Source organism: Coenobita brevimanus, chromosome 53, assembly GCF_032717465.1.
Source record: "Coenobita brevimanus isolate Jiangsu-jjx chromosome 53, ASM3271746v2, whole genome shotgun sequence".
Taxonomy (NCBI): Eukaryota; Metazoa; Arthropoda; class Malacostraca; order Decapoda; family Coenobitidae; genus Coenobita; species Coenobita brevimanus.
The window spans coordinates 42,776,276-42,848,364 of NC_137006.1; the positions used below are offsets into that span (position 1 = coordinate 42,776,276).

The 72,089-nt window shown below is 41.0% G+C and overlaps 2 protein-coding genes across 2 annotated transcripts in view; both read left to right on the forward strand.

The window, feature by feature from the left end:
• Window positions 1-14,335: 14,335 nt before the first annotated feature.
• On the forward strand, window positions 14,336-33,733 carry LOC145400815 (putative sodium-dependent multivitamin transporter). The gene is made up of 12 exons (XM_080273251.1): window positions 14,336-14,354; window positions 20,817-20,923; window positions 24,043-24,264; window positions 25,414-25,537; window positions 25,963-26,176; window positions 26,706-26,825; window positions 27,946-28,096; window positions 28,938-29,084; window positions 29,794-30,015; window positions 31,820-32,139; window positions 32,593-32,782; window positions 33,656-33,733. Exons 1-12 carry the CDS (start codon window positions 14,336-14,338, stop codon window positions 33,731-33,733), a joined length of 1,914 nt encoding a protein of 637 aa, XP_080129377.1.
• A 31,182-nt stretch (window positions 33,734-64,915) lies between these two features.
• LOC145400816 (uncharacterized) overlaps window positions 64,916-72,089 on the forward strand; it is an 8,781-nt gene continuing 1,607 nt past the window's right edge. The window contains exons 1-7 of the mRNA XM_080273252.1: window positions 64,916-65,026; window positions 65,900-66,138; window positions 67,256-67,336; window positions 68,556-68,729; window positions 69,852-70,011; window positions 70,885-71,150; window positions 71,998-72,089. The exon at window positions 71,998-72,089 is cut by the window's right edge and continues 67 nt beyond it. Coding sequence (XP_080129378.1) covers window positions 64,916-65,026; window positions 65,900-66,138; window positions 67,256-67,336; window positions 68,556-68,729; window positions 69,852-70,011; window positions 70,885-71,150; window positions 71,998-72,089 — 1,123 coding nt within the window. The remainder of the gene's footprint in view (window positions 65,027-65,899; window positions 66,139-67,255; window positions 67,337-68,555; window positions 68,730-69,851; window positions 70,012-70,884; window positions 71,151-71,997) is intronic.

Consider the following 72,089-nt stretch of genomic DNA (forward strand, 5'->3'; position numbering starts at 1 on the left):
AACTGATGATGATGATGATGATAATGCTGGTCTTAAAGAAGGTAAAGAGTACTCTTGTGATAAATGTTACCAACCTTTCCGTAATGTCAGGTGTTGGAAGGTGTTACATGAAAAATGTTTATGTGATAACAGTATGAAGCACACAACAATAGAGCATGAGAAGGAAGGATACTTTCTGGTGTTGAGGGAAGAAAGAGAAATATGGAAAGCAGGACACAATAGTGATAAGAGATTTTTGGTGAATGTTGGCTTGTGATAGTACTTGAGAAAGGAAGGCTTGGAGTGGAGGAGGGGTTGATGGAGAGACTTTGAGAAGGTTTTGTCGTGACATACTTAGATTGTCTCAGGAATCAGGTATCAAGCAGTGGAGCAATAGATATGGAGTCTCCAATTCAACTGTATTATAGTTATCTGATTTTTCAGGTGTTGTACTTACATAGTGCTGCTTTTAGCGGAGCAGAGTGGAACAATTTGTAAGTGAGAGAGAAAGTAGAAGAAAACAAATTATTGAGAGAGTGCGAGAAGTATTTAAGGACAGAGTAACCTGGGAATGGTTGTTTTGTGGTCATCCCTGGTCAAAGGATTCTCAGTAGAGAGCAGAGTTTCAGATGTTGAAAATAGTATGCCCCCATTGATTCTTCTCTTTTGGGTCTGGTATAGCAAAAAGATCATAAAACTGTGAAAGTAATGAAACCATGTTATATTCTAGGGTATTGTCCCTGTCATCTTGCTCTCCATACCTATTTAAGGCTCACTATAATGTATATAGATGCTTTCAAAAACCACTGTCACATGAGCTGAACTCATTTGTACAGATGCTTCATCCCCTACATTCTAAACGCCAAGCATGGATAAGGGTGGGTAGCTATGAGTGATTGAAAATGGCATCTGCTCCATCTATATTGATTAGTGATCTGTCTGTTACTTTTAAAGATGAACATGTATGATGCAGTGACTGCTCTTCAAAGAGATGTTTGTTACACAGACAGAACTGTATTCCTATTTGCAGCCCTTTATTACACCAACATACTGTTGTCATTTTATATGTAGATTAATAACATCATATAAGATTAAGATTCTGAGGTTAGGATAAGGAAAGGCTGGAAAACTGTATTGGGAGATGGAGTGAAGATTGTTTACTGTGTAATCAAACAAGCTGCTGTATGTTAAAAATTAGTTTTGATGTGTACTTAGAATTTGCACCGTGTGATAAGTGCTTTCTGTATACTGGATCAAAGAAGAAGGATGCACATGCTTTCTGCTCTGGTATATAGGTCTTACAGAAGTACTGTACTTGTACAGTATTTGTAGATATTCTGGTGCCACTGTGGTTATGTGATTGATTCACAACAGCTGTCAGTGTCAGTTGTGATAGATTCAATTGTAGTTAGTACACAGCTTTACATGTTTGGGCTTCTAAAGCTTTGTCATGAGATATTTTATTGATTACATTAACAGACTCTCATAAAGTTTTGGGTCTGTTTTGAAGCTTTTGACTCCATTTGTACTGTCATGATTGGTAATCCATTTTCATATTCTTATCAAGATATTCCAATCTCGTTGATCAGAATTGAAGAGCAGTATCAATACATTGTGATAGTTTTGAGATGATCTAAAGAAACAGTTGCTCCTGACTGCACTGCACAGTATATGTAGTTTGTGGCATTTATAGCGGTGTTGTAAACACTGATGGAAGACAGTCAGAAGAATGGTCACCTCATAGTTTCATATTAACAAGTTTTTAGAGACAGGAAAAACTCTTTCTGTGTACCTTAGTGTCATTAATGTAACTGATGCCAGCATTCAGCTTCAAGTAAGCATGTACTGTATATTTTTATTACAGCAAGCATTTATGCATTATATTTTTTACTTGTATATGATTGGGTGAACATGGATCAAGTGTATGTATGAAGGGAGGAAAAAAAAAATGTTTTCATTAACACAGTACAGTACTAGGATGCAGATTGCCTACCACACTTAAGAAAGACCTCATTTTATGTTACCTTTTTGGGTGTTCGTATTTGCTGTAAAGTTCACAGTAACTTACAGAAAAGTTTCCAATTAAAGTTCCATTGCTACTGGTAAACCTGATCTGTCAATTTCATCCATTATACAGTACCAGTTGCTTGTAAATTCTGTGATAATTTGTAACACATTGTGAACATATAATGAAGACTTACAATACTAAATTTGAAGATCAGGGAAATTAAAAGCTCTTTAACCTACAGGACAATCAGAGCTCAAACGTGTGAAATTCATGGGACCAAACAGTGTTTTTTATATATTTAAATCAAGTTTTAGATTATTGAATGGATGTATAGGAGTGTATGACAAGGGTTTGGCATCCCCCTTTTAACTTCATTGTCATCAGATTAACTGTCAGATAGGTAATATGAGACAGCATGTGGACAGGTGTGCCTGTCAGGTGGAGCCAGGATTCTGGGAGCTTGACTGGTGAATAAATGGGTATGCTGTCTAGTTCTCTCACTATTGTATTCTTTCCTTTCTGATTTTCTCTACCTCACCCCACCTGCAAGTGGGAAAAAGAGGCAGGATGGTGATGATGATGATGATGAGTAGATAGCTGCATGGAGAGAGGTAATGTCTGTTTGTTGAATATCCCTTCAGACTGAGGATATCTTCATTTGTTCTAACTCATCAGGCTGTGTTATCAGTTCATCTTAGGAGACACCATTCTCATAGTGAAGGAGTAATGATGGCAACAACTAACATCTAAATTTTGACAAGTCTTTTCTGATATGAATAAAATAATTCAGTGGTAGCTAGAACAATATGGTAAAGATGTACTCTGACTGAAGAGGTAAAATGCTTAGCCCCTTTATCCAATTTTTTTTCTCATTCTTATTACTTCCATATGATTCTGTATTGTTCATGGGAGACTTTCTTTAGTGTAGGGGGTAATGAAGGATATCTCTCACCCCTCCAATAAGGAAAGTTCCTCTTAAGCTGAATAAAGTTTGGAATCAGCAAGAATAAGATAGAAAATATATCTCCTGCCTGAAGGGATAAAGGTGTGTAAACATTGCCAGCTGTCCCATGTAGGTGTTACCCAAAGATACTGCTACTGCTCGTTATACTGTATATCACCCCCTTTTTATGTATTTTTATTATTTATTGTACTTTAATTTATTTGTTTATTCTTTTTATCTATTTTTTTGCTAGTAAATCTTCTTCTCTGCTTACTTTCACTGGACTTTAAATTGCCATCTCTTCATCTTGAATGCTGAGGTGAAGCAAATGAGTAAACCTGGAATATGGTGCTGCTCACACATAGGTGCCATGGAAAGACTGCAGAACTGTAGTACTGTCATATTCTAACACTGAAGCACGGAAGATAAGCAGCCAAATGATTAAAATCTCCACACAGTTAAAATGAATAGCACTAGTTATTTACAGAAAAGTTACCAGTTAAAATACCATTGCTACCTGCACAATGAATTTGTAGGTTCCACAGAATTTACGGTACGAGTCGTGTGAAAAAATTTGTGATATTTCATTGCACTTTCACTTTGACTTGACCCATATTTTTGTGCTATTATAGTTTATTTCATATAGCTCAGTGGCAGAAAAAGACAGGACTGTGGCTCTACATCCTTTCCATTGCACTTCTTCCTGACTACCATCATATTTTAGAGTTAATCTACTGTTACATCTCAGTATTCAAAATGGAGATAATGCAATTTTAGCCCAAGTTAGTGTAAAAAGAGCATAGAACACATCTTTGCTTTATGAGGAGAACTGCCTGTATAGTCTCCATCCCATGCCAAGTAGCTATTCAGCTGATAATGCATCGGGAATTCATTCCTCATGCTTCGTTTTTGCATCACATCACTCATATCACTGCAGTTCTAAGAATGTAAAATCATGTGGATTTCTTAGGATTTCTGATGTTTATGTAATGAATTTTTGAGCTCTCCACTGCTACCAGTCCACTTGCAGCTTCCCGATACAATATACTGTGCTGTATAGTAACCCCTCTCTCTGTGCTTTATTGGGCTGTAAGTATATTAAAGTTGTCAGTGTCATAAGTAACCATCAGTTTTCCATAGATTTTGGGTTTGGCCTCATTTATCAGTGTTTTCCCATCTGCAGTGTAATGACAAACATAATTAAGGATGCAAAAAAGTTTTAATAGATTTTAAATAAATCTACACACGTGGAAGTATTTAAATTCACACTAAACCCAGCACATAGATCCTGTAGCCATGCCTAGATTGATAATTAACACTTGTAGAGAATTTTGACTTCTAATGATATACGACTGAAAAAGTAGTATCATGACCTTAGCTTCTGGTGATCTTTATCAGGAGAATATAACATTAATACCCTACAGGTGCAGTTTTTAATGCAAAAATAAGCAAAGACAGAAAGCCCGCAGAAAGTTGTCCTTCCAGTGATCACTAAATACAAGAGAGCCAGAATGATACTTCGTTCATTTAAGATACTATGGCACATTATGTTTCAGGGGCTGAAAGTCAGGGGAAAGAGAAATTGAGGAAGACTGTTCTAGATTTGATGAGTTGTGTCCATGTACAACTGAGAACACCAGTTAACTTATGTACTAGGGAGTTTAACAGAAAAAGGGTGAGAGTTAGTGGCTTGATAGGTGCAGTAGAAGCAAGAAATGGAATAGCACGTCCTTTTAGTTCCCTTTTAAACCCAGTGGCCACCAGAATTTCCTTTTTATTGATCATGTATGAACAGTGATATCAACATTCCCTGTATAGCATTTAAAAAAAAAAAAAAAAAAAAAAAAGGATCTTTTGGAAGACTGAATTTTTAAAACTGAGTCTTTACTGTAATATGTCATTATATAGAAGGGATTCATAATAATAATAAAAAAAAAGGATTCTGATACTTTATTTTACAGGTGTATGTGATTTGGTCATACTCTTGTTGGTTTAGGGAGGTTGCTAACACCAGTTCCTTACCACATTATTTCTATGAGTCATTAATATTCTCTTGTATGCTATTAATCAGTCTGTGTCAGTATGAGGAGAGATAAATTGCTTAGAAGGGATTACCAAGGTGTAGCATTCAAGGTTAATCAGTGAGAAAAAGGTTCTACAAAAATATGGCCCGTTATTACAGTGTGTTTGTGTGGAAATGAATCAGTGTAAATATGGTAGTTTTAGAACTCTGAATTACAGGGTATATGTGTAGTGTTGTGCTCATGGGTTATTTTGAGGTACTGTACAGTACTCCTAGTGGAAATTGATTTATCCATGCACTGCGATAACTTTTTTCTTGTTTTATTTTTATCTCCAGGTTATTTTATTTAACTTGTGGGTTTCTCTCACAGTGAATGGGTTAGAAACACCCTCCATTAAACTACTCCACTATGAAGGATGTCCCAGAAGCTAAGTAGAATTGTCAGATGGTAGCGAGAATAGAAAAATAATACATAATCAAACTGAAGGAATTATACTGTACTGTATGTGCCATAACGGATGTCATCATATGTCATTTTATTCCCTGTGATGCCTGTATTATTTCATTTTTTCTGTCTTCAAATAATTACCGTTATATGCAGCATAGGAGAGACATTTTGATCTGGAGGGGTTAGATATGGTCTTTGTATGCCTAAAGTACAGAAGATCATTTCTTGGTTGAAGCCCTGTAGTACTGAGTGGGATGTTGAAAGTTACAGCTAACCACTCCAGAAAGTCTCTTCTAAGATGAATAAAATTTTCTGGTGATAGCAAGAATGAGCTAAGAAAAAAAAAAAGGACAAAAAAAAAGAAAAAGGATTAGAAAGGTTAACACCTCAACTTGATTAGCTTAATTACTGATGTAAAAAATATAACCAAACAAAATTGATCCATGGTAACTTTTAACTATTTTGGAAGACTTGTCTGTCATAGGAATTGGTGAAGCTACTTAATCTGGCATCATGTGTTAGTAAATTCTTCTCTGCTACCTCCAGATAATTTTAGCTGAGCCTAGGAAGGGTATGTAATTGTGAATATCTGACTTCTACAGCCCAAAAAGTCTCTCCTAATTTGGATAAAACCACTTGGAGTAACAACAGTAAGCCAGAAAAAAAAAGAATAATAATAATAATAATAAAACAAATAAATAAGGCACCATCATTGGAGTAAAGAAGTTTAGCTCCATTATAAATACTTTCTCTGACCAACAGCTGCTTGTAGTGCAGTAGTGTCAATGGGTACATCATGTTGCCACCGAGAGCATGCTATTGGTGTAAGGGAATAGCTTTTAGGTACATATTTGAAGTGGCTTGGGGAGATTTCATACCACCTCTTCCTTAGCAATATATTCAGCATATTACACCTCAGCAATACCTCTTCCTTAGTGATTTATATTGCATGTTATACCTTGTTCACTTGTATTTTATTAATGCAGACTGTTTTGTTTATCATCATCATCATCATCATCATCATCCGGACCTCCTTTCCCACCCTAGGGTAGGGTGAGGAGTGGCAAGGTCCAGACAGCCCAGATTTGCCCAATCCAATGGGCCACACTTCCATTCACTCACCATTCAAGCCCCTGGAATCCTGGCTCTAGCTGATATTGGTGTATCAGATAATTTTGTTTATATTATTTACAAAGGCTCTGACATGCCTGTGTGCATCGGCCTTGGTTACCTAATGGCAATGTTCCATGCTGCTCAGTCTCTAGCAGCTTCTATTCAGTCCCTTTGGTGTGTTGATATTAAAATGATATAAGCAGTACACAAGACAGTGTTAAAGTGTACTATGCTTAATAAATCACTGAGGAAGAGGTGATATGAAGCCTTCTATGCCACTTACAGTACAGACCTGGGTACGGTATAGTAAGCCTGTTTAAGTCATACTCAAAATCTTCAATGTTGTACTGTACTAAATATTGTAAACTTGTTGAAATTTTTGAAACTCTTGGTCTGTGGACCATTCATACTCCTCTCATTCCAGTTAGGTATTTTTATTAAAATATTGTTGCTACTTGTAGACAATTTTTATTCACCTTTGGTGAGATCTTTTTCAGGAAAGAGCCAAATAAAGGCTGTATTGGATCTCTGTATATTTAAAAGTCTCTGCAAAGCTGAATAAAATTGTTTGATGATACAAAGAACAATATAAAAATGTCTTGGTATTGAAGGATTTAACTTTTAGCACCAACCAGTTGCCCATCCTATTCAATACACGTCAGTCTTTTTGACCATTTATCTGTAGTGAGTTTCTGTGAGCTGAATGAAATTGTATATTGTAAGGTGGAAAAATGCAAAGTTTTCTGTTCTCCCCCAAGATATTAACTGTGATAGTGTATTATATTTTTTCATGTCCTGGATTTCTTGGAGCATACTAAAATCCTGTATTAATAGAGAAAGTAATATGAAGTAGAGTTCTGTAGTGGAAAAGTTAAGGCTTTGATCAGTGAGTGCAAGGGTACAGCTGTGATAGAAATATTTTTGTGTATCTGATACGTCATGCTGTTGGAGTTGGCAAGCTAATTTTTATAGAAAGTATGAATGATACCGTTTGTACCGTATTAGTATGCTGTAACTCCTCCTTATAAGTTGTCCTTTTGATATTCTTTTTTGCTAGTAAAATGTTAGTGGATTAAAGAAGAATTACCTGTTAACATTTCTGTGTTACCTGTGAACCTGAATTGACCATTTCTCCCAGTTTAAGCATTATTTATTTGTAAAGTTTGTTATACTGTATTTTATAATAACGTTCTTTACCTAATCAGATTGCCTGTATTTCATTAGGTTTTAAATATGGAGCTGAATATGCATAATAGACTGTATGTAAGCAGTCACGTAAAATTATTACTATTCGAGATTTAGGTTGTGCTATTATGAAAGAGATATACTCTTACAGAACCACCTTTTTCATAATGTACTTAGCATAAATTCATACGGTACATTGTAAGAGGCAGTGTTCGATGTTTGCTTGAGGCAGCCTTGGTCACCTGTTGGTCATTCTTTAGAGTGGGCTATATTCTAAATGACTGGAGTTTTTATAGCACCTCTTCTTTGGCAGAGTTGTATTCTGCACACATCATAGTAACCTCTTGCATGTTGCCAGGTGGTCTAGTGGTAGAGCTCTTGGGTCAGAAATGGATTTGGTTTTGGCATTGTGATTCAAATCCTAGAAGTGGCCAGAAGTTTTTCTTTCGTGTAAAACTGTACCAGGGATATTGGTGGGTCTCCTGCCCTTTTAAGTGTTCTGGACCACCATATCATCGTCTTGGGCCCCACTGCTCCAGAAGAAGCAATAGAGGACAGACTGTTTCTCTGTAGGTTATTGTTTCAAACTGTGTTAGTATCAGAACAATATAAAAAAATATATATAGGAAATGTTAAGCAGTAATGTGCAAAATAAATAGCCAAGGAAGAGCTGCTTGAACTCCCATATGCTAGTGACAGTATGGCCCAAAGTCTGATCTTGTCAAGTTGTCTAACCCTTTCAAATATGCTACTGAACCACAATACATTATCATTAAAATACATTAACTGACAAGAACCAGTCACTCCTATATTTTTTTCAAATTCGAGTTGAAAATTAGGTTAGGTTTAAATAAGTACAGTATGGCTTATCTGAAATAGTTTACTGGTGGAGAGAGAGAGTGAGAGACAGAGAGAGAGAGTTTAGGCAGAGTATATAAGCAAAGTACTGTAAATGGGAAAAGACAGTTTAATAGCATGGGCAAATATTTGATGCTAGTGTTAATTACATAGCTCTAAATGTAACATACAGTAATTGAATAAAGGCCAGTTAAACAGACCAATTTTATTTTTTTAGCCTCGTAAAAGATAATTATAAGAAAGGGTATGAAAATGACAGATTACCCTCTTCCATGTGGTGGCTTTTTAAAAATTTGTTCTTGCTACTTCTGGGCAGTTTATTCATTTTAAGATTTTTTTCATGAAGTTAATGAAGGCTGTATCAATCTCCTTCAGTTTTATTCTCTCCAAAGCTGGGTAACTAAGTCTGGAGATAACAAAAATAATGTGCACTGGGAGGTGTTATAGTGTGGTGTGGAGTGGAAGGTGGTGGTGTATGGTGTGGAGTGGGAGGTAGTATGGAGTGGTAGGTGGTATGGTGTGGAGTGGGAGATGGTATGGTGTGGTGTGCAGTGGGAGGTAGTGTGGTGTGGAGTGGAAGATGGTGTGGTGTCATGTGGTGTAGCATGGAGGTGGAGTGGGAAGTAGTATGGTGTGGTGTAGAGCGGGAGATAGTGTATACTCAGTTTTTTTTTCTTTTTATCGAGGCGAAGATGCACCACAGATTGGAGGGGACTGGCTGATTGCAACATTACATCACAATCTCTTTACTCGTTAGCATTATTGATTGACATAATAGATATCTGAGTGAGAAATTTGGGTTACTAAGTTATTCAGACATGTGCATTCAGCCTAATACCACCAGCCTGTTAAGTGCATCTTCGCCTCAATAAAAAAATAAAAAAAAGACTAGTGTGGAGAGGGAGGTGGTGTGGTGTTGTGTGGTGTGGCATGGAGGTGGAGTAATAGGTGGTACAGTGTGGTGTGGAGTGGTAGGTGGTACGGTGTGGTGTGGAGTAGTAGGTGGTATGGTGTGGTGTTGAGTGGAGTGGGAGGTGATGTGGTGTGGAGTGGAGTGGGAGGTTGTGTGGTGTAGTGTGGAGTGAGAGGTGGTGTGGAGTGGGAGGAGGTGTGGAGTGGGAGGTGGTGTGGTGTTGAGTGGAGTGGGAGGTTGTGTGGTGTAGTGTGGAGAGGGAGGTGGTGTGGTGTAGTGTGGAGTGAGAGGTGGTGTGGTGTGGGGTGGAAGGTGGTATGGTGTGGAGTGGAAGGTGGTGTGGTGTGGAGTGGAGTGGTAAATGGTGTGTGGTGTGGAGTGGGAGGTGGTATGGTGTGGTGTGGAGCAGGAGGTGGTATGGTGTGGTGTGAGGTTGTGTTATGTAGTGTGGAGTGGCAAGTGATGTGGTGTGGAGTAGATGGTATGGTGTGGTGTGGTGTGGAGTAGGAGGTGGTATGGTGTGGTGTGGAGTGGGAGGTGGGGTGGGAAGTAGTGGAATGTGGTTTAGTGTGAAGTTGGAGGCTAACCAGTACTATTTGCAAGTGTTCATGTCCAATTTTTTACAACCAATGTTCTCAGTTTTATCGTCGTTCATATTTATCTGCCCCAGGGAGTCTTGACCTTTTGCTCATGGACTACTAGACTCCTTTTTACTCTAACTTGGCCCAAAATTACCATCTCTCCATCTAATTATGCCGAGTTATACAGATAACACTAAAACATGGTGCTAGTCTTGAGGTGGTGCTATATAATTATGTAGAGCCATTGTAGTGTCTTTTTCCTTCACTGTCCTACGTGAAATAAACAATGGGATGAAAATCTGGGCCAAGTCAAAGAAGCATCTATAATGGTCCAAGATTTGTTTCTCAGTGGGTCACAGAATGATGGAAAGTGGTAATCTGTTAAAGAATTGTTGTTCATTTTCTTGCAAAAGTGGGCTGTCTTACGCTAACTCTCATACAATTTTCTTCAACATACCTCTGTAAGTCTGAGTTGTCTAACTGTTTGGTAATAAAAACATAACAACGATCTATTGTGGATGCTGACCTACACATTCGACGTGCCCTCTTTACCATTCGGCGAAATTGACAAACTCTGGTGACAAAGAAATAGTATCATGATTCTCATTAACCCTATTCATTGTTCACCCTTGCTTCCCCTTTCCTCCAAGTTTCTTTCTTTCACCCCTTTTTTCTTTGCCTCACCTTCCTTCCCTCTCCCTTATCCTCCTCCCTTCTGTTCTCAATTCCCTTTACGCTTTTCTCGCTTTCCTCCCCTCTCCCATGAAAAACAAATTTTCTCTTCCTATCCCTTCTCTCTTAGAGTTCATACTTCTTTCATCTCCTTGCCATGACCTGTTTTCTTCTTGCGATCCTTTCCCTTTTACGAAAAGATGAAAATGGTTACTTATGGAAATAATTGTTGTCCTACCTCAGTTTTCCTGTATTAGGAATGAAGTAACTGAAGAAGACGTATCCTTATTTATACTGTTTACTACTGTCTTTCGCTAGTAAGGATTTCTGTTCATTGTTTGTTCTTGAATGTGATGAACCTGTAAAATAATGACTTACAATACAGTGGGTTACGGATACAGCTCGCTTCTTTAAAGTGGTCCACCTGCAGGTCGAGAATCTCTGCTGTATATTATTTCCACAGCACGTCTTCGTGACTAGCAATATATTCTAGTGTTATCGTATCCGTACAACTCAGTATACGAAATGGAGAGAGGGCAATTTTAGGCCAAGATAGAGTAAAATGGGTGTATTGTAGTTTCTCTCTCTCTCTCTCTCTCTCTCTCTCTCTCTCTCTCTCTCTCTCTCTCTCTCAGCTTGTATCTCACTCCATCTATCTATATCAATTTCTCTCTCTCTCTCTCTCTCTCTCTCTCTCTCTCTCTCTCTCTCTCTCTCTCTCTCTCAAAATGTCTTCAAAACTGGTTTCAGGGGGGCAACCTGTCTCCTCTGCCTCTCCACAAGATACGCCACTGAATAAGCACGTATATGTGTTAGAAGTAAACTAACAAAAGGACTTCATTTATGTCAGCGGTTGAGAATTGAGAGCAGCGTAATTAGGCCTAGAAAATGGGGGCCAAAGGGACCAAGCCTTATACTGGGAAGGGGAAGGGGGGAGAGGAGTGCTTCACATATGGTACACGCATTAAATAATTCGAAAATTCAAATGGCAAGACAAGTGAGGGAGGGAGGGACCTCCGTGGGGCCTGCAGCTTCCCCATTTGGAATTTCGGCTTTCATGATGCACGCACAATATGCAGCACTGATCCAACCCCCCACCCCAATATATAGGGTCTAACTATTGGGGTCCGGATCCCCCCTAAGCCCCTTCATAGCTACGGCACGCTGGCTGGGTCACTGAACGACTTCTATTTTTAGGGTACGTGACTAATGACAGTAAATGGTTATCAGTGGCATGTTTTATGAGACAGCCACGAACTGGAGGCCAGGCTGAATAGGCGTAACAAGATGATTGTGTGTGTGTGTGTGTGTGTGTGTGTGTGTGTGTAATTCACCGGGTCGGTCAGGATCACGTGATGGTTGTGATCATCAGCATTTTACCCTCCCGGAAGAGAACTGAGATCTTATATAGTATGATCTAAGGGCAAAGCCTTGACCTTCACGCACGTACACATCCATCCCCTTGCTCAAGGGGGACAGTACCCACCCTCTTCGTCAGTGAAACTTTTCGCATCCCGAACAAGGCGTGAACCCCCGTCTTAATTAGCAGATGCTAGGCACGAGAGTTACCACAGAGCCGGCGAGCCAATGTGTGTGTGTGTGTGTGTGTGTGTGTGTGTGTGTGTAAATAGTTCACGCAGGTTTCTATCTAGGAGTCCAGGGTTCGATGCCTGACTAAAGCGTTGAAAACTTTCCACATACGTGTACAGTACGCACGTGTGATATATACAGAATAAATACAGGAAAAGAAGACGGACCATATATAATATCTAACTATCTGTATATTTTCAAAGATGTCACCCTATGATTCATGGACGAATTTTCATATCTGGGGCTGTCATAAAATCAGTATCAACGTTGGCCATATGCTCAGTGAACGGGTTAATAGGTCATCATTATGTGCAATACTCAGCAATTAATGAGCATTACCCGTTTCATTTATTCGTCTGACGTGATTGGTTGCTCCACATGCCTCGTTATGGGAATGTAAATCGCAGACGACAAACGTAAAGAAATCCTGCCCGTCGTGAATGAAATCGTCTGGGAGTATCGAGAGCAGTACAAGATGTCGGAGTTTCACGGCCCTAGGGTATGTTCTTCGGCTAAATAATCTTCGGTGTGTTGTGGTTTCGTTAGTCGCTGAAGTACAAAGGTTTCCGAAAATCGTTAGTGAGCCAAAAGGACAGGGCCGCTCCTTGAGATGCTCCCTCATCCAAAACTGTCCTCGGACTGAAAGTTTTTGTTTCTATTAAGTGTGTTCTCTATTTGCCTTGGTATTAAATGGTTTTGGCATCAACAACAACAATAATGATAACAATAATAATAATAATCATCATCATCATCATGTGGATGTGATAGGAAGCGTTATGAGGAACACACTGAGGTGGTTTGGCCATGTGGAGAGGATGGAGGGTGAAAGACTGACGAAGAGAGTGTATGTGAGCGAGGTGGAGGGGGGAAGAGGGAGGGGGAGGCCGAGGATGAGATGGAGGGATGGGGTGGAGAGGTATATGAGAGAGGGGGGTGTGAGTTGGGAGCGGGGCAGTGAAATGGCGGGGGACAGGGCGACTTGGAGGCGATTTGTTTGTGGCCACCCCAAACGGGATTGAGGCGTCTGGCAATAGATAGATAGATAGATCATCATCATCTATCTATCTATCTATTGTCAGACGCCTTAATCCCGTAAGGGGTGACCACAAACAAATTGCCTCCATGTCACCCTGTCCCCCGCCATTTCACTGCCTTGTTCTCAGCTCACATCCCCCTCTCTCATATACCTCTCCACTCCATCCCTCCAGATCATCCTTGGCCTCCCCCTCCCTCCACTTCACTGACATACACTCTTCTCATCAGTCTCTCACTCTCCATCTTCTCCACATGGCCAAACCACCTCAGCGTGTTTCTCCTACTTCCTGTCACATCCACATCCACACCACAGCGCTCTTTCACTTCCTCATTTGTCAGTCTCTCCATGTGACTCCACATGCTCCTCTCAAATAACTCATTTCCACTGCTCTCACTCTTGACTTCTGTCCCGCCAACAAGGTCCAAGCTTCACTTCCATACGTTAGAGTTGGTATCACAATCATCATCATCATCATCATAATAATACCAGTACATAGTAGCAATTTATGCCGTTGGGAACAAGATGAAGGGAGAAAGCGGAAGAATAGCGCCTATAAGGGTCGTCAGGCTAGAAAGTTGACAGTGGCGTGGATCAATATAGTATCGAAACTGAACAGGTACAGCCCCATGAATAATGTATCCCGTGTCAGAAGAATAATTTGTTACCCAGTGGCATAGGTGCGAGGGCCCCACTCCCCACCCCCCGTCAGATCTGTGGGCCCCCACTTGAAATTTTGCATATGCACAGTGGCCTCTCCATAATACAGTTTGACCCTATAGCTTACCTCCCTCCCTCCATTTGTGGACACGCCACTGTTGCTTAATTTTCATTTATCGAACTTACCGTATTCTTTCGGCGGAGATTTACGCTGGCTAGACTTATAGGTATATGAGACAAGTGTGTTTCAGGCCTTCTAAAGTATTCGCTACAAACATACTAATTTTGTAGTACTTAAAAAAGGTAGAACACATAAATTCTCTTAACATATGAGACAGAACCTAGAAAGTGTTGACCTGTGTTCATTATACCTCATAGATTCCCGTTGCAAGTCGAACTGAAGGAGAGTGATGTGTCTTGGCAGTCTGAGATGAGCAGGTGTCTGGTAATATTTATAGTCTACAAAGACCTTTAAGAAAAAAAAAAAAGCGCGAATCTAAAACAGTATCCACAAATATACTGTATCTAAGTGTGAGTGTGTGTGGTTAAATGCGCTCGCGTGCATGTGTGTGTGCGTGGCGTCCCCAGCTCTCGGCCTTACGCCTCAGAGACCTTCATGGCTTCATTAGCTGCAGCAACACCACCACGAGTGCTGAGGTTAGTCGTCTGCATAGTTGTTGTTTTTCGTGCCACTTCTCTGCCTAAAGATAATACCTAATTCAAAAGTCGATACATATATGCCTTTTTTCATGTAACAGTGACTGGAAGTTGTGCTAGGAGAAAAATATCATTGATTGTATTGGATTAGAATGAACTCTAGGTGCCCGCTGTGTGTCATCTAACGCGCCTGGTGGCGGGAATTTCAAAACTTTATTTCTTGCTGTTATCATTTGTGAGTAGTATTATCATTCATATTGAAAGCCTTGTTGACTTCTTCGACTTGGTTACACATTCCATTAACCTGTACTGGTATTTTATTTCTCTTTCTAATCTACAGTAATTATCTTCCGCAATTTAGTATAAAGGCATTTATGTATAGTGTTGCCACACTTTTTTTAAACCACTGGGTTTTCACACACACACACACACACACACACACACACACACACATACATAGATAGATAGATAGATAAACCATCGAGGACCAACTCATTAATCTTTGGCAACAAAATTAACCCCAATCAACTAAATGCTGCACTAAAATAATACTCATATGCTTTAAAACAGAACATTGGAAGTGTTTATTATCGTGTGAATAGTCTGACGTTATTCGAATCTGAAAATTATAATAAAACAAGCCGAGGGAGCTCAGGGATTATTTCCAAGGGCACAATGGTGTTGCGTCATAGTCGGTTTTCTGGTTACGTAAGATAGAAATGCCAAGGAATGCTGACAATTTTAACACTAATTCTACATAGTGACCGCCACCATTTACCTTCCAATTGCTGCCGTAACTCAAAAATTACCTCAAGTCTCCCTCCACTCTGCTTATATGCCTCTTGTCATTCCATTTCCCCAGCATCTTTCATTTTTTCTTTCCTAACTTTAGGTCCACTCGCCATGATTCATTACACCTTAGTGTCCCCTCGTAAATTATGTTACTGATGCAAACTGTATGGGATATTTATCTGGTATAAATAACGTACAAAAAAAAAAAAGACACTGTGTTCCTTTTACAACAATAAGTATTTCAATTCAATTAAATAAGTAAAATAAATCGCTTACGGAACTTCGTACGCCTTAACACGAGGTTGTGCTACAGTGGTTTGTTTACGTCAATCAGCTGGTGGTGATGCAATGGAGCTCTGGCGCCCGGCGTGTTGACTCTGTTGCAAAATCTGGTTGTTTCAGCAGATAATACCCTGAGGAGGCAGCACACGGAGTTGGCTGGGTGTGTTTTCCTGAATGATTGTTCTAATTGGGAGTATTCATTCTGTTGATTATGTGTTTTTGGCTTGAACTAGCCAGACGGTAATTCCAACCCTTCCAGGAGTAATTAGCCCTCGGCGGACAATGATTGATATATTTAACTGACATCACTAATCTGAATGATGCACCGCAGTGAAGTAATCATAAACTTATATGAAAATTTTACAGTCAGACACTCAAGGTCATTCTAACTTAATGGTGTTTTCTAACTAACCAAGTATAACTAACCAAACCTAACCACTTGCTTAAGCAAATGCAGGTAATCTGACCTAATTAAAGCAACTAAACTAACCTACATAGCCTAAACAAGTAGCATGGCTGTCAGAAACTGCAGAAATGTCATTTATATCAACTTTGTTTTAGAGAATGGGGTTGAAATAATGTAGTAAGGTATTTTATAGGAAGAATGGTACCTGTGTTATGATATTAATTAATTCCCAGTGATGGCCAAAGTCATGATAATCATTAAGTAATATGGGTAGATTTTATTATCTATAAGTAACAAGGGTAGGTTTATTGCATTTTGAATGTTCAGTTGATTAATCTGTGTAGCATAAGTGCTGAGTACTGTTTGTGCAACAAATAAATTCTTTAACTGTTAGAAAGATTTTTGAAGGTGTGAATATTTTTAACCATGTGAATGTGATGACATTATTATTAGTAGTATTACCACTCAGGTTATGTTATCCAGGTTAGGAAACACCTTTCTTTAAAAACAACAACAACAACAACAACACCCTTTAGTTACTTCCTTCACAACAATAAGTTACCCCTAGGCTAAGCTGAATATCTGATGGTGTCAAGGATAAGATAAAAAAAAAAGATGGCATTGTTGTTGTTGAGTAACCCTGGTCTGACTGGCCAGGCAGACCCATCAACCATAGACAAACAACTCCCTCTGCCGACATATCCCGCACAGTGAATAAATGTTCCCTTTTGGCAGACAGTACCTTGCCAGAGCAAGCTTCAAGGAAGTGTGTTTAAGTTTGGTTCCCAGATGGACACCACATTTGTCTCTTCACCCAGCTTACAGGGGCACCGTAGTGGGCACCACTTCACCATTTTTTGGTTATATGGTTACCACCTCATATTGTAAATGGTTTCATGGGTGACAGGAAACCATTAGGCTTGTCACTCAGTGTAGAGCCACTTGAAGTGGAGAAACAAAGTACAGTACTATAAAGTGACGAGGTATGGGAGACATACCGGCAAGAAGGGAGGAGGGCCAGGACAGAAAAGAATGATGAAGATGAAGGAAGAAGTGAGTGGATGGTGATCAGCTACTGTCATGTTGACATATTGAAGGCATGTTTGGTGAAGTTTTTTGTGTGTCAGTAAAGCCAACTTTATTTAACTTGTTCAGTGACAGAATGTACTTTATTTTTGCAATCGACAGGTGATTCTGTTCATCCTGGGAAAGATATTGCAGACTGGAGGCATTATATATAGCCTTCATTAACCTCTTTGCCACTTAATTTTTTTCCTGATTGGGCTAAACTGTTTTTTAGTAGCAAGAGTAAGCTAAAAATACGTTGGAGTTGAAGGGATTAACTTAGCATTGAGGTACTGACAAGGAGCTTGTATGTGGTGGCATTGTGTACCCTGTCTGGAGCAAAGCAGTTGTGATGTCCACCTGTGAGCCAAGCCTCATGCTTCCCTGTGCTTCACTGTAGGGAAAGACCCTGGTCAGACCCTGGCAAAGCACTGTCTACCGCAAGCACACACCAATTCCCTACATGGTGTATTTATGTACAGTACTGTACTTTATCTGTAGGACATCTTCATGTAGGCAGATGCTTATGTCAGTGAGTTTGCTGTGGCAGGAAGACTAAAGCAACAACATTAACAACATAGCATTGGTTGCCTCAAAGTTGTGACCACACATAACCATGTGAGTATGGTGGCATTATTATATTTTCATTTATTCTGGCTACCTTCCAAATTTTTTATATAATTCAGTTTAGGAAAGGCCTCTGGGATTGGAGGTGTTAATGAAGTCTGTACCAGTATCTAACCCTTTTAGTTTGAAAAGTGTCCCCTACTTTGGTTGAAATTGCCTTGAGGCATCATGAATAAAATAAAAAACGTATGATACTGGGCTGAAGCTGATCTGACCATATTTATGAAAGAGGTAATGGCTAACTTCTTCACAACACTGATATTAATGTCTGATAATTTGACTGTCATTAAAGGAGACCTCTCACTTAGGGGTTACCATAGATGTAGCCTTAATAGGCATTATGAAGAGCATTTTGGAGCAATTGAGGGAGGCTTTTAAAAATGGATTATGTCGTATGGCAATTATGAAGAACTCAGGTGCCATGGTATGTGTAAAAAAAAAAAAACGTACACACGTGTGGTTTGCCAGTGTAGATGCAGTTGTCAGTTTCAGTTTCAAGAATGTTTATGGCACAGTAATGGAAAAACATAGCCTGGTCTTGAAAACCGTGTCTTTGGACCCACATTGTGCATTCCTGCTGTTTTCACTATGCTTTGCTTCAGTCCTGACATGAGCAGTGGAGAATATTCAAATTTGCAGCATAGTGTCCCTCTCCCCTTTTAATATTAAATCCTCATTAAAGGAGGGGATTTTGAAGAACCATATTGAAGAAAATAGCTGTTAAACACATCATAAGCAAATCATACATGACCAGATAATATTGTGTAATGATGGCCCTTAGCCTACTCTGCCACAAGCTGGAGATGCATGCTGTTATTTCACTATCCAGACATTTCTGTCATTTCGCCATCTAAGAGAACCAACCTAATTTAGAATGAAGTAAGGAATTACCTCTGAAGTTTTTCAAAAACCTGCCCTTCTGAAACAGGTTGTCATTGACAACAGGATATAAACTGGTGTACATATATATACAGAGAGAGAGAGAAAAAAAAAAAGAATTTTTATACAGTATTATTAATTTATAAAATAATAGGTTCTTCCTGATAACATGCAAATTTTATATGATCCATACTGTGTCACAAGTCACACAGACTGTGTGTGAGCCATCTTTTGTGACTGTCATGTACTTATTGCCCACATTGTGCAATTTCTTACCTGATTGAACCCAGTTTAACTCACTGACCTTGGTTATGTAGCTGCCATGGCCAGTGTTATGTAAGTCTGCCCATAATATGCAGCATTGTTGTATAGTACCGTACACTGCTGCACATTAATTTCTACACTCTCCAGTATTCAAACCACAGCCGGTGAAGGTTGTGTGATCGGACAGACATTACACCTGCCTTCTCCCTCCCTGAAGGATTGATGTTACTGTTTACTAAGTTGCTGTCTTTCACAGAAGAAGTGTGTAGTGTTGGCATCATAAAGTTTTTATATTGCCTGCCTGATATATTTGTTTTCTCTCTCTTTGCATCTCTCTTGCTTTTAAAAAATGTATAAACAGTATATGTAGCTGCAGCAACAGTAAATTGCAGTTACAATGATGAACTCACTGACTGCATGTGTTCCTTTTAGGTGGGCATGCAACATCTGTTGCAAAAGAGATTTAATGGATATAACCAGTCATTAATTTGCAGTGATTCATACTTTTCCAGTCCATTATTCTTTCTCTCTTTGACGTAGTCTGTCAAAAGGAATGTTCAGACTGTGAACTAAGCAGATCTACTCTTAGTTGTATTGCAATTTTTATGAGAAATTTATCTCTCACTACATAGTTTACACGTACCGGTAGTTACTCTGTATGAGGAGCCCTGTGGAGTAACTCCGAATATACCAAACTCAATAGTGGGAGTCTAGGGGATTTACTTTTTTTTGTGTGTGTGTGTGTGTGTGTGCATACAGAGTTCCTTCAAAGAACAGCGTTATAAAATTAATATGAAGCACACTTTGGAGGAGCCCTGAAGAGGCTGTATGTCCTAAAATTCGTATTGTATCCTCCATTTCCTCAGTATAGATTTTGACACATTCATAGCTACTCCTTGTATAGTACAGTACCTGCGTAAGTATACAGTATTGAGACTTGCAGTGGCAAGTGTTTTCCCTTGATCAATAATTTGCCATTAACTGGAACTAGCTGAAGAGGTTACCATACCATTCTATTGGTACTTATAATTTGGAAGTACTAGGAAACCCTCATGTTATAATCAGTTGTTATGTAATCATTCACTTACGCTAATGCAGTTCTAACATTTTAGTGCCCTGTTTTTGATACACAACTACCATTTTATCATATAGCATCACTACAGTTCCCTACAAAGTCCTATTATTCGATATACAATTGCTGATTTTACTTATATTTTGATACCTTTATTTTGATATACAGTACGATCAGTCATCAACTGATCGGTTATCCATGAGCATAACCCAATCATGTAGCAAGGTTGACCTATATCTTGTTCCATTCCAGAATAAATACAGTGTATGTGACTGTGTTATATTGTTACCATTCCTAAGAATACTGTAACTGATTCAGATGCAATCATTTATTTCAGAGTGCTAAATGAAGAATGGTGTAGAAATGAATGTGTGAAATACAAGATACAATACATATCAGTAGACCAGAGGGTATTATCATCAAGAACACTGCCATTGGATGGAAGAAACACAAGATACCAATCATCAGGAGCTCTGCCATCAAGTGGAAGAAACACAACTGATGGACTGCTGTGATCTAGATCAAACTGCGCTTCCATTACCTTGTGCCTTGCTGTAACCCTAATGTTTTTTCTAGTGATGTAAACCATACATATTGGTGATAATTTGTACCAGAGAAATGCTGCTGGTACTGTACTAGGCTAACAATGAATACCAGTAGCAGCCAGAGTACCCACAGTGTCTGCATGAGGAAAGTTTGACACAAGAAATTATCCTCAGTTTGGTTCAGGTGCAATAAAACTTTCTGAAAATGGAAGAATCTCCAGCATATTTTGGCATAGTGGACTATGTCATTTTTGCTTCAGTTTTATTGATCTCCTCCATGATTGGAATATATTACAGGCTGACTGGAGGAAAGCAGAAGACTTTTAAAGTGAGTAGTGTTTGACTTAATTATAGCTTACTACAGTAACAGCGACTTCCCCTCATTCTGGTGTCCTGTTATGATATCAGCCTTTCCTTATTCCTGAATGGTGTCTGCTAATTTGATTTTTTTTTTTGTCCCTGATGTGTTGTAATATGTTCATAATTTTGCTTAATCTTGTAACTTGGGAACATCTCAGATAAATGAAATTGTTTGATATATTACCCAGGATAAGATAGCTGTTAAAAAAAATATATATATATATATATATATATATATATATATACAGGTATATATATGGGTTTAGGGTTATTGAGGTTATCTTTAACTCCTATAAGCTGGGGACATGTTTTTTAAGGTTATTAAAATTTACATGGCTGTAGTAGCTAGAGTGAAATTAATATGATGTCCCTGGACTGAAGATGTTAAGAATGTACGGTATTGTACCATACCACTCAATTTGCACAGGATCAGAGAAGGTAAACTTTGAAGGTACTGTATCAGTGTGTGGTTAGCAGTGCCACAGGTAGGAAAGGAGTCAGCTGCTGGAAATAGGATTAAGTCTGGGAAGAGTAGCAGAAATGACTAAGAAATCAGAATATCATCATCACTGTGCATATGTGTGTGAAGTATATGTGTGTGAAGTAATAGGTGAAGGATTTGGTTGGATGAAGTACTAGTATGTATGAAGGAGGACATGAATGGGTTGGATTCTGCATCTATAAAGGAAAATGGAAAATATATAGTAATATGCAAAGTTAAAGCTTGTGAGATGGAACAAAGATTCCAGGGTTTGAATATGTGAATGATTGTGTGGTCCATTTCGCTGGGCACCAGTATGATGTTGATACTTCACTTTTGTTTGTTCTGTTCCATGTTTCCTGATCCTATCTATCTATCTATCTATTGCCAGACTCCTCAATCCCGTTTGGGGTGGCCACAAACAAATCGCCTCCAAGTCGCCCTGTCCCCCGCCATTTCACTGCCCTGCTCCCAACTCACACCCCCTTCTCTCATATACCTCTCCACCCCATCCCTCCATCTCATCCTCGGCCTCCCCCTCCCTCTTCCCCCCTCCACCTCACTCACATACACTCTCTTCGTCAGTCTTTCACCCTCCATCCTCTCCACATGGCCAAACCACCTCAGTGTGTTCCTCATAACGCTTCCTATCACATCCACATCATCACCACAACGCTCCTTTATATCCTCATTCGTCAGCCTGTCTCTCCATGTGACTCCACAGGCTCCTCTTAAATAACTCATTTCCACTGCTCTCACTCTTGACTTGTGTCCTTCCAACAACGTCCAAGCTTCACTTCCATACGTTTGAGTTGGTATCACAATACTGTCATGTAGTAACTTTTTCACTTCCATGCTCACTTCCCTGTTTCTTATCACTGCTTTCAAAGAACCAGCAACCTTTCTTCCCTGCTGTACCCTTTCAAGCACTTCACCCTCCAAACCTCCATCCTGACTCATCACATTACCCAAGTACTTAAACGTACTCACATTCTCCAATTCCTCACCATCCAACCTCGCTGTACATTCACTGACTTCACCTCTCTCAAAGACCATCACTTTACTCTTCCCTACATTCACCTTTAGATTCCGTTTCTTACACACTCTCTCAAACTCATCCACCAAGCCTTGCAGCTCCCCTTCGTCTTCACTCAACAACACAGTATCATCTGCAAACAGCAGTACAGGGAGTTTCCAAACACTATCCTCTCTCACCAGGGCCACTCCAACTTCCACTACCCTACCTTGTACCTCTTTTATTACCCCATCCATGTACAGATTGAACAACCATGGAGACATGACACATCCCTGTTTCAAACCAACTTTCAAAGAGAAAAATTCACTTAGTTCACCATCCACACGCACTGCAGCCTTTGCACCATCGTACATACTCTTCACAGCATTCAACAACTTCCCATCTACTTCATATATTCTTAACACTTTCCACAATCCTTGTCTATCCTCCCTGTCATATGCTTTCTCCAAATCCATGAAAGCCACGTACAACTTCTTTCCCTTCTCTAGAAACTTTTTCTGATCCTACTTCACCCAATATTTATATGGGAAAAAGAGTCAGGATCTCTCTATTTATCTGTTGCCAGATGCTTCAGTCATATAAGGGGTGGCCACAAGCAGATCATCAGGATGTTCCTGCTAAATAATTTATGGTGTAGAAATGGTAAATGTTATGCACAAAGTAGATATAACATGTGGTGAGGAAGATGGGTTCTTGGATGTCATTGTGTCAGTGGGACACCTCTTTGTGGTGGCATCACCTCCTAAGGGATCTGGGAACCCAACTGTCCCATCCCAGTGGAGTGTGGTGCCCCAGTGCTGCTGCTATCGCAGGGCACCTTGCCCACCGGGAGTGCAACAGCCAGGGTGCTGATCTCCAGTCTGCTCACAGGAGATCTGGTGAAGGCAGTTGGTTTCCCCAGTTGCTCTGGTGTTCCATCTCACTGACATTGCTGGCAAGCCAGCAACAGCACTGCAACAACAACGTAAGAAGTGTTTCAGTAAATATAGACATTCATTTTTCATCCATTCATCATCCAATCCTGCGTTGCCTCCACATTGTAGAATTAATCTGTTGAGGATATTGATACTGTAGTTGCAGATCATAACTGCAGTGAATGAGCCAGGATTAAAGTGGCAAGAGAATTCAAATTTCCCAAATGCTGTGTGAGTTTTAGAGTGAGAAGCAACTAGAGAACTTAGTGCTAGCAGCTGCAGTAATTTGATAGTTACTGTAATGTGCATGGAAGGAAGAAACTGAAGGTATAAATTGTTAGAAGTAGGGTTGTGAAACTGAAGACATAAATTGTTATGAGTAAGGGTGTGGTGTACTGTATAAGTGGGGAAAAAGTATGAAGTTACTGATATTAAGTCATGGTAGTGGGTACCAAAAAGAATTTTTTGAATGGTAGAATCACACTGGGATGAGGTGGAGAAAATGAGAATCTTTAATGATCCAGAAACAGTAATGTTTTTTAAAAAGGGGAGAGGGGGTTATGGATGTTGTTGATATGCCAGCTGCAACTATACCATTTATTGTAATAAAAGGTGCACTGTCCTGTGCCACTACCATTGCTTATCATGTGTTGCAGGAATATATGCATGCTGATAAGAGCATGTCTGTGCTGCCAGTGGCCTTCTCCCTTATGGCATCATTTATGTCTGCCATAACCATCTTGGGAGTGTCTAAAGAAAACTACAGCTTTGGCACCCAGTTTATTGTCATCAACATATCCTACATCTTATCCACACCTATTGTCTGCTACCTTTATCTGCCAGTCTTCTTTGGTCTGCAAAACACCAGTGTGTATGAGGTGAGGCTCTATTTTAATATAATGGGTTATATCAACAAACACCTTCCTGTACTGTAGATATACTGTACAGTGCGTAGTGTTTTACTCTAAGCACTCATTTTTTCATTCTTCATTCGTTTTGCTTCTTTAAAATTGTAGATACCTGATTTTCTACTTGAGTGTATTAAGGATATTAATGCAGAGATGTTTCTCAGATGAAAGAGTAGTCAGTTGTTCATTATGAGGTAATGAGTGAAGAGTTTAAAGATCTGAATTTTGTTAAAAAATTTTCTCAGATTTCTAAAATATCCTTAAACATTTGTAAGAAAATTTCTGCCTGTCATCCAGCCCTTTATTGTCCCATTTTTCAGCAGAGAGCAATGCCTCCATGTGGTGGTACCAATTTAATGGATGGCTCTGCTAACATCCAGCACATTTCCCCTACCCCCCCCAAAAAAATGGTAGTGGACTGCAGGAAAAAGGCAGCTTCAGCCTGCAGTCCATCAGGTTCACATTCACATGAACCAGGAGTCACAGCAGCAGCAACAACAGTAATAACAACAACATACTGTAGGAATGTAGAGGCCTAGGGCTAGGCTGTTTAGTGCAGATATTTAAGGCGAGGACAACCAGTTGCATGCTGCTGCAATACAATTACATTACTGTATTTCTAAATGAGGTAGCCTTTGTGCGTGCATGCAATTTGCTGGTGTGTGGAAGGACCACTTATTGTCAGGGAATGGGCTGCCATGTCTGCTCAATAAGATACATGAAAAACAGGTTGACCCAACCAAATTTCTCATAGTCACGTAGGATAGGAATGTCCAAAGCATGGCTCTTTGATCTCATTGAGGGCAGTAACCAGAGGAAGGAGGAAGGTCTGGGTACTGTATCTCCCTCTTCTGTGCCAGAAGAGGTAAAAGTTTACTTGTAACAAAATTGCTGGGTAGTAGTAGTTGCCACTTCCTTATACTAGTAATGTACAAAGAAAAAGTGGATTCCATCTCCTGTCTTGCATATAAGTTGCTGCTCTGCTGTTTCATTTCTTATTAGTCTTACTATAGAGAGAATACAGTTACCATTAGTTTACAGTCTCATAGTAACTCAGTGTTTAGGTATTGTATTTGTTTATATTGCAGTACTATAAATTGTCACTGTATTTTTTTACAGTATCTAGAAAGAAGATTTGGGCAGTTGACACGTACATGTGCGTCCTTGGCTTTCACCCTCCAGATGAGCTTGTACATGGGCATTGTCCTGTATGCACCAGCTCTTGCCCTCTCAGCAGTCACAGGTGAGAATTACATGAATACACATATCACAGACTGTATTACTACCTGTACTTCATGTTTCTTGTTCTGTCCACCATATGAATATCATTTGCATTTTTTTTGCACACACTTCTCGTGCTTTCACTCTTGATTTTTTGTGCCATTGCCAGTCCAAGTTCTTACCCCAGTACTGTACAGTATAGTATATTAAATGGGCCCTTACTCAGCTGCTTTCTGTCCTTTTTCAGCCAATGTTCTCAGACCTCTATTCCATGTCAGTGCCTTCATAGCACCAAACATCATATTTCTTTGGCCAGCTATTTTCCGCAGCCTTTACACGTTAACCTTTACTTTCTATTATTGCACCTTGTTCACTAACCATTGTGCTTGTTTATGGCAGTTAATGCCACTTACTGAGCAACGATGTGAAAAGTATTCTGATTGTCAGGTATCTCGTTGCGGTGGTCCATCATTAGTGTGGGGCTAGTGTGCACTTTCTACTCCACACTGGGTGGCATGAAGGCTGTCCTCATCACTGACGTTTTCCAGTCCCTTCTCATGTTCGCAGCCATATTTGCAGTCATAACCAGAGGTGTCATGGATTATGGAGTAGCCAACATCTTTACCATTGCCAGTGAGGGAAAGAGAATAGAGTTTTTCAAGTAAGTTGTCTGTGTTATTCTATTGTATCCCATTTTGGTACAGAATGTATATGTGTCTGTGTTGCTACAGTATTGGTATTTTCTGTTTGTCCTGTTTTTCTACAGTATGTCTTTTGTGATTGAAGTGCATTATTAAAAACTACAGTTTCTGTCAGTATTGAATAATATGGAAAGTTGTAAGTATGCTGAATTGCATTGTTTTGATTTTTAAAAGCTACATTTTAAAATATGCACACGTCTGTACACAGTAGATATGTATTGTAGAACTGCTGACAGCATGGTCTGGGTCAGTATCATTTTGAGTAACATTGTTCAACAGGGTCACCTGTTTTATAGTTATTAAGGATTCAGTTTAGGAGGAAAACTTTGAATATAAATTTTGCTGGTTTTAGACAGTGATTGCTAGGACTCATCATCATACTCTGAGAATTTACCAGTAATGTACATTATGTATGGATGGGTGTGTTTGTGCATCCATAGATTGTACTAGGGAGTAATTAGATGCCGTATACTTTCCTGCATCTTGCAGTGTTTCAGTGGACCCACGAGTAAGGCACACAGTGTGGAGTCTGGGGCTGGGAGGTTGCTTCACATACTGCTCTATCTACGGGGTCAATCAGGCTCAGGTTCAGCGTCTTCTCACCATCAGGTTAGTACCTGAGTTGATGGTGGCAGAGTACGGTAGATATTGGGAAATGTGTTGTGTACTGCAGGCTGAAATTGATCATTCAGCAGGTCAGCCACATTATATGATCGACCATCTTGCGATCTTCACTTGTATGAGCTTAACATTTTAACACACACACATATAGATAGAAAGATAGATAGATATATCCATCATCCAATCCTGCGTTGCCCCATGAGGAGCGTAGGAGCCTGGGCTAGGCAAATTGATCCTGACATTTAAGATGAGAGTGACCAGTCTCACTCATCCCTGAGTGGCATTACGTGAGCAATAAACACCAGCCACCCCTTGGATTTTATTGATGGCATTTCCAGCTTGGACCTTGTTGGAGGGACAGAAGTCAAGAATGAGAGCAGTGAAAATGAGTTATTTGAGAGGAGAATGTGGGGTCGCATGGGGAGACCGACTGACAAATGAGGAAGTGAAGGAGTGTTGTGGTGTGGATGTGGATGTGATAGGAAGCATTAGGAGAAACACGCTGAGGTTGTTTGGCCATGTGGAGAGGATGGAGAGTGAGAGACTGATGAGGAGAGTGTATGTGAGTGAGGGGGAGAGGGAGGGGGAGGCCAAGGATGAGATGGAAGGGTGGAGTGGAGAGGTATATAAGAGAGGCGGGTGTGAGCTGAGAGCAGGGCAGTGAAATGGTGGGGGACAGGGTGACGTGGAGGTGATTTGTTCGGGGCCACCCCTTATGGGATTGAGGCATTTGGCAGTAGATAGATTGATTTCCAGCATACATTTCTACATGTTTTTATATTGGTTATGATGATGAAGGTAGTGGTAGTGATGGTGGTGATGAAGAAGAGGATTCAAATCATGGTGTTAATTGTAAAATGGTATTGATGGTGATAGTAACTGTTCTGATGGTGTTGATTCTGATGATGATGGTGTGAGTGATAATGATTGTGATGGTGTAGATCATGTTAGTGCTGATTGCAATGATAGTGACAGAGAAAATGAAATGCTGGCAGTTGTAATGATGCTGGTGATATTGATCTTGAAGATGATGGCACATGTAACCTGAATGATGATACCCGTTTGATAGAGAAGGTGATGAAGACAGTGATAGTGATAATATCTGCAGGGATTTACGTCGTGCCCAGGCCTCACTGTGGATTCAGTGGCCCATCCTGACTCTACTAAGTCTCTCCACCTCGTTTGCTGGCCTTGTTCTCTACGCAGAGTACCAAAACTGTGACCCCATCTCCAGTGATCGGATCTCCAACTCTGACCAGGTTACTTTTCATCATCATTATTATAGTCATTATTATTGTTTCTATCTCAGCATTTTATGTACTGTATTTGGTATTCTACTTTTGCTAGTGTTACATAATTTCATTCTGCTTTTAAGGGACTCTAAACTAGAGGAATTAGCTACATGTGTCATTGATTTCTTCATCGTTAGAGGTAAGTTGAATAATATCATGTGGTGGCAGCCATCATTCATCCATCCGCCATGCAATCTCATATTGCCCCATCAGGAGTATACAGACCTGTGACTGGGTGAAAGCATCCAGTTGCTTGTCCTAATGGCATTATGTGAACAGTAAGCCCCAACAACCTTTATGATTTAAACCCTCAAGGGCCATAGCTGATTGGAGTTCCATAGCCCATTAGACTACCAGGCATCCTTTTGTTGTTTATATGGTTGCCACCCAGAGTAGTAAATGGTTTCCTTGGTTACAGGAAACCATTTTGCATATCTCTTACTGTAGTGTCATCTGAAGGTAACACTATATTCAATAACTGTCCCCACCATCCATCTCTGGTAGATTGTCTGATCATGCAATTTGGAATCCAAATTGAGCAAGGAACATCCTGTTATATTTGTTCTCATTCTGGCCAGGATTCTCTTCCACGTTATGTCAATATTTCTGTCTGTGAGAAATAACTTATCCAGAAAAAGGGTATTCTTCCAATTTTTATCCCAATGTACACAGTCAGATAATTTGTCAGAATATTGTATGTCAGCTTCTGGTCCCATTGTGAGTAGACCCTTAGACATGGAAAATAATGAGTACATATTTGAAAACTTTACTCACAGTAACCATTTGTAATGGTTCTTGATGTCCACAGCTGCTGCCGCTCTATGTGGTGGAGAAACTGGGGTCTGTACCAGGACTGTCAGGGCTGTTTGTATCCGGTATCTTCAGCGGATCCCTCTCCACTGTATCTTCTGCCCTGAACTCCCTAGCTGCTGTCACACTCCAGGACTATATACTGGTAGGCCCCCTGCAATGTGTCACACTCTTATGATTAATTGGTCGTTAATACTGACTCGGAATGATCAGAACCTAGAAAGTTGCTGCATAACCATGAAGTCTTGGGTGCCAACCTATCTGTTTTACTCTGGGTAATGCCAAATAATTTTACTTGACACTAGGAAACCTCATGTGGTGTGAGAAGTAAGAAAGTGTCTCAGTTTAATCCTTAAACCTCAGGGGATAACTTCCTCGTATAGATATGTTTTACACCTAATATCAGATGTTGTGAGTCATCACTGGGAAATCTGGGATCTGAGGGTTAATTATTATTATTATTTTTTTTTTAAGTAACTGAGAACTTAGTTCATTAGTTTATTGACTGAGATGTACGTAGGGATTATTGACCTTGATTGTACAGTAAGATCACTATATTCAGGTTACCCAGTTTATTCCTGGATCTCAGTAGCATAGGATTTCATTATTCTGGCCATCACATCAGTCTTGAATGAGATATCTCAAGTGTACATTATTACAATATAATGGATATTAATGCTCAAGTGATGGTGTGTGAGGATGCATGAGGAATATTCTTAATCCTGCTTCATAGTCAGATGCACGGACAGAAAAAACTGAACTTACCCATTGATGATCAGAGATTAATACTGTACAGTAAATTAGAAAAAATAACAATGCCTGTACCATGGACACTGTTTTCTGTTTTCCCACAGCCTTTTGCTCCGGTGGGGTGTATGATGAGTGAGGGTCGTAGTACCCAAGTGAGTAAGGTGCTGGTTTGTGTTTATGGTGGGTTGTGTGTGTGCGTGGCCTTCCTGACACAGCTGCTGGGAACAGGGGTTCTGCAGGCCTCACTTACCATTTTTGGGGCTGTAGGGGGACCACTCCTTGCTCTCTTCACCCTGGGCATGCTGTGCAAGTGTGCCAACCAACAGGTAATGCATCTTATATTCATCTCATTCAGTACCATAAGAAGATTCAGGTTAGGTCAGAACTTTTGTGTCCTACCAGTGAACAATATTTCCCTAGTGTGACATTTGGAGGTGTTAGGTACATGGGGAGACTGTTGTGCCTCAGGAAACAGGCTGTTAACCCCTAAAACGCGGATCGTCGCGTTTGCGACGCTCGGCCATAAGGGCAGAACGGCGGGTCGTCGCGTTTGCGATTTTAGTAAATTTTGAATAACCGCGGGCAAGCAGGCTCCAGCTGGTATTGTCTATCAGTACCACCACCCTCTAGCTACAACTAGCATACTTTACCTTTGTACTACTGACCTCAGTTGTTGCCAAATATCGCGTTTTCCCCCCGTCCCCCCCCCACCACGGCCCGGCCAGCCTGGCTGTGATACATGGCAGCGCTCTGAGCGCTCAGAACTGTAAATCTGCGATCTCCTCTCACAAGCAGTTTATGCTACTAGGAAACGCTTGTTTCCCCAGTTGTAACACTATCTTTTGCCTCTGTTTAGTGTCAGTTTACTGCAGGCTTTCAAAGTGAGATTATGGCGAGTTCTAGCTCTTCCCAGTCAGTGCAAGCGGCCGACAGGAACGAGAATAAAGTGGCGGACGTAAGGCAGAATAAAAAGCTCGCCGTGGTGATCTTTTGGGAAGTAATATGATTGAAAATAATGTAGTATACATGTTTTTAGCTGTGAAAATGGAAATGTTTGTTGAGTGACGGGAAGACCGCCGCCACAGTGCATGTCGGCCGTACGCTCCGTTGATTTTAGCCTTATTTTCAGTGCTTATTGTACAATTACGGATTCCTAACTACCTTTACGTTGTAGTATAAAGTTTACTGTGACAGAATGAGGCTGTGGTAGAGGGGAAACCGGGTTGCTGGAGGTGTGAAAGTGAAGATTTGGTTACCCAACTTTGCAAGTCTCCACAAGTCCTTGGGTAGTCAACGAAGGCTCAACATGTGGCTCAGGAGAAAGCTGAATGTAAGTACTATATGCCATAAAAATTTTAATGCTCTAGGGTTAATCTATGATTTTTGGCAAATATTTTCCCACAGGTACTCGGACCCCGCTACAACCCCGCCACATGGGGGGGATCGGCCGTACACAGCCGCGTTTTAGGGGTTAAAGCCAGTGCTTAGAGTCACACACACACACACACACACACACACACACACACACACACACACACACACAGTCGCTTCATCCACTTGAACATATACCATTCAGTGTTAAAGGCTATTAAATCTGCAGTAAATTACAGAAAAACTGCTCACTTAAATTCCATTACTCTCTATAAAGTTGATTTACTAGTTTTATGGCTTGTTTGTGAGTAGCCCTATTTTCTCTTGTTGAACTCTGTTATAGTTCAGTACAGAATAAAATAATAATAATAATGTTGCTGTACATCCTTTCTGTAGCACATCATTGTGACTCGCACCACATTCTAGTTTTGATCTCTTGTTATAGCTCAGTGGTATATTAAGATCATTATATGATTCCACATCCTTTCCATAGCATTTCTTTGTTACAAACATCATATTCTAATGTTAATTTCTTGTTTCAGTACACCTCAGTGGTAGAATGTGCTATGGCTGTACATCCCTTTCCATAGGATTTCTTTGTGATTAGGACCATGTAAAAAGATGTGTTGCATTATAGCAGAGTGGAGAAACAGAAATTTTGGGCCATGTTTAGGTGGACAGTATAGTAACAGTATAAGTCTCTGTTTTCCCATATTCCTAAGAATAAAACCTCTTATTTACACTGCTGTATATTCTCAGGGTGCTATGTCAGGTTTAATCACTGGGCTGATCATGACGCTGTGGATTGGGTTTGGTCAACCCAAGCCACCACCACCCTTCAAGCCTGTCTCTGTGGAGGGCTGTCATGCAAACACAACCTTCACCCTCAATGCCACCACCCCTGCAATATATACTGACACCATCACACTTGGTGGTAATATAACAATAGAGCCAAGTATCAGTATTGTACCTGGTCTTGTAGATGGAGGAGATGGTAGTGTGATACTGCCAAATCAAGAGGATGCACTTGGAAGCTTGTTAATGACAAATGGCACAGCAAGTGGTGCACCAGACGAAAGGTTGGTGATTTGTCTTTTGATTCGTTGCCATCATCATCATCTAACTGCTACTTCTCTCTGCTTCACAGGACCACCCCCAACAGGACATCTTGCAAAACCTCCATTAGGCTATTTTGTTCATGCACCCACCATCCACTCACGATGTAGTATTACCTTCAGATAACATTACACTAAATGACAAGCCAAGCATCTTCATGTAACCCAGGAAACCATTTAAAACATTGGATGAAAACCAAGAAGGTGACATATGAACACCTGATTATCAAATGAGCAATGACTTTTGAAACCCAGTGATGCAGTCTTCAGAACCAACAAGTTTCAGAATGTTGTGTAGGAATTTAATAATTATGTGCTGTAAAAAGTGGAGTAATAATCCTGAGAGTATTTATACCACTCAGGACAAGTGTTGCATTTCTAAAAACATTATCAGACTTGCCTCTTCCCTTTCCACAGTGGTTGGGGTGTGGAGCAGCTTTATGCGGTGTCGTACATGTGGGTGGCGGCCATAGGGTTCACTGTGACGATGGTTGTGGGTGTGTGTGTGAGTAGGGTGACAGGTGGCAACACAGTGCTTGACCCTGAACTGTTTTCTTCGTGGATCCACCTGCCTTCCTCTCATCTAAATCACAACTCCCCAGAAAAGGTAATTGTAAAACTGTACAGCTTACAGCTTCATACCCACTTAGCTTGTCTCTCATTCTTTTTGCTCCTTCCTCACACCTGGTTAACACATTAGCTTCTCTAGTTACAGTGGGTTCAAGGGACTGAGCTATGTAGTTTCCTCATATGTGGGAAGGAAAGTTAACACATTAGCCATGTAACCAAGAGGGACTGCTTTACAGTGGATAGTCACAAAGGATTTATCCACACTTAGCTGAAAGTAGGAGGAGATAGTCAAAGAAATCAAAGCACTGTAACATTGCTATCAGTTGAAAACAGATCTTAGCCTAGCAGGAATGAAGCATGAGGAGTGAACACAACCTAGGAGGTGCCACTGAGAACAGCATATATACAAGAGGGAAATTTGCAAGTCAAGTGATATGCATGAATGAGCAGAAATAACATATTCCTGACAAAGAAGTCAGAGATGAACTTGTTAGAACATCCCTCTTTTTTTGTGATGGACAGCTCTAGGTATTCACTTTTAACCTCTATGTTATTCAGTTTTCCCTGGAAAGGACAACTTTTTGCAAGCTTTCAGTTCTTGATTCTTTCTTTTATATAACAAAAAAGATTTCATATCCATCCATCCATCCATCATCCAATCCTACATTGCCCCATTAGGAGCATAGGAGCCCGGGGCTAGGCAGTTGGTCCCGACATTTAAGATGAGATGCTGTTGAATATTGTCTACTTTAATTTTTCAGTCGTTTTATGTATGTCGTTTTATCAGCTATGTGTATATGCATCACTTCATGCCTCTTAACTGTGTTGTGTTTATCATTGTTGGAAATTGCTACTAACCATTTTAGTGATAGTGATGGATGGTAATGGTGATGGTATTCTTATGTTCCAGATGGACTTGACAGCCAATGCAGAGGAAATATTGGCATCAAATGCAAAGGATGAGACTGGGGAAATGACACACCTGTAGGCTCAGGGTGGTTGTAATTATTCATGTAACTGTCAGCAAGCCTTTGTTTATGCACACAACAGAGTACCACAAATCTTAACCCCTTCATTCTTATGACATGTATTTCATTCTAATCATGCTACCACAAAACAATTTTACTCAACAGCCTTTTTCATTTGTATTAGTGAACAGATGAACTAAGGCTATATCTTACCACTCCAGTTCAGCCTCTCCTGAAGTGTATATAATTGTTAAGAGGTGGCAAGAATAAAATAGAAAGTATGTGCTCCGGATGAAGGGGTTAATAGTCAGCTCTCCATTTTCTAAGCTAACTTAATGATAAAATAATATTAAGTATTTTCACGTACTGGATGAGCAAAAGTAAACAGGTTGTGTATGTACGAGTGATTAGCTATTTCTCATGTATGCTATTGCTGTGTTACATTTAGCTACTGAACAAGAATTTTTGTTTGGGAGAAAGAATACTGGTACTGCATTTTTCATATATTTTCTGTGCCTGACAAAAGGGTAGCAAAAGAGGACTGGAATCTTCTCCTCCTTGCGTACTGTGGTTCATCCTCATTTAAGGTTGTTTCACTTGAAGTTGTTTAATTATTAAGCTGCTTATAAGTAGCTATTTGTGATGTATATATTATGTAAATGTTTATATTTTTTCGTTTTACAGTAAGCTCTCTTTTATGAACCACAAATATGTCTTTTAAAAGGTATTTCACTTAAAGTAGCATTTTTTCTGCACACATCCTAAACTTTAAGTGAGGACCAACTACTGATAACAGAGAACAACCTCGCCGCCTCATATATAAGCTACATTTGACCCAATACACGGGAATTTGGGATTGTACACTCCTATCACCCTCTGGCCATACCTGAGGCAGCTGTACCCAGGGTTTTAAATATAACTAAGATCTATTGTTCAGTTTTAGGTGTTAGTTCATAGGTATGCTGGACAGCACAAGAGTAAGTTCACAATGACTTTTACCCTTGCACTCGGGAAAAGCTTGTAACTATACAGGTTTTACTCCAGCTTGGCCTGAAACTGCCATCTCTCCATCCTGAGTGCTGAGTTTCAATAATAGATTAACACTAGAATACAGTGCTAATCATGATAAAGTGCTTTGAGAAGGATGTAGAGCTGTTGCATTGTCCTTTTCTTCCACTGAATTTTGTGGAACAACTTGCAACAGAAAAAAAACCTGAGCCATGTTAAGATGAAAGAACTGTAGTAACCTTCTCTCTCCTCTGATTTTTGCTATATACAGAACTGTAAGAGATCCAAGAGCAGTGTACCGGGTCTCCTTCGTGTATGTGTAAGGGGAACAGTTTCTGGATGATAATGTTTAATTTGTATTGCAGTTCAGAATAATCCATCTTTCATTTAGCATCCAGAACCCCCCTTGTTGGATTTTGTGAGACTGATTTGTTGCCGTCAGTATCCTAGTAACTATATTATGGTAGAATGGCTGAGGTTCCTGCCATGCTGTGCTGTTAATAATGCAGTCACACTGGCTTTAATATAACCCAGGATTGTACAAGATGATTTAATGTTACATATCATTGTCGTGGGAGATGATAGAAGGTACAGCAATGCTCCTTTGTTCTAGCCTCCCTCTACATTCAGTTGGCATTCCATTATTTGAGAGATCTGCCAACCCAGTTAGGAACAAAGTGATGTGAGTATTATTATACGGTAGTACTGGTATATATCATTTGTCCAGAGTCTGTTTTGATGACAGCGACATAGTTTTATGCTGAGCACTTCCCTCTAGAGGGCCATTTATTGGCCTGGTACCTTCTGGTATGGACTCATGTCTCGTAGTACCATTGGTTGATACCACCTACTCCGATTCATTTGAGTGTAGTGGCTTTCTGTGACATTCACTAATCTAGAACTGAGTTCTGAGACTGACATGCTTTAAAGTAATGCATTATTGTTCAAGTTTTGATATGTATAGGTGTAGTTAATGGCTAAGTAATATCACCATTAAGAGTTTGGCATGCCTCCACAATCTCCCTCTTGAAAATTCTCGGATGTGCCACCGAATGCAAGTTACGTGCAGATTCAACAACTGCCTTTTTATGATTAGCTTCATCTGTTTTTTTATTATTGATACTTACCACCAACTTTGGATCTGTGTAAAAAAAACTCATTTGTCATAATATGCAACACATCATCATATGCTTTCATTTAATTTCTTATATTCCAACATTTTTCATCAATTACCATCATGAACTTCAGTCTTTTTTTTTTCTGACACTTTCATTTTGAGTGTTATCATAATTCCATTTATACAGAAGGAGTGTTTAGTAACCATGGGGACATCACACATCCCTGTCTCATATCAGCATGTATACTGAACCACTCAGAGCTGTCTGATTTTATACATACTTTGCTTTCCTCATAAAACTCTTTACAGTATTCAGTAATAATCCTTTCACACCATACCATACGTATGTGATACTGTACTTTCAATAACTGTACCATTCAAGGGACATTGACTGATGCCAGGAGAGAATCTAGTTGCAAAGACCTGTGTATCCACAAAACATCTGCTGAATAGGGACAATACTTTAGCCCCACAGACGGAAGTGCTTGGAATAAAACAGCACGTATCATTTCCCTATCTTCCTGGAAATCACCCACCTTATCAGTCACCAGAAATTCAGATTATCTGTTTTACTTCCAATATACCCACTCTACAGTTACCAGGAACCTTGGTATATTTTTTAACCACTGTTGCTGACCACAGACTGTAAGTGTTGCCTTGTTAGATTTACCATGTTACAAATGATTATTGAAACTTCAGGTTACACTGATACTGTCCTTATTTTAAGAGTCAGTTTTGGAGGAACTAAAAACAAATGACATAATTGGTATCAGGAGGCCAGAATAAAGGAGACTTACTCTTTAGGGAGATGGATGTCTGTTTATATTTTCTAATAATTGTATGACGATATGTGCAATATTTTTTACTGTTCCTTATTTAACAATTAGCCTAGAGATGTTTTAAGAATTATATTTGTATTTTTCTTTACCAGTTGTGTTCTGGGATTCTGTGCTATTTCAGCTTCTTGTTTTGTTTGTTACAGTATTCTAAATTACCTCTAGCTTGTCTCTGTTCATTTTCACACACTGTACAAGTATAAGGGCAAGCGGGAATTGCTGACTATTTTAGTTTTTTTGTGTAGCAGATGTACTGCACAGATTTTCTACCTTAGTCATTGTCCATAAATGAATTGTATTATAAAGTTACACATGCAGTAATACATATCTTCACTTAGTTACTACTTATTTACATTGGCATTTAATATATAAATGAAGGTTCGTGTATTTTGATAAAGCCATCCACCATAAGCCTGTAGCATGTGTACTCCTGTAAACATCACTATATGGGACTTTGCTATATCAGGTTTTTGCTTCCACCAGACAACTTATGCTGTGTCATATATAGTTTGTTTTGCTGCCACTAGACCCTGTTATTCATCTCAGGGTATATCAGGTTGGAGGGTTTAGATATAACCTTCATTGACCCCTACCGCTTTTGGTGGTCTTTTGTAACTTGAGTTGAATTGTCTGGTGTTGGCCTCAGCAAAATGTAAATGTCATCATTGTTAATGGGTTGAATATACAGACATTCCCCATACACAAGACATATTCCATTAGAAGTGAGTAAGTCTGGAGTAAATTTTACATAGCTGTACATAATTGGTTGCATAGAATTTCAGTAGAGCTAGCACTCACATAACGCGTGATCCTATAGTGTAAAACTCGCATAACATGGGAGGCAAAATTTGATGTCTAAATATAATCACAACGCAAAAATGATAGACATTATGCAGATGGAGAAAGCTGCCCATTTTTTTTAACACCATACTACGTAGCGACGATAGGTATAATGCAGCCAGAGGCCCCAAATTATGGTTCAAACAGTCATAACTTGGCAAACTAGGGTGATAACATAGTGGAAACAGCCACAACGTGGCCAGTGATAGTCATAGCATGGGTTGCATCAGCCTATGACGTATTGCTATCATGTGTCTGCACAGGGTGTTGTCACTGTCCACTGAGCATTCCTGCCCCAGTTTAGCCTATCCTCTCCCCATGCCCTAGCTGCACACTTCCTTTGTGTGATCCTTGCTCTTTTTTTTTTTTTTTTTGGAGGCCACAGAACCCCACTCCACCTCCCCCCAGCAAGCCCACAACCTCATCCATTCTTGAAGAATCATCCTGTGTTTGTATGTAATGATATTTTTATTATGTAGGTAAATGTCCTGGGGAAAAAAAATGAAAACTCCCCCAAAAGGTAACTTGGGGCTGGCTTAGGTACCATGAAACCCTTTAACATGTAAACATATGACCCTATAATGTGGAATTCTCATAAAGCAGGACCCTCTGGGTACGATATTCCCACGTTATGTGAGCACATGCTGTATTACATTTCATTAATGAGGATGCAAATTATTTTTTGTCACTATTTACTGTGTTTTTGTATATGTAACTTTTTAGTGGTTCTGACGCACATGCTTGTATTGCATTTTTTTTTTTTTTTATGTTGAATTGCAGTTTGATATTGAAAGAAAAATTATAATAGTGGTAGCTCATTTGTATCAGGCCCTTAATTTTTATCAGATTGGGTCTTCCCCAAGTAGTCCAGTATTGTGAAATTTTGCTGTACTTATAGTTTTGCCTGCATTGATTTCAGGCATTCATTGAGGAGTGTTCAATGTGAATCTGTAAGGTATTGAATTTAGTAATAGCAGGGTTTGTTTGAATATATAAGTGCAGTGTTGTCTATACCTGCTAGTACAGTAGCAAGAGAGGTAGGTTGTTCACAATGTTTTAAACAAGTAAAAAAAAAAAAAAGGGCACCTTCTATTTATGGTGGCTTCACTTACGTTGTGATGAGCCCGTCAACCAAAGGATGAATCAGACTACCACCTATGGTTTACATTCAGCTTAAGGGAGGTCTCTTGGTAATGAAGTGGTTAATGAAGGCATATATCTAACCTCCCCAATTTGAAAAGTTCCTCAAGGTGAATGTAATCTTCTGGAAATATCATGGCCATTATGAAAAATTGTCATCAGAGTGAAGGGTTTAAAGGAGATTATTTCTGACTCTTCACTCTGAAAGTTTTCCACAGAGTTAAATTGTTTGTCAATAGCAAGAAAAGAATAAAGGCTGCATCCTCGGGCAGAAAAGGTTAACTACACCACAGTAAGACTCTTGACTGGGCTGAAGGGCAAGCAAGATAATGGATGACCAGAATATTAATACAGTTTCAGGATGTAAGAGTCAATAGTACAGAGCTCTGTTATTTTGTGTTACATTTTCAAATGCAGGTATACTTTCACCTGCAGTTAGTGCGATGTCTGTTTGGACTTGTGTGTTAATGTGTGGTATATCAAGTTTAGGGCAGTTTAAATGCATACCATTCTGAAATTATAAGATTTTAAGGAGAGGGAAATAGAATACTGGCTCTGTGGAATGGTGGAAAGTTAGAGTAATGAGGTTTTAATTGTGATGTCCTTCTCCAAAAGGGCCTGTAACAGCATATGATGCTTGTCCATGTAGTGCATGCAACTCAGAGTGCCATGAAATGTTCAATACCTGCAGATTTAAAGGACACTTTTCACATGTTTCATTTGTTTTGTCTTTGTAAGGCATTTAAAGTGTTCAGATACATTTTTTGTAGAGTTTTCTATACTGAAGAATGGTAGGTAATGACTATTGAGTTTAAAAACCAGGTGCATTAAATTCCTTGATTGTTAGATATGACCTGGGATGAACTTGGGACAGAATAATAGTTCTCTGAAATATTAGAACAATTTGGAAGGTTAAAATAAAAGGACCTTGGTATACCGTACTGAAGAAATCTATATCCATTCAGGGGCCAGTCCAGTACAGTACTACACTTCATAAAAAGGATGTAATAGACTAAAATTATCTGTGTTGCAAATTTGCTAGTGAGAGTTAGTGTGCTTAGTGTAGAAGAAAGAATCATTGCTGGTAGAAAGTGATATAAGTGTTAGTGTTGGAATGATTATGGTGTTAATTATAAGTTTAGGTATAGGAGTCATTCCTGTGTTGAGTGTTAGTACTGTATAGAAAGGGTTCATTATGTGCCTAGTGTAGATGTAAGAATCATGCAGTGTGTGTGTAAGTGTAAGAATAATTTATAGTGTGCCGAGAGTAGATGGAAATTTTGTTAATGGTAATGAGTGTTTGAGCGTTGATGTGAGAATTGATTTTGGTGCTGAGTGTAGGTGTAAGCATAACCCTCTGACTATGGATTACGTTCCTTTTAGTATATTCTTTATGCTGCTAGACCATTTTATTTATCTCAAGAAAAGCCTCTCGTATTGAAGTGGTGTATGTAGGCTGCTTTCATCTCCTCCAGTTCGAAGGGTCTGTCCTAAGCAGAGTAAAGTTGCTGAGAAATGGTATGAATAAAGGAGAAAGGGCAAGCCTTGGGATCAGTGGGATAATATGCTGAGAGTAGGTGTAAGAATTGCTTATAGTGCTAATTTTATGTACTGTATAAGACTTGTTAATGTTAGTGTTTTGATTTTTGGTATGAGAATTTATTACAATGCTGAGTTTAGGAATTGTTGATAGTGTGCTTCAGTACTAACAAAAAAGTACAACCAGTGAACAGTCCACACAATGTTCACTGTAATCCACACCCTCACACAACAACACACTCACCTCCATCTTACAACACAGAATACAACTCACAAACTATACCCTCACCTTTACAACCCAGAATATATCTCACAAGCAGTCCACTATGCCCTCAGTTTAATGCAGCTCCTCACACTACAACAAACTCACCTCTTGCACTTCACTCACAACTGAGACAGACCTTCAACACGACAGACAGTCTCTGGGAGGATTTGGCTGAAGCAACCATTTTCCTGCAGGCCAATTAATTCACATGTAGATGAGCCTGGTGACACAGTAACAACATTGTGTGCTAAAAGTATGTGTAAGACTAGTTAATAGATTGAGGGTAAAAATTGATCATTGTTTGCTGAGTGTAGGTAAGAGAATCATTAATGTGGAGAAAGTGTTGATTTAACCCCACTAATTCAGTGTTGCTAATGGATTGACTATTGTATAAAGATTGACTACAGTTTACTGAGTGTAGGTTAAATGATCATTAATTGTAGACAGTGTTTTAAGTGTTGGTTTATCCCCATTAATCCAATACTGTGTTTTGCATTTAATCTAACTGTCACCAGAAAATTTAATTCAACTAAGGAGATAACTTTTGGGAATAGAGGAGCTAGATACAGTCCCCATTAACCCATTTACAACAAGGGGACTCCTGAATTGAGTAAGACATGCTGGGCAGTTGCAAGAATAAACTGATTTAATTCATCATCGTAGTGTAGAGGTTATGAATTAATTATAGTGATGAGCATAATGGTAAATAATTGCTAATGGGCTGAGTGTAGATATAAGAACTGATTATGGTGTCGAGTGTAGCTGTAGGAACTGATGATAGAACTGCATGTGGGTGTAAGATCTCTTCGGTTTGAGGAAGTCACATTCATGTTATTCCTGCTACCAACTGACAATGTTAGTTAGTCCTCAGGAAACCTTTTGTGGTGGAGACGAGTAAGAGAGATTGTTTCTGACCCCTTGACTGTGAGAGGCTTTTCCCACAAATCAGGTGGAAGTAGCAAGAATAAAATTAAATGTTTGTCACTGTAATGAGGGGGGTTATAGGTAGAGTGTTGTTTTTCTTAAGAAGTCTGGCATGATTTAGAAGTAACATGTAAGAGTGTACATGATGTTCCTTTTTTGTTGATATATAGTTGTAAGCCTTTTGCCTTTGCTTGATTTGTGTCATGGAATTGGTGGATGAACAGTAATTTCTCAAATAACGGTGTAGACATATTCCTGAAAACTACCGTGTTGAGTGAAAATGGATTAAACTGAGGGTCATGTTCCACCAAGAAAAATTATTTTCACAAGTTGTAAAAAATCAAATTTAACCCTTTAACCGCGGGTATTGTTTTGGTCTGACTGTCCTCTCCCGCGGGGGTTTCAGCCAAATGTAAACAAACCTTTAAACCTTAATAACTCTGCACAGAATAAAGCTAGAGAAAAAAATAAGGTACCATTAGAAAGTACTAACCTTCAGCTTTCCATTGATGTAGGTTTCATGACTTTGTTGACTTTCACAGGACGGGCAGTGCCGTTAGAAGTGAGGGGTGTAAAATCACTATTTTTCGCACACACATCATTACCTTCGCTCATACACCATTACCAAATGCCAACCTCATTCTGATAATAATACTATAAACATATATGAACACTGCACATACGATAAACACCCACTCTGTGTTCACTGAGGCAGGTAAAAGGCACTGTAATTACCTGCACTTCACTGCCACATCAGCGGTGTTGTAATCACTATTTTTCGCTCACACACCATTACCAAATGCCAACCTCATTCTGATAATAATACTATAAACATATATGAACACTGCACATACGATAAACACCCACTCTGTGTTCACTGAGGCAGGTAAAAGGCACTGTAATTGCCTGCACTTCACTGCCACATCAGCGGTGTTGTAATCACTATTTTTCGCTCACACACCATTACCAAATGCCAATCACATTCTGATAATAATACTATAAACATATATGAACACTGCACATACGATAAACACCCACTCTGTGTTCACTGAGACAGGTAAAAGGCACTGTAATTGCCTGCACTTCACTGCCACATCAACATGTGTTGTCACTCACACAGCTGGACAGATACTGATGCGCGCTTGGTCAGGGGTGGGGTGGGGGGCCCAGGGGGTGGGAGGTGGGGCCCCAGGGGGGGAAGAGGGAGGTGGGGGTCGGCTGGAGTGAAAGAACTTAATAGCTACTCTCCCTTGAAACAATTGGCGCACGGAAAAAACGCGGGGTATTCAAAATATTCACAAACATTCGAGAATGACACCCGCGGTTTGGTCCAGTTTTTGCAACGTCATTCTGGAATGACACCCGCGGTTAAAGGGTTAAGGCATCAGATACATATCAAAATACAGTATATGTGATGTCACTGGTGTAATGATGTGTTGAGAGAAAATTGTTCCAGTGTTAATTAACAACTTGATGCTTAAAAGGTTGTTTAGTGAAAGTGTTTTAAACTATAATTGCAGTAATATCAGGGACAAACTGTCTGATCAAAGTCACTGCCATCCATTTTTGCTGCTTCTGAACAGAACTCTGGCCAGTTCATGTTTACTGTCACATAAATCCAAGACTGTAAAATTGTATTGTGATGCATCCTGTTGTAATGCATCCTACTGTAGTGTTTGTTCTGAAGAAATTCATTTTACCAGTATGCCCACAACACCCCAAAGTTTTTTTTTTTTTTTTTTTTGACAATATTCTTACTATCTCCAGACAATTTTATTTAGCTTAGGAGGTTTTTCAGACTGGAGGGGTTTCATGTAGGTTTCACTGACATCTGCAGTATTAGAAATCTATTTGGAGTTAAATAAAATCATCTGGTGGTAGCAAGAATGAAATTACAAGACTACATCATAGTATAGGGGTGACTAAGAAATTCATTAGAGATCAAGTAACTTAGCCAGAAATCACGCAGCATATTTTCTATGTAATAAAATGACGCTTGGATTGTTCTCAGTTACTGTATCAATGTTTTGGTGTATTAAAAGTACTTATGATGGTGGAAATGGTTAAAGAAGTCACAAAGCAGTTTCCAAAACCTGTGAATATACTGGGTGTCGTATATAATCATGTTAACTGTTGCTGTTAGCTTGAAACAGGTGCTTACTTGGGGTGTAATAAGGCACCATTGTTCAAGCCCATAAACTGGTAGTATTTTAACCCTCCACTGTGATGATGTATTTTCCATTTATATTTTTGATACTGCCAGATTTTCTTTAGCTTAGGTTTGGTGCCTTGTGATGAAGAGGCTGATGAAGGCTATACTTTTCCTCTCCTGTTTACAGTCTTACCTGCTAATATAAGACTAAAATGGAAATATGTTATTGGATTTAAAGTGGTTGAACCCTTCAGCTTGGTGACATTTTTTTATATTATTATTCCTTTTACCTCCCACCAATTTGATTCAGTGAAGAGATCATGCTATGAAAGAGTTATTGAAGGCTATGTATAGAGTAAATAGAGTATAGGAGAGAAAATGAAAAATACATCATTAGATTGAAAGGTTTAATTAAAAGACTATACTGCATTGGACACCCAGAAAATGCAGTTTGTGAATGTATAAAATGATGTCATAGAAAGGTTCATTTTGTAAAGAGGCAATATATTCATATGTTTATATACAAGATATATTTGAAGTGATGTAGATTTGTCATGATTATGCTATAGGAAGACCACTTTATTTCAGCCCTAACATATGCTGATGAAGTAATGGATGAGAATGACAAAAAATAGCCCAGTATGACGTTGGCCGTTGATACAGTACCCAAGGCAGCTGCTGTGGTTTTTAATTATGGTACTAGAAGTATTTACTTATTACAGCTAAACACTTTCGGGTTCTTACAACGTACTTGCAGCTAAATAAAATTACCCAGGAAGATGGAATAAAAAATAAGCGTAGTCCCAGCCATGAGAGGATAACTGGTGCTGTATTAGTGTTAACACTTCAGAGTGTCTGTACTCACTCTCAGCTGAGTGAAATTGTCTGTTGACTGGAATTAAATACAAGAGAAGATGCGACCATGACAGAATTAAGTATCCCAGTTAAATACACAGTAAAACATACCAGTAAATGAGATGAGCATGGAGGTGCCAGAGATGGAATACTGTAATGGCATGTGCAGAATTGGTAGGCAGAAATGAATGGTCTCACACTATGAAGTCCTAAAGTACATTAGTATAGGCTACCATTGGTATAATAGTCATGATGGCTCAGTGTTGTGTATCATGCAGTGTGGAGAAACAGAAAAGAAATTAGTCTCTCTAATAGACTGTATAGTACAGGTCTTCCTCATTTAATGTTGCTTAAGTGGATTTTGTCAGAATTATTGATTTATTCCACATTTTTTAAGTTGCTTAAGGTCCACTGCAAACTGTTCTGAAAATAAGAAGTGTGTGTGTGTGTGTGTGTGTGTGTGTGTGTGTTCCTGCAGGCATGCAATCCTGTGTGTCTGTGTAGATTCATGTCTGCTTGTGTATGTGTTTGTATTTGTGCTTGTGTAGCCGGAAACAAGTATCATAGACCCCTAAGATCATATCATTATTGATGTAGCATTTTGCCCATACACTTTATGGACATTAAATGAGGAATGCCTGTAAATTTTTCCACAAGTTTAGGATGAAAAGTTGCATAATTTGTCTTCCAGGGGAACTGAATTTAGTGTAAGAGTATATCAAGTAGTTTGCTGAGGTATATATTCAAGTTCTCTGTGTGTTGACCTTGAGTGTTTAAATGTCATATAGTTGGAGGAGGAATAAATTGGTGTATTGCATTGTCAACAAATCTGTGTAGAGGCAAAGCTGATGGGAGTCTGAGGGGCAGAAGATCAAGAATAAGTGGAAGGATCAAATGGAAGAGTGCAAGACAAAAAGTGGCTTGGCTTTGGAGGTGGAAGAAAATAGGATCCTGAAAATAATTTTATAACATTAATTCTGGATTGGCTTATGGGTGAGGCATTGGGAAGCTGATAGATAGATTGATTTTGTCAATTGCCTGCTGGTATTTTACATATATCTGTAATTCCACTTCATTGACTGCATTTATATTATCTGTCTATGTATGTGACTCCAGGAAGTGGCTCCAAACTACTTTTATACATGGCCACATTCTCAGTCATTCTTGCCTAGCCTACTGTAACAGTTAAATTACTCCTTTCCATATAACATTAAGATCGCTGCACAATACCTGACACTTAACATGGCTTAAATTATCTATCTATCTATCTATTGCCAGACGCCTCAATCCTATTCAGGGTGGCCACAAACAAATCGCCTCCACATCGCCCTGTCCCTCGCCATTTCACTGCCCTGCTCCCAACTCACATCCCCCTCTTTCATATACCTCTCTACCCCATCCCTCCATCTCATCCTTGGCCTCCCCCTCCCTCTCTCCCCCTCCATCTCACTCACATACACTCTCTTCGTCAGTCTTTCACCCTCCATCCTCTCCACATGGCCAAACCACCTCAGTGTATTCCTCCTAACGCTTCCTATCACATCTACATCCACACCATAATGCTCCTTTATATCCTCATTTGTCAGCCTGTCTCTCCATATGACTTCACAGGCTCCTCTTAAATAACTCATTTCCACTGCTCTCACTCTTGACTTGTGTCCTTCCAACAACGTCCAAGCTTCACTTCCGTACGTTAGAGTTGGTATCACAATACTGTCATGTAGTAACTTTTTCATTAAATGTAATACATAAATATTGAAGCAGCCAAAGTGACATCACTTAGATCTTGTTTTTTTTGTGTTTTGAACCTGAAGGTACAGTATAGGTACTTACTTTGCTTTGTGAGCAGTATTTATATCCAGAACTATGTTGGTTATATTTCTTTAGCTTAAAATATGTCAGACTGAAGTGAAGAACATGATTACTTAACAAGTCAGTTGAAGTGTGAGCAATATTACAGTGTAAGTGAAGGTTTTTGAAAATTGTGAAAATTACTTAAAATACTCTTGCATTAGAATTCATGTGATAACTCCTCCATTAGTTATTAAGATTTGTAGAAATGAATTTAGTAAACAGTAGCTGAAAACTTTATTTTCTTACCCTTCCTCTCTGACAGTAAATAACCTCCCTGAAATACCCACCCCATGGAGGAGCCATGGAAGGGGTGGCACAACACCCACCCCATGGAGGAACCGCAAGGAGGCATGCAGAGCGCGGGCCCTGGCCAGATGGTCTCATGTCCCTCACCACAATGCGCCCCTCTTCCCCTTAAGCGGACCCAACGAGAGGTATGCAGTGCTGGTGCATTACCATCTGACCAGGACAGCACTCACAAGACTCGAGGTGGGACTTGTTTCAATACGGTCCCAAGTAGGCCCTCGGTAGCAGAGTCCAACAGACCTGCCACTAAAAGAGGTGGAGAGACCGCCGGTCCTCAAAACCCTACTTTTCCCCCAGGGAGCAGCGGCGCAGCAGAGTCCATCGGACCTGCTGTAGAAGGGGAGTCCACTGGACCTCCTCCTGCTGCCACCCACCTTCAGGAGCAGGTGTCTCGGACCGTCAGCCAGACAACCCTCACCTGCAGTCCCAGGGAGGGGGGCGGGCCCATGGTAGAGTTCACCGGACCTGCCACCAGGGAGAGACGACTGGTTGTCCCCCAGCTGCAACTTTCCCCTAGCAGCCAGAGAGCGGCAGAGACCATCAGACCTGCCACGGGAGCCAGAAGGTCTGCCAGACTTTCTCCTTCTGTTGTCCCCGGGACGAGTGGTCCCCCGACAGAGTCCATCAGACCTGTCGGACCAAGGGAGAGTCCACCGGACCTCCTTCGTCCACTACCCCAGGAGGGAGCCTTGGTAGAGTCCATCGGACCTGCCAGGCGGAAGGAGGTTCCACCGGACCTCCTTCCTCTGCCCCGGAGTGGAGTTCTGGTAGAGTTCATCGTACCTGCAAGGCTGAGGGAGGTCATCCCTCCTCCACTACCCCGGAGGCTTCCTACAAGGGCACCGTCTCTGGTTCAGCTAGCCCCTCCTGCTCCCCCTCCTCTATAAAGAGTGGAGACTGCTCCCTAGCCGGGCCCCAGTCGGAGAGTACCTGGAGTGGACCCATTATGAGCCTAGGTGTTCTGTCCCTGCAACCCAGCCCCCAACGCCCCCAGCAGCTGACGGACCCCCCAGGGCAAGAGTTTGCACCCAACCCCTGACGGCCTCTCCTTTCTGGCGAAACCGCAGCTTTCGGAACACGAGGGGCGCCCTGCAGCTGACCCCAGGCCCGGACCAGCCAGGCCCCCCCCCCAGGACTCTCACCACAGCCAAGGGCAGGCACCGTGCCACGTGCCTCTTAGCCCTGTTCGGCCCCAGTCCAGAAGGCCACTACACTCTCAAGGCCCCCATCAGGAAAGGACCGCCCACCACACTGCCCTCCAGCTTACCTCGGACACCTGAGTACCAAGACCTGTGCCCCTACCGGGAGCGCATCCCTGATGGCCCCCCTCCCACACAGGTCCGTCACCTGTGTTTACCTGTGACCTAGCTCTCGGTGCTCCCCAGCACCCATTAGCGACCCTACCAACACTGTGCAACACTCGTATCCAATCTCTAGTGCCATAGACCCTGTGTGAGCCCCACCTCCCTTCATCCAGAGTGTCGTGCCCCTGTGCACCACAATAACACCCCCTCCCGTAACGTGTCATCACGGGCGTATACCTCCCCTGTGTAATATTCATACTCGACCCCTGTGTAGTGTTTTTTACCCCCCCTGCATCGCCTCTATTGGTGATCCGTTGTGTATTGTCCGACACCCCTGTGTAACACTCTACCCTGTGTGTAATATCCATACCCTTGTGTAATGTTTGTGACCCTTGTTTATCATACTTGCCTTGTGTATTATCTCGCCCGTCCCCCCTATTGTTATGTCACGACCCCTGTGTCATACTTGTGGTAACTTACAGTGTCGTAGTTCTATGGGATACCTGTCTCCCTTGATATATATATATACAGAAGACTCGTGCAGTATACCTGGTCTGTGATATATCTAGTGTCGTGCCATAGATCATACCTGGGTCGTATATAGTGCTGTGTAATATATCTTGTTTGTGTTATGTATCGTGTTGTGTGTTTTATCTTGTTTGTGATATATTTATGTAGATAGTGTTGTGTCATATGCCATACTTGTATCACATACAGCGTTGTCCATGTACTAATTGTGAAAAGTCCACTGTGTTTGTTTATAAGGTAATACCCGTGTGAACCTGGTTAGCCCATGTTTGAGCCCTATCCCTTGCTTGCACGCTCATGCCCGGTCCAGAACAAAAAAACCCAAGTCCGTCCCCGCATCTGAGTCCAAGGAGCTGGACCCAGAATACGCTGCATAACAAAAACTAATTTCGATTTAAAGTGATGTAAGTAACGTCTGGGAGAATACTACAAATGTGATATGCAGTAGTAGTAGTAGTAGTAGTAATAGTAGTAGTGGTAGAAGTAGTAGTAGTAGTCGTAGTAGTAGTATAAATAGTTCAGAAAAGCAACGATTCCTTGAAAGCCGTGTAAACCAACGACTTTGCATTCACAGTGAGTAATTCAACTCACAGTCATTCTACTCCTGTGAGAGAATATCCGGCATTTTTGTCTTTTCCTGTGTGTTTCCATGTGTGATGCGTTAATATCCTTGTCTGCGATATTAACACAAACTCCATCGATATGGAAACGGATAAGAATAACGAGGGAATATTAAAAAAAATGGATGATGCAAAATAACCGCCGAAAGAAATGTGCTCCTAAGTCTCCTGTTTTAACCAGAATCAAAATTTCGAATCCAATAAACTGTATGATATTCAAGAGATTAAAAACTACCGGAAAAATATCAAAAGCGTAAAATGCAAAATAAATCGCTAAAGAAGAAGTGTTTCGAGATCTCCAATAAGAGCTTCGAACCCCTGCCCTGTCACCCACACCATCAATTTGCGCCTGGCTTCCTCTCCGCCCCGTACTGCACTGTGTCAGTCATGGTTGCTACAACACCTAATTTCACAATTTGCTATTCCCCAGACTGCCCCCTCGTGTGACAGTTGGGGGAAGTGTGTTGCCTTTGTTTCGAATCTCTCACTGCAAAAGTTTGTGTACGAGTGTCTCTGACATGGAGTGTGTTTGCTGCAATTTTCAAATATTCTCCTTTAGGAACTCAAACGATAGAATACAATGCATCTGGTAAGTTATAATAGAAAATAGGATGTATAATATGCTTGTCAGTTAAAATCTTGTGTGCAACGATACTGCAAAAGAAATAAGTCTATGCTTTGCACGTGTGTATATATATATATATATATATATATATATATATATATATATATATATATATATATATATATATATATATATATATATATATATATGTATATATATATATCCAGATGCTGTTGGCATAACGTTCTCCCTACATGTCAAGTGGGGTTGGTGGAGGATTGGTGCCCCTCCCTGTAAAACAATTAACTCTAAGCCCTTGGCCACCCCGTTTGAGATACATGGCGTCTGGCAAAATATATATATATATATATATATATATATATATATATATATATATATATATATATATATATATATATATATATATATAATTCCATAGACTTTTCCAGTCACTATGAATCAGAACGTTTGTTCATTTTACTGAAGCTACGGTAAGTCAGCTTGATTAGCACGAAAATCAACAGTTCTGCTGATATTTGAGGGACATTAAGGCTCCAGTCTCTTCCCAGACTCATCATTTACTTTTGGAACAGTGGTTCATTCACAGAGGCAGCGTCCTTGTATATACTGAGTCTGACGGTTTGTTCTCAGACACAGGTGTTGGGTTTGGGGTTGATTTTGTGAGGGAAGGAAGTCTTCCTCTAGATGCCTCTGTTTTTACTGCAGAACAGGCTGCTGTCGTTTTAGCTCTTAGACTGATTTTAGCACATCGATAGGTTTCTTATACTCTCTCTAGTGATTCTCAAAGCGCACTGTTGGCTCCTGAATGTTTTACCATCTCATCCCTTGTCCCTTGCCGTCTCGAATGTCTTTCCTGATCCAGCGTTGAGATCCAGTTTTGTTGAGTTCCAAAGCATGTTGGTGTGGAGGGCAGTGAGTGAGTGGATACAGTAACTAAAGCCGCGTCTTCTCCACGACCCCCTGCCAACTACCCACTTCCTGCTACCGATATGACTCCTTCCTTAAAGTCTGCGATTCGAAGCTGTTGGCAGAGACAGTGAGGTGCTGTTGTTGATAATAAATTGAAGGTAATTTCTCAAAAAATGTTTCGCCGAAGATTCTGCCCGGCTATTAGAGGTGGATGTTGCCCGCCTTTACATTGGGCACTCACAGCTTTACACTGGACACTCAGCTTTACAATGGACACTCACAGTTTTACAACGGGCACTCACAGCTTTATATTGGACACTCACAGCTTTATATTGGACACTCACAGCTTTACATTGGGTATTCACAGCCGTACATTGGGTATTCACAGCTGTACATTGGGCACTCACAGCTGTACATTGGCCACTCACAGCTTTACATTGGGCACTCACAGCTTTACATTGGGCACTCACAGCTTTACAGTGGGTATTCACAGCTGTACATTGGGCACTCACAGCTTTACATTGGACACTCACAGCTTTACATTGGGTACTCACAGCTGTACATTGGGCACTCGCAGCTGTACATTGGGCACTCACAGCTGTACATTGGGCACTCACAGCTCTACACTGGGCACTCACAGCTCTACACTGGGCACTCACAGCTTTACATTGGGTACTCACAGCTCTACACTGGGCACTCACAGCTGTACATTGGGCACTCACAGCTTTACACTGGGCACTCACAGCTTTACTCATGGACTCCTGATGTGTGGTGGGATTCAGCTTTGTTTTGATGACTTCCTGGTTACGCCTTGCTGTCTGTTTACTAGCTGGTCGAGTGTTTGTGTTTCTCAGCCGTTTCGTGGACCACCTTGCAAATTTCTACCCCTCATTGTTGAACAGTACTTCACAACAGACGTTAAATATATCACTAAAACAGTAATCCCAGAGCACTTCTACTCCAGTGTCGGTAAATTTTTTGTGGCTGGGACGTTCTTAAACATTACTGAAATTATTTATATACGTTTTAGCCTCCATTTAAATCCGCCAAAGCGTACCGCCTCTCACCGACAGAAGATGAAGAAGGTATCACGTGTAGGTAGGCTAATGATATTTTGGCTCCTGTGTCTTTCATTTAGGCGAATTACATCGTCTGGCGCCCGCTGGAATAGAATACTAGGGCTATCCCGAGCATGTGAGGGCTAACAAGCCGACCACCAGTGCTTAAGACAGTCGTGGAATTAATAGCTTGTGGGCATGGTTAGCGAAAAAGGAATCATTCATGTCCTCGTGCACAGGCCATTGTTGTGATGTGGTGCATACGATTTCTGTCCCTATACCCTTTGCACTACAACTTGGCTTAAAATTCCCACCTCTCCTTCATCAAGACTGAGTTGTTGCAAGAGATGAAGACTCCATTACGATGCTAGTCACGAAGAAGTGCTATAGAAAGGATGCAGAGCTAAAGCAATGTCATATGCTGCCACTAACAAGGGATTACGACTACATGACGATGCTAGTCACGAAGAAGTGCTATGGAAAGGCTGTAGAGACAGTAATGTCATATTCTAGCACTGAACTATGTGAAATAAGCTGCAAAAGGACGAAAATTTGAACCAAGTTAAGATGAAAGAACTAAAATCTAACTCTAAAGGTGAAAGAGGGAAGTGATGTAAGTAGCAAGGTACCACGAGTGAAATTTGAGTTTGAATGTCATGCTGAAGACTGTAATAGCCTGTCATGTTAGTTACAGACATCCTTTGCTTTAATTTAGCATAGTTATACATTCACTGGGCATAATGGAAGTCAAATACATGTCAGATTCCTACTTGATGTTTATGTAATTCACCCAGACGCTAAAATGATGGATGTCCAGTGAGGGGGTGCAATCTGATTTGGTCACTGTCATCTTTGTAATAATGTAGGAAAAAAATGATGTTGCATATAACCTGCTACGTCTTCACACACACACACACACACACACACACACACTATTCAAATTATGTGTATGCTTTGTGAAATCATTATGAGTATCCGCAGAACCTCTCAGAAAAATACTGTGCGAGAGAGAGAGAGAGAGAGAGAGAGAGAGAGAGAGAGAGACATCGATTGGAGAGCGTCTGCAATGGTGGCGATCTTGAACCCCAAGATGGCAGCCATTATGTTAAGAAAAAACATTACAACTTCATAATAATAATAATAAAATAATAATAATAGTAATTATTATTATTATTATTATTATTATTATTATTATTATTATTATTAAGGTGTGTAAATAAAACATCGGATGGCTTACTTAAATGCTTAATATAAGTTTGGAGTCACGAGTAAATTAAGTGTATGTGACTCGAAAGACAGGATTTATGTTGTGAATCGTCATTTAAAGCAAAAGGTATATGATAGAGGGGTGTGTGAGCTTGGGGGAGGGCAGCGAAATGGATGAGGTCAGGGAGACATGGAGGCGATTTATTTCTGGCCCCCCTTTACGGGATTAAGGCTTCTGGCAATATATAGATAGATAAAACAGATGGGTTAAAAGCAGATGTATACAAGTGTGGGGTGATTGCATTGACAGTAATAAGGATGGTGATTTGACGGTGTAGGGATGGTGATTTGACGGTGTAGGGATGGTGATTTGACGGTGAGGGAATGGTGATTTGACGGTGTAGGGATGGTGATTTGACGGTGAGGGGATGGTGATTTTAATATTTAGGGATGGTGATTGACGGTGTAAAGATGGTGATTTGATTGTGTAGGGATGGTGATTGACGGTGTAGGGATAGTGATTTAACTGTGAAGGGATGGTGATTTGATGGTGAAGGGATAGTGATTTAACTGTGAAGGGATGGTGATTTGACGATGAAGGGACGGTGATTTGACAGTGTAGGGATGATGGTAATACGATGAAGGGACGGTGATTTTATGGTGCTGGGATGGTGATTGTATGGTGTAGGGATGGTGCACCTGTCACCTGAGTCCACCATAGTTTACAGGCGTGAGTTAGGTTATGAGGAGACATAGTTATGAGTTATTACATTCATAATTTATACATTTATTTATACAGAAAATACGTAATGTACCAGGAAGCCAGAAGTCAGGTCGTATGAATAATAAAAAAAATAAATAAATAAATAAATGGCACACCTAGGGTACGATGGGTGTGAAAGTAAGCGAGTTTTGAAAGACACACCAACCAGAATTTAAAGATTTTGTGCCATTTTGAGTCCTAAAAGTTACCATGGATAATATTTGCACCTACAGTCACAGGCGTGCTTCGTATTTCACAATGTTTCATCCATGTTTCAAAAAAATACGTGCGGTGAAGAGTGCGATACTTATTTTGTTGATTTACGATAGAGTCCCACTGATTGTCGTACGCTTGGAAGAAAACGGGTTGTATGCAGATGAAGGATAGGATTGTTTTTGTGTGATTGGGTGTGTTCGTGGTGTTTTGGTCGTGATTTATTTTGTATTCAAGTGAAGATTGGTGTGTGTTTTGTATATGGGAGGGAATTGTGTGTGTGTGTGTGTGTGTGTGTGTGTGCAGGTCGAAACTTCAAAATTTAATAAACCAGTTGCTGACATGTTTTTTTTTTTTTTTGGCGAAACTTGACCTAACCAAAACCAAAGTCGTTATCAAGGATTTTACAGAATGCGCCTAAGCAATAACCAATGACGTTTGAGTCTGTAAATCTATGACGTACACTAACTGGTAAATACTAGACACTGTGTAAAATAATAATATGTATCGAGAAGGACGTCAAATTTTATCAGACTACTAGCAATCTGAATGAACTTTACAACCAAAAAAAAAAAAAAAAACATTAAGCTTATTTTTGCTGCCACTGCTGATTTGCACACGATACAGGACCCTATGAGTAAATATTTGTTGGCCATCTGCATATTAAGGCGCATTTTTCTCCTCCTGCCGTCCCCCTTGTTTAGGTCCCCCTGTGGCTACCTGCGTATGCTCCCTCACCACCTCAGAGTCGCCACCTGTGTTGTACTTGGCATATGACCTCCCCTTTTGGGCTCCGTGGTAGGTGGAGGCGTGGGGGAGTGAAGCCCCCCCCCCTTTTTTTTTTTCTATGGCAAAGCCAAATAATAATTCTGCTGACGACTCTCCATCAATCCCTGGCTGTTCAGACACACCATCTCACCGCCACCTTGGAGCATTTCCAGACCCGTGGGGACTGTTCTCCTTTGCCCCAGTGTTCAGCCGGGACTGGGAGGGGTTCTGGTCGGGTTGGTGCGGTTTTGGGGTCAGGCTCAGACGAAACAGCGCCTGAGTCATACTCGTATATGAAATATCTAATGTGGCAATCCTCTGTGGGTGGGTCAGTGTTAGATTTTTACAGCTTTGAGTTGCACCGAGCGTGCTTGTGGTTGTGAACCTAAAACCTCTTCCCAGAGGGAATGAAAGCATCCTTGTTAAGGCGTCCTCCCCAGAGGATAACTGCCGTCTGACCCCTGTACCTGGTAACGATATCTCTTGTGTTCACTTTGATACTCTTAACCTGCGTAACATTATTTTTTTCCCATTACCTCGTCAAATACTCAGAGGCATGGTTGATGAAGGAACTGCGATCTTCTGGTGTGGTGACTGTTGAGCTATTGCAAAGTAATATATGACTGGTATTCTGGCCCCAACTCCGACCTTGTTCCGAACATTTGACAAGTTAACCTTGCCTTCTGTGAAACTCGCTTGGCTGTCACTTCCTGTGAAGCCGTATAAGTGTTGACTCCAAAGCGATGTTTCCATTGTCAAGGGTATGAACATGTTGGCCGCTTTTGCCGCCGTGCACAGGCTGGCCTTCCTGGTGTCTGTCTCCTGTGATGACTTAAGCCATCCCGGTGACTGTCCAGTACCCCTTAAATGCTATCGTTATGGGGTCCCCATGTTGTATCTTCTCAACACTTTCCTCGCCACTTCCTCGAGAAGATTTTGTCTATTCGTACACATGAGAAGGTTTCATTTCCTGAAGCAAAGAGGAGGGCCCAGACACGTTTCTTCCATTGCCCACTTCTCCATCTGGTGATTTGCGGGATGCTGTTCTCGAATTTAGTACTGCTTGTGAGACTGATGTTCACCCACCCTCTTCTCCGACTGTTTCTGCCCCCAGTTCGGTGGCTGAAGGTTTGCCCACTTCCGTGGTGATGGCAGATGTCCTTATTCATGTGTCTCCTTGTCCTGCTTTGGCTAGCCTCCCGAAAGTTCCATCTGTACCTGTACAGTCCTTTGAGACTGAAGACTGTCCACCTAAAGTCTCTGCTGTGAAACCTTGTGTGGACCTCTCTGCTGCTTCCCCTGCCTTGGAGTCTCTGGAGTCAAGCCAGGTGCAGGCTGAAGTTAGTGTTCGCCGGTGATCAGGCCTCGACCTGGGGATGGTGTTGCACGGATCGTTGGAGCTTCAGTCCTGCCTCACAGGATATCCTCACAGGGCTGTGATCCTGTGGAGTCTACTTCTACTTCTGAGGCTTCTGGCGATGGCACTGGCCTCCCTACTTCACCTAGGGCAGCCTGTTAGCCGCCTTCCAAGTAGTCTGTCCTTCCGGCTCAGAAGAGGTATACAGTATTGTAAAACTTTCTTCCTCGTCCTCACGTTTGCCTTCGGATGATCGGCACAATGTGCAGATTCCTGATGCTGGACGGTCTCTTTCTAAGGGCATTCCCATGCATCAGTCCAAACCCACTAGCTGGTCAGGAGCTGTGAGTCCCATATCTTATCCTGATCCTCCCTCCACTATGGGTTCTAACATTCAGTGGAAATGTAGGGGAATACGTGACAACTGGGAGGAACAGCGTCATCTTGCTCCACAATTCGCTTGTATACATGTGCATCCAGGAGACCATGGTTGGTGATGCTGTTCCCTCCGGTCTTTTTGATTACCATGCCTTTTATTCTGATCCTGTGCCACACCAAGGTCATCATGGCTTTGCTGCTATCTTCCTTCGTCGTGATGTTCCATTCATTCATCTGGACCTTTCCACTCACCTGCAGGCTGTTGCTGTTCAGGATTTTCTACATCGTAGATATACAGTCTGTAGTCTTTATCTTTCCCCTAACGTTACTGACGAAAGGGAACACCTTTTTCATAGCCTTCCTTCCCCCTTTCTTTTACTGGGCTATTTGAATGGTCGTCATCGGCTGTGGGGTGCCAGTGAGGCCAATCCTCGGGGTGCTATGTTGGCTTCCAAAGTGGAGGACGAGGAGCTGGGTGTTTTGAATTCCATTGAGATGAAGTATTTCCATAGCCAGACTGGGAATGCTGCTGCTGCTGATTTATCCCAGTGCTCGGCTGATGCTGATTTAGATTTTAACTGGGGTGTGTTACCAGACCTGTATGGCAGCCACCATTTCCCATGTTTTTTTAACTGCTGCTGAGAGTGGACCTCAGCCTTGTCATCCTTGCTGGCGCCTGGATAGTACAGACTGGCCACATTTCATATAATTAAATTCCATTTACCGTTTTATTTTGGATGTGTTAATGAGACTGACTTTTTTCACTGACGTGTTGCACTCGGCACACTGTTATATGTTGCAGGAAAGAAAGTCCAGTTTCCTAAACGTCCGGGTACTTGGTGGAACCGTGAATGCGGCTCCGCAGTGAGAGCTAAACGAGTCGCCTTCTCTCGTCCTCGTCGCCATTGTGGGAATCCTCAGTATTTGGTGGCGCATCATATCCGTCGGGTTTTAAAAGAAACCAGACGTTCATCCTGGAAGGGTTATGATTCCTCCATCAAACTGAGGATTTCCCTCACTCAAGTGTGGAATCGGGTGATTCCTGTTTTATCTGCAGCAGGTGGTACTATGGCTGGTCCTTTTGCTGTTGCAGAGTTGCTTGTTGATCCTTTCGCCAGGGTGTCACGGATACAGATTCACCTTCGACATGCCACCGTCGGTGTTTAGAGTATCGTGGTCTCAGTTTTGCCTCTTCTGGGGGAGTGTATTATAATGCCCCTGTTTCTTATTCTGAACATTAGATAACTCTGTCGCAGTCCCATGGTTCCTCTCCTGGCTGCGACGATATTCCTTATGCCTTTTTACGTCACCTGTCTGCTGAGTCCCTTTCGTTTTTGCTGTCACTGTTTAATAAGATCTGGCGTTCTGGTGAGTTTCTGGCTTGTTGGGGTGTTACTGTGGTTATCCCCATCCCCATGCCAGGTGAGGACCATCTACATGTGACAAATTATCGGCCCATTTTTGCCTTCTTGTATGTGTTTGGTCTTAGAAGGGATGGTCAATGGTCGACTTGTGTTGTTTTTGGAAAGGTGAGATTTTATCCCCTGTCCAGTACGGCTTTCGTAAAATGCGGTCTACCTTTGATGCCCCACTGTGCTTGGAATCTTCTGTCTGTGAGGTTTTCTCCACTAAGCAACACCAGTTCACGGTCTTTTTCGATCTGGAGAGGACATACGATACTACCTCGCGTCATGGCAGTTTACTTTCTCCTCGTGAGTTGGTCTTCGTGGGCTCTTGTCTTATTCAGCAGTTTTTATCTAGTAGTTTAAAGGTGCGAGTGTGGGAGGGGGGTACTAATGCCTATGCACTTCAAGATGGGGTACCGCAGGGGAGCATCCTTAGTACAGTGTAATCAACGTTCTCCCAGACGGTGTACGCGGGTTACTATATGTGGATTACCTTTCGATTTCCGTCACTGCCTCTCGAATGTTCCTGGCTGAGAGAAAGGTGCCGTGGACTCCTAATCGAGTTTTCCATTGGGCTGAGTCTTATGGTGTCCGTTTTTCCTCTACAAAGACAGTGGCTATGCGTTTTTGTCGTCCTCCTGGAGTTCACCTACATCCATTTCCTGATATTCTTCCCTTCCGAAAATGACTTCAGTGACACAGCTCTTCCAGGGGCAGTCCTACAACTTGCTTCAACTGTACCATCACTGACATGAACACTCTTAAAGACTCTCTGCTGCTTCTTCAGTGACTCCTCCATCTCCTTGTCATCACGTAACTTACCATTGTATTTATTTTCCTGCGATGCGTGGTTTGTTTCATAATGTCCCTGAGCGTTGGATTCTTTGGCCACAACTACTTCTTGCTTACAAATACAAAATTCTGGTTTTCCTTTAATTTCAGCCAAAAAGTACAAGTTTTTCCAATATTTCTTGTACCACTCGTCGCTCTTCATTAACTGTTCTTCTCTTTGACAATACAATTACGACCTCACAGGCGAAACTGAATGGAAAGAGAGGGAAAGGAGAAAAGTGAAGAGAATTAGGATAGAATGAATGTACTGTGGAAGAAAAGAAACAAGAGAGAGAGAGACAGACAGACAGACAGAGACAGACAGAGAGAGACAGAGAGACAGAGACAGGGAGAGCAAAAATACAAAGGCGCCTTCATTTACGCTGTCACTGCCCTCCTCCAAAAATCTGTCTCTCTTTCTTCAAGCCTCAAATGTCCCTAACTAGAAATCAATAGAGGAGAGAGCCAGTAAGATCTAAGAGGAAGCCTGACGTCTTCAAGGGGGCGGTACTTACTTAAGGTACGGTATATATATAACAAACTCGTAGACAAACACACACTCGACGCCCCACCTCAACTCAGAGCCCATCCTCCATCTCAAGCCCGTCCAGTAAGTTCTCCAGCATCCCTAACTCGCTCATGGTAGGGACAGCTCTAGTATTTTAAGTTAAGTGTGAGTCATAGGAGCTTGAATTTTATGTATACGATTTAGACTTAGCCACAGACCACTCCTGTATCTCTACTTATCGTCTTTTCTTTCCCCTGCAGTTAGTATACCAAGATTTCTGTAGCTGGCGTATACTTAACATCACCTTTTCAATCTCTCCTGGTATACTGTATTGGGAAACGTATTAACCTTTACTTATTAGTTTGTATTCTTTTCAGGTAAGGAAGCTCCCTAACACCTCTTCCTTGGTGGTTTATTTTTGGATATGACTGCTATCCTTTTGTACGTTGTTTATGCAGAGTATGGTGATATTGGAAGGGTTTAAGTAACACAGAATAAGACAGTGAGGTGTAATCAGATATAAATCGCTCAGGAAAAGATGTTAGGGAGCTTCCTGCACCTACGAGAATATGGGTCACTGTTACCTGAGGTCATACGCATTTCAGGTCATTAACGTGTATTGAAGGTCTTAAATATAGACCTTACGGGAGCTGAATATCCAACAATCCATCATTTGTCTTCGTAAAAATAATAATGATAATAATAATAATAATAATAACAATGATAATAATAATAACAATAATAATAATAATAATAACAATAATAATAATAATAATAATAATAATAATACTGTGCTGGCTATTACTCTTCCCATGCTGGCAAAGGGCGGATGGGGAAGGGCCGTGTGTAGGAAGATCAGTGCATGTCCTAATTTGAAATCCTTCGTTAGTACACTGTCAAATATCGTGTACGGTGTGGGAAACTGACTGCTACATTTGAGCAAGAGGGGCTTTATTCCTAGCAAGACCAGCCTCAGCCCATGAACTGCGACGAGCTTGATGAGGTAATTTTTTTTTATATATATGCAAGGAAGAAGGAACCAAAGGCCAGGAGTCCGCAAACCGTTCCCTCCAAGAAAAAAAACAAAAACAATACACAAGAGAGCCAAATTCAAGATCCGTTCATTTCGCGGACACACTGCGTTTGAAAGACCGGAGATCACAGGAAGTAGGAAATACAGACAGAGGGAGACAGTTCCAGAGCTGAAATACGCAGTCCTTAATATTATTCTCTGTCCAAACGTTAATCGTGATGGTTATGCTCCTCACACCTTGGCCACGATACCGTATTTTCTGTTTCTCTCGTATTTCATCGTTTCTTTGCTTCTTTCTTCCATCGCTCATTTTGGTGCCGTTGCTTCGTCAGCCTCGTTTAGGTGCGGTATAACTGTCTCTTGGGCAAAGACACCCAGATTTTTATTTATTTATTTATTTATTTATTTATTTTTAGAGAGAGAGAGAGAGTTTATGGCGTCAGAAGTCAAGCTATATAAACACAAATTTTGTCAAATGTGCCTACTCGAATCCGTAGAATTTACCAGATTTTGCGAGGAGGGGTGCGGACAATCACCTCTTTGCGTGCTAGGGATATTTTTTTCTGGAGACCATCTTGTATTCCCTCGACAGTGGTAGCAGCAATATTTAATTACTGATATTATGGTGCTCTAAGCTTCTCTTGAACATGGTACGATCGTCTCCAGCAGCCGAAATTGTTATGCTAAGAAGGATATTCACAGAGAAAGGGTTAAATTCGACGCATGAATTACACTGGTCATGTTTATAATATTTAGATACTTTTGACAGAGACCAGAGAAAGATTCTGTGTAGTTTCTCATCAGCGGGGAACCTTATCTGAAAGGGGTGATGTAACTAACCGGATTCAAAACGATATGGGTCGCCATTTGATCGTGTGATTGTAGACGGATTTCTCGCGTCACCAAATTTCTTATCAGCAGGTGACCTAATCCGATCGAGATGATAGGACCGAGCAGAATCAGAGGGGTAAAAACAGGCCACCGTCTAATCGTGTGAATGTAGTTAGCTTCATCTTCTTTAGTCACCGAATTTATTATCAGCAGGTGACCTCATCCGACCGAGATGATAGGAGCGAGCGGCGTCCGAAGGATAAAAGCTGACCACCACTTGATCGTGTGGATGTGGATGAGGGGGGTCACTCCACGCAACATCGCCTCCACCACCGGCATCAGCATCTCCACCGTGTACCGCTGGATCCGACGATGGAGGGATGAACTGGCCTTTCTCGTAAACACCCTCAGTGAGAATGAAACGCGCGTCCACTTAACAAGATACTGGTTGCCTTAAAATCATCACGCCTCTATATCGGCTGGTTTGGGAAACATTTTAGCAATATTTAGATGAAGCGAGCATTTTTTAGTGACCGTAAATGTTCAGCAAATATCTAACTTTATAAACACCTAGATCAACTTTTTGCACACATGCAGTATACAGTAAAGCTTGACGGGACTAACTGTATAACCCGTCTTCAACGTCTTGTGATGCATCTCTGAAGATACAGTTTAGTGTGTGACAGGTCGAGTACCGTTTAAGATTTTCATATGTTTTTTGCTGTTTAGAGACTGATATAGATTTGTTTTCATACACACACACACACACACACACACACACACACACAAACACACACACACACACACACAAAGTTTACATTTTTTCTAATTTACTAACAGTCATCCCCAAGCTGTCAAAAATTGTATGGTGACAGGAAGAATGGTCAGTTAAAAAGGTCATTGTACTGAGAGGGTTAATGATACTAGTAATGTCAACTATTTCTCTGACGGTGATGAGATTCGTAGTACAGGAAAAAAAAAAAATCTGTCTATTTATTCCCAGACGCCTGAATCCCGGAAGGGGTGGCCACAAACAAATCGCCTCCACGTCGCCCTGTCCCCCTGCCATTTCACTGCCCTACCCCAAGCTCACCCCCCCCCTCTCTCATATACCTCTCCACTCCATCCCTCCATCTCATCCATGGCCTCTCCCTCCCTCTCCCTCCCCTCCACCTCACTCACATACACTCTCCTCGTTAGTCTCTCGCTACGGAAAAGGTATATAAGAAAACTGAACACTAACTCATGGCTACATGTAATTTGACGAGCATCTGTTATGAGATAGGCATGAGTCTCCTTGGTTACTAGTCAAATCGACCCTCCAGCCTAGTTACATTTCACGACCAACTGAGCTGAAAGGGGTTAGGGATTTTGGTCATGAATAAAGGGACTATTGTTAAGTAATATGGTTATGAAGGGTGTTAAAAATCTCTCAAAAAAATGTCTAAGTTTCCCCTGAGAATGTTTTAATTTTGTGAAAGAAAATTGATATTAAAAAATGGTGTTTTATTTGTAACACTCATAGTAATTAGTTTGCACGTAACGGAGCGACAGACAGACAAACAAGGAAGTAAAGGAGCTTTGTGGTACTGATGTGGATGTGACAGGAAGCGTTAAGAGGAATACCCTGAGATGGATCGGTCTTGTGGAGAGGATGGAGAATGAGAGACTGACTGGAAGAGTGTGAGTGAGGTGGAGGGGGAAGACCAAGGATGAGATGGAGGGATGGAGTGGAGAGACTGACTAGAAGAGTGTATGTGAGGTGGAGGGGGAGAGGGAAACCAAGGATGAGGTGGAAAGATGGAGTGGAGTGATGAGAGTGGGGTGTGTGAGTTGGAGGGAGGAGAGTCAAATGGCAGGGGGAAGTGGAGGCGATTTGTTTGTGGCCACCCCTTACGGGACTAAGGCGTCTGGCAATAGATGGATACATAGTTAGGAAGATAAACATAATATAAGGATCTTGTATTTGGCTCACTGTTCTCCTGTTTATGTTTTTTCTTGGAGGGAACACTTTTGCGGGCGCCTGGCCTTTGGTTCCTTCTTCCTTGCATAACAAAAATATATCACTAGACTCCTTTTACCTTAACTTGGCCCAGATTGTCGTCGTTTTGCGGGTTAATAATTTCTAGAGTTGCCCCGACCAAGAGATGTTAGTTTGAGCTGGATAAGATCGTCTAACGTAAGCTGGAATACAATGCTTAAGCTCTATTGACAGCCTGGCTTAAGCTTGACAGGTGTAAACATTCACAGACCAAAGGAAGAAATGAAAGCTTAAATATGGAGTCAGTAACAGGGTCTCTTGTCTCTTGGTTTTCGCTCCGTAGATTTTTAAAAAGTTGGTCTGGAGCGTCTGAAGTAGGCAACACAATGATCTGTAGCCATAGGTGTCGCTTGCTTTGTTTTTTTGTTTTGTTTAATGCAAGGAAGAAGGAGCCCAAGGTCAGGGGCATGCAAACTGCTCCAAGAAAAACACAAAAACAGCAGAGAGCCAAATTCAAGATCCCTTCATTTCGAGATGCCTGGACACACTGCGATTGAAAGACTGGAGATCGTAGGCAGTGGGAAAAACATACAGAGGGAGACAGTTGTTAGGTGTCGGTTGCTGTCGGGTGTCGGGAGAGGAAATTAGGGATGACAGCAGGAGTTCTGTTAATAATCTTTCAGTTCCCGACGAGATTATCATTTTAACAGGCGTGACCATAAAAGAAACTATCAATCCATTTTCTGTGTGAGAGAGATTGACTTCATAGTGCTCTTCTAGACTGGATGAAGCATAGAAAAAATAAAACAGTGACAGCTTAAAGAGGTGGCTGTTTTAGGCCAAGTTAGAGTGGACGGAGTATAGGTAGATTTCTCATCCTTTTTTTGCAGCTTATATCACGTAACTGAGTGGCAGATTGACAATGCTAGGACTCTGCATCCTTTCCATAGCACTTCTTCATGTGTTAAAATAAGTGCTACGTCTCTACATTCTTTCCATAGCACTTCTTCATGTGTTATATTCAATGCTACGACTCTACAACCTTTCTATAACACTTCTTCATGTGTTATATTCAATGTTACGACTCTACATCCTTTCCAAAGCACTTCTTCATGTGTTAAAATCAATGCTACGGCTGTACATTCTTTCCATAGCACTTCTTCATGTGTTATATTCAATGCTACGTCTCTACATCCTTTCCATAGCACTTCTTCATGTGTTATATTCAATGCTAAGTATCTACATTCTTTCCATAGCACCTTTTCTAGTGTTAATCTCTCCTTTCAGTTCAACATTCAAGATGGAGAGATGGCAATTTTAGGCCAAGTCATCTGGAACAGACTATAAGCTGGTGGGTGCACCGTGGGATGATGGCTGGTGTGATGCTGTTGCTGTTGAGGGTGCTGGCTGTCGCTGTCTGCCCTGTCGAGGCTCGTCTCCTGCCGTCACCCTCAGGTAATAATTTCGGTGGGGAAGAGGAACGCCTTCACCTGGTGGCACCGATATGGCCGAGCGCTGGATCTGCCCGGTCATACAAACGTCCCTTAACCCTTTCTCTAACTCCCTATCCCCAGAAAGGAGGAGGATCGATTACAAAAGTAGGGGTTCACAATCAACTGGGTTCACGTTTCAGATGAACCTGGGGCTTCATTCTTCCTCGTTTGTTTAATATATTTCTTGCCTCTCTCCCATAAAAATTTTCGTGATTGGTGTGTTGTTAATTTTATCATGTTTTATTTGCAGACAGCCTGGATTTGCTGTCAGAAATGGGGACAGCTATCAGTGCAGTTCTGGCTTCCATTCCTGATCCAAAGTGCTATCCATTTCTCATACTGGGAGACGCCCCGCCCTCACCCAACACTTACAAGGTCCAGATGATGAAAGTACTTGTTGAAACCAGAATCACTAAACAGATGTGATATTGCTTTCAGATAGTATGAGTGAATATTACGTAAAAAAAAAATCATATATATATTCATTTCCTTATTGGAGGAGCATAGAACACCCTTGGAAGACTTGTAAATGAAGTTGAAATTGCGAGTTGCCCCTACAGGTGTTCAGTTAGGTGTATTTAACCCAGGAGATGATGGAGCTTCATAAGGCACGCGGCGTGGGGATAGTCCAGGTGCCAGTGGATGAACAGGACTCGAATGTAACCCTGACACAGGTTCCTCAGGCCATTACACACGCGAGATGGGTAAGGCAGCAAAAATAGGGTCGATCTGGTCTTTTTAAACATTTATGGAGTAACAGTTGGCCATTCTCCCATAATTTATTCATATCTTAGTATATTCTTACTATTTTGAGACTCCTTTCTTAAGATTTGGGGAGGCTTTTCGACTTGGAGGAGTGGGATATTGCTTTCATTCCCTTTTTTAATGTGAGAGGCCTATTTTAAGTTCAATAACACTGTCTGATGGGATAAACTAAAGAAGATATCTCCGGATTCAAAAGGGTTCAAGCTGGGAGGGCACGACCGAGTTTATAGTGAGGTTATACGCGTTGATATTGGAAGGTCACACAATAGCCAATAAGATGGATTCAGGACCTATTCGCTTTTATACAGATGCGGTGTTACTGATTGATGAGGGTCACACATTCAGTAAATCGTGAATCACAAATATTCTGGGCACGTCACAATTTCCATCTCAAAAATACTGACAAATACAACTACTAAAGTGGTAAGTCAAAATACCACTACCCAAGCTACATCCATCACGGACTTTAATGTGAAATGAGCACAGATTACTGCTGATGAAAGTACGTTTTGTTTCAAGACTCTGGAAGTGAATGTGTATCATGTGACTGATGAGGAGGATGGCAGAGGGCTCAGTTGATGTGTGTTATATCAATTTACATCTCTATCAGGAGGAGACTTACGTGTGAGAGTGTAAATATGCATCCCAACCAGCTGTGAGTTAAGATATATGGCATGATTGATGAGGATGGATTTTGTGTAGTCCAGACGTAAGAGAAATTAAAGACTTGAAGTTCTAACCTGTGCCTCTTCCCCACCCAACATATCCGCGGCTGGTGTCCCTGTTAATGTATTCTGTGTTGCAATTACCAGCTGCGGCAGGCGTCCAGGTGTGTGGTGGTGGTGGTGGTGGTGGTGAGTCAGGATCTAACGTTCATCAACGGTTTCGCTGAGTTATCCCTCAAGGGTCGCCTCCTGGCATGGTCAACGCGGCTTCTACTCCTTACTCGCCTGCCCCCGAAGGACCTCGCCCCTCTGATGGCTTCTCACTGGGCATTCTCCTTGTCCAAATGTGTCTTACTAAATATTGACCCTTCAGTACAAACACTCAGGTAAGAAAATATGTCGATCAAATTCCATTGTAACACTGTAACACGTATCACCTGCTTCTACAGATTATTATATTTAGCACAGATATGAAAACTTAGAAATTAATCCATCACTAAAAACATTCGAACACATTACAGTGAGGAAAAAAAAAATGTGATACCTAAGTCAGTGAATGGGATAGATCACATATATCATTAATTACAGGTGAAGTAATAGGACCTTTACTAATTAACCTGGTGTAATTCAGGGCAGGTGTGTACGTCCATCTGCCGTACACACCTGTCGGCGCACACACGGTCCAAGTCGCTACCTGGACGCCCACACGCGGCCTCACCTGCCACACACCTGACTCTCTCTTCCCTGACAAATTCCGCAAGTACTGTGTCCTAAGATATATCATGTAACTTTATCTATCTATCTATCTACCTATCTATCTATCTATCTGTCTGTCTATCTATCTCTAGCTATATCTATCTATCTGTCTATCTATCTATCTCAAGCTATATCGACCTATCTATCTATCTATCTATCTGTCTATCAATCTTTCTGTTTCTATATCTATATCCATCTATGCATCTAATCTATCTATCTATCCTCCTACCTACCTACATATTTACCTACCTATCTATCCCTCTACCTGTCTTCCTACCTACCTTCCTACCTGCCCACCTACCTTCCCACCTTCCTACCTATCTGTCTACCTATCTACCTACCAACCTACCTACCTTTATACAATGCATTACTAGAGTGAAACGGTGTAGAATGATAGCCTGTCCTCTCGATATTTTTACCCACTTAACACGAAAATATATATATACCACCTTACCAGCATACCTGAACTCCTTTCACCTTAACTTGGCCCAGATCTTCGTCATGTTGCAGGTAATTTCACGTAGCTCAGGGGGCAGGGAGGGACAATTCTACGGCACTACATCCCTCCCGTAGCACTTCTTCGTGAATAGCATCGTATTCTAGAGTCAGTCAATTACTATGAGGACGGGAATTTTAGGCCAAGTGAGGGTAAAATGAGTATGTTAGGAATACAGATCAGAAAAAGTGTATATGTATTTCTTTTCGTTTATATACATTCGATGTCAATTAATTTCAGTATCTTCACAGCTTCCACGGTATGGTTGTCAACGTAACAGCCTTGCCCTACGAGCCATACTGGGTCAAGTTGGGTCAGGGGAATAACACGAGGTAAGGTCATTTGTTTACACTCTCACGCATACACCTGTCAAGCACTTCACACCCAAATTAGAATATACACTTACACCTTCACTCATACACCTGTCAAGCACTTCACAAATTAGAATATACACTTACACCTTCACTCATACACCTGTCAAGCTCTTCACAAATTAGAATATACACTTACACCTTCACTCATACACCTGCCGAGCACTTCACAAATTAGAATATACACTTACACCTTCACTCATACACCTGTCAACCACAAATTAGAATTACACTTACACCTTCACTCATACACCTACCAAACACTGCACACCCAAACCAGAATATACATTGTGTTGTGTTTACTTTCGTCAGTACTTATACAACTATTAAACACTACACAATCATGGAGAATGCGTTTTAACATTACTTATAAACCTATTAGACATTTTACAACCAAAGGAGAATGTGTTTTTATCATTACTTATACGCCTATCCAACATCGCATAGTCAAAAGAGTATTATTATTATTATTATGGTTATACTTTTCCCTATAATCGTACAGCAAGGAAACTGGTCACATCTGAATTATATACATTATCATCTTTTATAATTTTGTCATCACTTACACAACTACCGAACACTTGAAACTAAATCAGGATGTATATAACTAAAACTATATGTATGTTTTTGTTTTTAGCTTTTACATTACACACACACACACACACACACACACGGTACTAGCTTGACTCATTCCTGTTAAGATACAATTAGGTAAGAATTAGGTAAGAACACACACACACACACACACACACACACACACACACACACACACACACACACACACACACACACACACACACAACAAACTAAAATAAATATATATAAAAAAAGAGAGAAAAAAGACAGACAAAATTATTCCTGACAAATTCACTTCTATGGAGACACGTTTACCTCATTAATTAGTAACACTTCTTCGTGACTATTACCTTAGATTGACAGGTATGGACTACAATCAACAGGTGGCAATCAGTCAATCCCTCAACTATACCTTCCACGTCCTTCCATCTCGTAATTGGGACGAGGTAAGTTGACAATTTTGAGTGTAGTTCATGTCAGTATGCGATTTATTTTTTTAAGTAAGTGAATTTCAGAGTTTGCAGTGCTAGACAGTGGAATTGAATGTGTTTATACTCTGGTACGTAGCTCCTGTCAGTGTGCTATTTAATGTTACCTCAGACAGTGGATTTCAGGGTGTTTACAATGTCGATTATACTTCCTGTTACGCGACCGGGCAGATCTTCTCGTCTTGTATTCAGATCTTCTCGTCGTGTCCTCAGGTAACGGACCAGGTAGAGGCGCGTGTGTCCTATATGGTAAGCCAGGGATACGCCATACTCTACGGGCGGCTAAAGAGGTCAGTGTCACTCCTCTAACTCTATATGTACAGGTTTAGGCAGCTCTGGATATGTAGTGTGAGTCAGAAGTGTGGATAGGTAGGGGGAAGATGGTGCGGTTCGTCTTTTTGCATGTTTATGGTGACAGATGATGGTGTTGTTAGAGGAATAGCATAACAACACAACACACGGCACTATAACACACCATGGAACGCAAATCACAACACAGCACAACACAAGACTGCACAACACATTACCCATCATTCAAAAAACGCAGCACAGCATACGGCATTGAATAATATAACACTGGAGAACACACAGCTCAGCACAATACACACAGCACATCACAGCACAATACACACAGCACATCACAGCACAATACACATCACATCACACACACAGCACAGCACATCCTCACTATACACTAAGGATATTTTGTGATGTGTCCTTTCCCCTATATTTCCTGACTCTTGACTCACCCTGTAGTACTGGGGACGGACGCCTTCTCGTGGTGGCACTGATATAACCGAGCGGATTCACTGCCCAGTTATACACACATCCCTCAACTCCCTCCCTATCCCCACAAAGGAGGTTGGTGGACTGCAGGAGGAGGGAACTTCAGCCTGCAGTCCACTGGGTTCACGTTACAGATGAACTTGTGGCTACCACTACTACTACTACTACTACTACTGCTGCTGCTGCTGCTGCTGCTACTACTACTACTACTACTGTTACTACTACTACTATTTCTATAATAATAATAATAATAATAATAATAATAATGACGCCCTGCATAAATTACTGTGTCTTGTAGCGGCTGTCATACACACGCCTGTCATTCCTACATCTTAACAACCATTTCTTTTTTCTAATGTAAAATAAACCGCTAAGGAAGAGGTGTGAAGTCTCCTAAGCTGACGAGAATATGGCTAAAGAAGTTTTTACACCTGTTCCTAAGCGATTTATTTTGCATTTACATCTTAGCATTCTATTATTTCCTGTTTATGTCTTTTTAATATCGACAGTTTTCTTTAATTATATAAGGGGAAACTGAGGCGAAATATGCAGAATAAATCGCTAAGGAAGAAACGTTGCTGAATCCTTAAAGCCACTTAGAACACTACCTTATTTCCGGTTTACAGGTGGGACTACACACATCCTGTTGATTTCACGCCCTTCGTCTTCGCCTACGCCAAGCCAGTGCCGAGGCCGAGTTGGTTGAGCTGCTACTACCCTTTCGGACATCTGGTGTGGGTCGCTATCCTCGCCTCCACTCTCATCATCTGCTTCCTTCTCGTCCAGGTGAAGGAGCATGGATGTTCTTAGATGGTCCTTGATGTCCTTAGATGCCACCCTATACCAAACTAGCGCCAGGACCCAGGTGGTTGGGTTGCTGCTACCTTTTAAGCCATCTGGCGTGGGTTGCCGTCTGACTCTCACACTCATCGTCTGCTTCATTCTCATCCTAGTGAAGAGGCTTATGTGCTACTGCTCGTCTGTAATAATTCTCTGTCCTCTTTAACTTGACCTAACATCGCCATCTCTCCATCATGAATGCCGAGGTGTAAGAAGATATAAACACTAGAATGAACACTAGACTATGGTGCCATAAAAATCTAGTGGAGAGAATGGAAGCCGATGGACTGCCTTTTTTTGAACCACTAAGCTGAAAGAAATGAGATGCAAAATTACCAACATCTCGAAGTAAATGTGTAGGAACTTTAGGTAACACAAGCTGTTTTCATGGTAATTCTGAAGAAGATATGAAGGAAGTGAATTGGAAGTGGTTGTCGGCGGTAATACACCCTGTTAAGATGGACACCGTAAGTTGGGCCGTGGGGGTGAAGTGAGTTGTTCAGAAGAAAAAGAAGAACAGAGATTAGTTGCTGTCATATACTTTGCTCTGCTAGGTTATATAAATACACTGAACAAGCTTACCTTCACATATATTATCATCAGCAGACCTTGCATTACTCTAAGAAAATCAAGGTGAGTTTGTAACTTGCACCGAATTTTACAAGGGTAATGATTATGTCCACACACAGGATTATAAGTCTTTGAAAACCATTATAATTAAGTTGAACTACACCTGTGTGAGCGATGTTTCCGGGCTGTTTAAACTCACCTGAAGACAAGACAAATTTAGAAGTAATTTTGTTTACCTGTTGTATGCAGATCACCAGGACGCGCATGTGGGTGAGCCGCCACGGAAGGATCAGCCCTGGTGCGGTGGTGCTGGAGGCGGTGGGGTGTCTGCTGGGCCAGGGACTCTACGGCCGCCTCTCGACTAGTCACTCCAATCACCTTCTCACGGCGTCTTGGCTGGTCTTCGGGGTGGTGGTGGGTACGTCTTATCGCGGCAGCCTTATTAGTTCCCTCACCAGCCCCTTCGTACCAAAAAGACCAGAGACAATAGAGCAGCTTGTTGGAGTAATTAACAGGTGAGAAAGGTGAGCACAGAGATAAATACATGAGGTGAAAGTGGTAACAGGTGAGAGCGAAAGGTGAGCATAGAGATAAATACGTAAGAGGTGAACGTGGTGACCTGTGGATACTGATTAGGTATATACAAATTTACTTCTTAATAAAAACAAGTACATATGCCATCAGAGTGAGCCGTTCGTAGTTGGGAGGTAAATATACACACCACAATATCCGTGTCATTTGAGTCATAACATTAACTCAGAGGAAACAGATGTAAACAGTATATAATCAAGTTGGATCAGACACCCTCATTTGAATCTTGTGGAAATCAAAACACCCTTTCCACACCACCTAGCTTTTTACACCCATCCATACACCTCCCTCCCATCTTTCTCCTGACTCAGTGTGTTACCTCTACAGTGCAGTTCAACTCTCAGTTACTTATGGCTGATTACAGGTGTTTAAGTGACGGTGTGTCCAGGCATCTCGAAATGAATGGACCTTGATATTGCCTCCCATGTTATATTTGTGTGGAAAGGGAAAATGTGGAAGGCTGTGAGCTCTCTCTCTCTCTCTCTCTCTCTCTCTCTCTCTCTCTCTCTCTCTCTCTCTCTCTCTCTCTCTCTCTCTCTCTCTCTAAATAAATAAATAAATAAATAAATAAACAAATAAATAAATAAATAAATAACTGTGAAACTGAAATGCAACAGCTTATGTTTCTACGTATCTGAAAAACACGGAACGTTCATTTTACATCTTACACTATAGATTCCGCTTCTACAAGTCTGGAAATGATTTAACGTTCGCATCACAAAATACAGATTGTTTTTGTAATGGTCTAAAATTGCTGTAACATTTATGCAGTATATTCCACTACACACACAGGGCGACCAGTGAATCGTGGGGAAGTTATCGTAAAGAAAACCTCATGTCCTCAAATATAAAGTCTCTCAGCA

Coding starts and splice junctions, on each gene's coding strand:
- LOC145400815 (XM_080273251.1), top strand. Junction 28,097..28,937: donor GGATCTCCAACTCTGACCAG/GTTACTTTTCAT, acceptor TGATGTCCACAG/CTGCTGCCGCTCTATGTGGT. Junction 30,016..31,819: donor GCAAGTGTGCCAACCAACAG/GTAATGCATCTT, acceptor GTATATTCTCAG/GGTGCTATGTCAGGTTTAAT.